This window comes from Bactrocera tryoni, chromosome 4 (assembly GCF_016617805.1).
Source record: "Bactrocera tryoni isolate S06 chromosome 4, CSIRO_BtryS06_freeze2, whole genome shotgun sequence".
Taxonomy (NCBI): Eukaryota; Metazoa; Arthropoda; class Insecta; order Diptera; family Tephritidae; genus Bactrocera; species Bactrocera tryoni.
This window is the reverse complement of record NC_052502.1, coordinates 22,012,459-22,084,547: the sequence shown is the minus strand read 5'-3', so window position 1 is coordinate 22,084,547 and position 72,089 is coordinate 22,012,459. Positions and strand designations below refer to the sequence as shown.

The 72,089-nt window shown below is 36.4% G+C and overlaps 1 long non-coding RNA gene across 1 annotated transcript; it reads left to right on the top strand.

Moving 5' to 3' along the window:
• The first annotated feature begins 12,200 nt into the window (after positions 1 to 12,200).
• LOC120774943 lies at positions 12,201 to 56,036 on the top strand. The gene is made up of 3 exons (XR_005705278.1): positions 12,201 to 13,247; positions 22,254 to 22,630; positions 55,971 to 56,036. It is a non-coding gene; the product is annotated as an uncharacterized LOC120774943 (long non-coding RNA).
• Positions 56,037 to 72,089: the final 16,053 nt, after the last annotated feature.

Sequence of the window (72,089 nt, the reverse complement as noted above, 5' to 3'; positions counted from 1 at the left end):
TTTGCGACTTCAAAGTTATGACTGTCAGCAGTGAAGTGCAAGCCAAGTCGCTAGAGCGATGGCTGTTTGCTTGATGACAGGAGATATTTCGTCTTGTCCTCGTTTACTACCAGACCTATTTGCTTCACTTCCTTATCTTGGGGCATGCTTTCATCCGACTATATTCGACAAAGAAGCTGATGCATGCTCCTTATCCGTACTTCGCCGCCGTATGTGAATAGCTCGGCCGGCAATTCATCGACCCCCGCTGCTTTGTTGTTCTTCAGGCGGATAATTGCCATTCGAACTTCTTCATGGTGCAACGTCTGCTCAATCATCGTAGATTAAGGAATCGGGTTCACCATATCCTCACCATATTTCTCATCATCTCTTTAAATGATTATTTTATTCACAATATGAATTATTTTATTGCCATGCAGGACTCATATAAAAGAAATTTTGATATTGATATAATGTGGCACGTGGCTTTTTTACGATCATTGGCCAGCCTAATGGCCAGCAACACTTAGTCATTTGGTGTGAAACGTGAAGTATTGTTTTTAGGACAAAGAATACATCAGCCGATTGAAGCCTGATTATAAAATGTTGAAAGTGTGTAGGGCGCCTAGAATATTGATTTGTCGCTTACGTGCTCTCGGCCGAATTGTCAAACTTCTAATAATGGACCAAAGTACAATGGACACAATACAAACTTATATAACTAACTAACTATTAAAAGATACATACAATGCGCGAAATTTTCTTAGCCTCTTCTATCTTGTAGGGCAATATTTCCATATTACAACCTGTACATCGGTAAGGATTAAAGAATATAATTATATTTTCTTATTTATATTTTGTTCGAGGACAAAATAATTCAGAAAAATTTGGTAATGAAGTTGGGAATATTCTGTAATAATAAAAAATGAGATCTAATAATTAATGTCTAGAGCTTCGGTTACAGAAATAATAATTTTCAATTTGGTAATTGGTGACGTAAGATAAGGGGCTGCTGCCGGCCAATACATATCAGGTAAAGTATGATGCAAACCTTACGGTGAGCCAACTCATGATTTTAAGCAATTGGAACCATTATATGTTACTATATTCGATCTTGTTAATGGACTCGGACCAAATGTAACCGATAAAAGAAGATCCATGAAAAATAAAACACAACGTTTTCATTTTCCGGTAAAAGAGGGTTGCTTCCAATGGTTCTGTGATCGACAGTTCCAATTGCGAAATGTACATATTTTCTAATGGATAAAAAGGTGAAATAGGGACTGGACTGGGATTCTTCTATAGCAATCCACACGCCGAAAGTAGCTTAAAATTAAATTACTTCGATTCAGACATAAAGACCACAACAGAAGGTGCCATTTGAAATTCTGAAAGTCCGTAAACCTTCTAGTGGACAGTAAAGTGGTAATTAAGGCTATCCGTAGCGACTGTATTAAATCCCACTGCTTTATGTTATACAATAACTAGACTCTCTGTGGTAAATATCGTCTGGGTACCCAGTCATATAGAGGCACACAATTCCTCTAAACTGTCCTAGATTATTCAGAAACTTCAAGGGTTGTTTAAAACAATGGACTCTAGAGAAAAAACACAGCCTACCAAAAAGTAGGGGTAGTGTTGATTGAGGAAAGATTAAAAAACTTCTACTTCTCAGCAAACGGGAACTAAGTAACACTGTATGGGTCATCACCGTTCTTACTTTTATGAAAATTGGTAAAGTATAAATGGTGGTATGCAGGGCATTCTCGGAGGATGATGAGATTTTGGATTTTAGCGGGCTGAGACGGTATAGCTTCCGCGACGCCCAATCGTCCAAGTTAAGAGACATTGGGCAGCTGGTGTGGAACGAATCGGATTTTATACCAAATCCACTGAGTTACTGGATAAGGCTTAAATCCAGATCACAATGACCTAATCCTGACCTAAGTACCCGCAGTCTGGCGCTTCTCTTTTCAACCAATTAATCAAAATCGGCAGCATTTCTACAGAATATTCTGAAAAGCTTTTTGTAAATTATCTGTTAAACTTTTGCTTCACATGTCAGCGTTGATGGTTTTACATCAAAAAATATCAAAATCCATATCAACTCAAAAAGTCGCGTTAGGATAGATTAAAAGATCGATAGTAAGAAGGATCTAACTGGACAGCTTAGAACGGCGATCTAGTGTGGTACCGACAAACTCATAAATCCTTTTAAAAATATACAAAGCTCTTTCAGCCTCTCAGAAATTTGTTAAGACGGTTAATCGCAGTTTCCGATATACCTTCTGATTCTCTGAAAGTAAGATTACCGAGATGTCTCTTCCTCAGTAAGAACTTCTACAATTGTCCCTCCTGGGAGACCATCCAGTTTAACCGTGGTCGGATTCGACCTACTTTCTCCCTTGTCCACCTCCGGCAAAGATAGTCGCCTCATATGGTCCCAAGGTTGTCTCAGTTACGAGGCCAAGGCGTGGTTTGACGGACACGCTTAGGATCAAAAAGCCGTTGGAGTCTAAAAAGGCCGCAGGTTATTTAGCGTTATGCAGGATACACCTCGTGGAAGCAAACCAGGTCTACATCTCACTCAAAATGTCAACGTTCGGTAAAACTATATCTGAGAATACAAATGAAAGCAACGCCATAAGAAAGCAATATTGCATAAGAATGATAGACTCTTACCATCGCAAGATGATATATAGGTAAGGTAGTATTATGATGACTTCTAAATTATAAAAAAATATGTTATTCTCTTTTCCATCTAGCACATGGTTAAGCATATGACGCACACTGTTTATGCGTTTGAGATCATACAAACTTATTACAGAGATACGTGAAAATTTCCACGCCGCATGTCTCACTTAGCCTAAGAGACATACACACACACATACTCAGAGAGTACTACACACATACATACGCACTTAATACAAGCATATTGTTCTGTGAAAAAACAAACTGATAACCAATAGTAGATAATGGCATTTTGTTGTAACATTCGAATGCCGCTGTGCCGTGCTGCAACTGATGCGGCACGTTGCACGAACGAGTAAGCGCCAAGCAAGCGTAAATGTGTGTGGGTGTGTTTGTGGCGGTGAAATATCATGGAATGAAAGTAAAAGAGCATACTCACAATAGCATACCACATGCAACAGTGGGGGACTAGGACGGTATGTGTGCTGGCGAAAATGGCAAGGGCGTTTAATGTTTGACTTTCACCAATTTGTGGCACACACACACTTCTACCCAATTAAAGCACCGAAAATACGCTGTTATTACCATGCAACGCGGCCGCTGACGAAAGTAGTGTAATTTGAGGTAACTGCGGGGCAGCGTGTGCTCCAACCGTACGTGCAACAATGCCGTTATATGCATAGGTGGGTGTATGTGTGTATGTGTGCATATTTTTATGTGCTCTGGCAACCACAATACACCATTAATGTTTTGGTGTACAGACGCGTAGCCGAAAATGAAAAATCGAACGTGCGGCATGCAACACAGCCACCGCTGCACACAACCACACACTCACACACAGTTAGCCGATATGTTGCTGTCACTTAGTAAATTTGCTTTACGCGCTCGCGTCAGCTTTGCGGTGTGGCAGCCGGCAGCAATCGACAAGTTACTGCAACAGCAGAGCATCAGTACCGTTGCGGAGTCAGCAGCTCCTGCTGGTTTTACTGCTGCGTTAAGCCCACTTCAATAACGTTGTAATCCAATATATTGCTTGCCACATACACACTCACGTGTACCAATACTAATATGCGTGAGCGCGAAACGTCCAACGCTTCGTTGGCATATGAATTGAATGGACAAGCGGGCGTGCAACCGCGTGCGCTTTGTTGCACGTGCCGCAGCGCAATCTGCCCTGACGCCGCCTGGCGCTACTCAACACGGGTGCTACTCAACACGGGCGCTTATTGCCCGCCAAGAAGCTGTGTGCTCATTTTTTCTACCCTTTCTGTCTCTCATTGCCTCACTTGCTTCTTGTTTCCGCTGTGGCATACAAATTTCCTTTTGTTGCAAGCGGTGGCCAGCGTGTAAATTTAATAAAAATAAAAACAAATTCCTCATGTGTGTGCGCATTACCAAATGTTGCTTACATGTTGTTGCTTGGCGAAGCCATAACTCTAATGCAACCCCATATTGACTGCGGCATTCATGTGCATACAAATGCTGTATATACATGTGTGTGTGTGGGTGAGTACATGCAACTTTATATGGCGGTCGCGTGCATGTCGTAGGTGCTGAAAATATATTGGTTTGATTATTATCAATGCTACAAGCAAGCGCTCTGCAGTTGCATACATTTATTTATTCAATGACATACAGGGTTCTCAATAAAGATAGGTAGATGTTACGGCGGCTAAGCTTAAATAGACAACCGAAAAGCGAAAAGTAGCCAATTCATGAATTTTAATGGTTTAGCTAAGATGTTCATAAGTCGAAGCGTTCATTGCGTTTGGTCCCCATACAATAAAGGAGCTACTCCGCAAGGATGAATAGGTGGGAAGGGAGGGCTTATTAAAAGGCTTAATTATGTAGTTAACTTTCCAAGGGACAAATTCAGGCTATTTGTTGCCTTCTACACTGACCATTGCAAGCTCAAGAAGCACTTACATACCATGGGCCTAGCTTCGTTAGCTAATTGACTGCACATCTGTCTGTAGGCGCAGGATAAAGGCCCATGGATCTATGTTTCCAAATAGGGATTTCATCGCCTCACTAGCACATAGCAGTATATTGGAATTTATCAATGTGCTGTGGCTTAGTGAGTCGTTGTGACTTAGAATAGAGACCTTAGGTCACGATGTAATCCTCATTTATTTATCTAATCGGCTATAATCGCGTAGCGCCAGTAAAGAAGAAGATCTAATCTAAGTCAAGCTACCGTTATCTCATAGACGAAGACTTTAAGGAGATCTCATATTTTCTGCACTTTGGGTAGAGTTATCGAAGAACATAATTTTTAGTCTTATGGGTATTATCACATACATATGTATGAGAACCACAGTAAAACTATTTACATTTACTTTCAAAGAAACACTGGAAACAGCTTGAAGCACACAGCACTCATGAGCTCGAAAGTGTCAGTAAAAAAACATCAAGCACCCCAAACTGGACTGTTGAGAACTATCTTCCATAAGGAAATATCAAGTAAAAGTGTCAGAAATTAGTTCTACAAAGGTTTTACCAAATAATGAACAGTGAACGAAGGAATATTTGACTGTATAGGGTACCATATCATTGAATTGCCTGGAAAGTTAGGTTAGGTCAGGTCGTTGGGATGACCCAAGATCTATGGATCGCACTTGGACAGATATTTTTCATTTCTGCTACTAAAAACTCCTTATATAAAGTAATGTCGGATCATCTCAAAGATCGACGAAACATTTTGTTCTTACCACAAATTTATTAAGTCAGATCCGATTAATCTCAGTCACTTTGCTGAGTTCGCCAAAGATGTGTCTACCGAGATAGTAATTTAATTGAAGTCTGGTAAGAGCCGGTCAATAGAAGAGAGAGTAACAACTCACTGGAGGTCCATAAGTCCATCACTGGAGCGCAAGAGGGATAATGGTGCCATTTCGTCGGCATTGCAGTTCACGATATCTGTGACCGGGCGCTCATACAAGTCTAATATGGACAAAGCTTGAAGCTAATAGGGTCTTCTTGACCGGTTTTAAACTCACAGTTAGTGAGCTCAAGGCCAGTCTAGCCGCTCGACTATCAGAGTGAATGCTCTCTGTAGGTTGTCCTTCGAAGCACTATATCTACCGCTACCTTGATGGCTACCATATCCGCTTGAAAGACACTACAGTTATCTGGTAGCCTGAGTTCCCGACTGAAGATCAACCTCCAACGCCATCTCTTAACTTCCTTCTATCTGTAAAGAAGATCACTGCATCACTTCTATAGGGGCTTCGCCTGCCCACCAATTTCTCGAAGGTGTGTAAGCAGCGATGCAGTCGACTAGATTGTAAGAAATTGAGTCAAAGTAGTGGAGAATGGCCTGGAAGCAAAATTAGTTTTTCAGACATTACTCTCGCAGACCATCTTAAGTTGTCTTTTTAAGGCAAAAGTAATTTAAATTATTCAAAAGGCCTATAAAAGCAGCAGAACAATGAATGAAGAAAACTTCCCAAAATATGGAACGAATGGAAGGAACTTTTTGAACTCTTCTCTCTCAAAACTTCTTGGAAAAGAAGAAAAGAAAAAAATTGGTATGTAAAAGGTCAAGACAAATCAAGTAAAAAAAAGTTACAGAAGACAAAAAATTTGATAGTTAAGTAGATATTAGGCTGACAAAACACCCTGTATAGGCATTCACCCCTTTGCACTCGCCCAAATGCCCGCTCGCTTGCTATCAATGAGCTGTAATAAATTGTAATTGATCCGTTTCCCTTCCATTTCCTCCTCTCTATAGCACGGCTCCGCCCTGTCATTCGTCTTACCATACCGTCCATGCCACGCCACCCCTTCACCGTGCGTATTTTATTGTTCGAAAACTAATTAGTGGCGCATTGCACATTTTTCAAATCTTATTGGCATCTAATTGACGCAAAAGCAATGAGGATATTCTCAGTTAATATTTTATTGCTTGCAATTGAGAGACAATTTTCGTTCTGGGCATTCAGTTCCGTTAATTGGTTGTGTGAAAATGCTCACCATTTCTGTGTACGCATGTGTACGTGTGTTGCTAACAAATATTGGAATTTTGATAATTAATTGAAGAAATTGATTTATCTGTGGATTTTATTAAGCTGCCGGTATGTGTTTGAGAGAATATCGAATAACTTAGGCAGTGCATTGTGGCCCATGCTTTAGAAGTAAAGGTTTGGTGTTGTGGCACATTAATGATTATATATTTATATATTTTATCGAACGATATACTGAAACTGTGGCTTCGATTATGAGCGAAAAATTAGTCTGTTCCTGATTTTTAGCCTTTGGTTTGGCTATATCTCTTTATCTCTGCTCTGGTTTAGCGATTTCTTATTTCAAGCCGGAGACATTCATTAATTAAACCAATGGACCAAAGTATTATATCCAATTTTAAACTCTACTCCTTGCGGCCAACATTAAAGCAGATATCTAAAAAAGTATACTGAGAAGAGAATCAATCAAAAAGATAAGTTTTTAAGAACCATCATTAGAACGCTGTAAAAAACGTACACTTTTCTTGGAATGAGATAACAAAAAGGTCTTTAATAGGATTATGCAACATTTGGACAGATTTAAGTAAGAGCAAAGACATTGGAAACTCTGCCGATAATGATGAAATAGTGGAATTAGCTAAGCAAATCGGTTTAGATGAGGCAAATATGGAAGAGTGCGGAATTTAATGAAAATAAGCCAAATTTTACCAAGAGTTCAAGGGCATTACGGGTTGTTATAATTCAACCAAATTTATTTTGGTAAGTTGGTAGGACTGTCCTTAATTACTATGCCAAATATGAGCACGATCTAGCAACTAGTTTGTTTACAGCAGCTGCCAAAGTCGGTAGACCTCAGAAGTCGTTGCGATTTTTACAATGGATAAAAATATCGTACAAAGTATCTGTTTTAAACTTTGTATTTCTAAAAAAATTCGTGTGCGGTATCGCTGCGAATGTTGGAAAAGCCTTACGGTGATTCAGGTCTTCAAATATGGTCGAGAGATCGTTGCAGACATGCCTAGTTCTGGAGGACCTTCAACATCTTCTGAAAAGTGCTTGTGTCAACAATCTTCAGAATGGAGCGAAAAAAACGAGTCGTAACCGAAAAAAAAATCACGTCAAAATTGCTCAGAAATCAAAGTGAAGATCATTTTTTTTCGATATTCGTAGTTTGTGCAATATTGTCAATAAGTAGATCTATTTGACCGCATTGAGACGTTTGCGTGAGAATACCCATCAAAACGACCGGAATTGTGGAGGAACAATTCATGGATTTTACACTATGATAATGCATCATAGCATCGAGTCCCGATTGTGATCGAATTTAAAGCCAAAAATACAAAGGATATCATCAATTAACCGCCGTATTCATCAGAATTGGTTCCGTGTGATTTTTTCTGATTGACTAAGATTTTTATTTTTTTCTTGTATATAGCTTTTATTTTTGTAAAAAATAATTGTTTATAGTTATTTTTCTTAAGCATAATTATAAAAAAATAATTTTTTATCCATCCTTCCTTAGTATTACACATTTACATGCTAAGATAGTCTCGTTTAATTTTTTTTCGAATTTCCGTCCTTCGATGGACCGCGCTAAGCGCGGACTTACTATAAATATTTTATATCGGTCAATATATGTAGATAGAATAGTGTTAGTCGGCACAAAAAAGAACTATCGGTGTATGTACATATGTTTTCCCTTCCCCCTATATCGACTGTAATTAATTTTATCCCTCCAGTCTGTATTTTTATACTTGCATTACTGATTCGCAAATAGTCTTTTTAAAAAGTTCTTTTAAAAAATTTTACAGGAATCCTCACAAGTTTCATGGTCCTTACATTCGTACGATTAATTTAATTTACTTCTTTTGATTTAGTTATGTACGTAATAGTTACATAGATCCTCTTTATGAAGCTCTAACATAGCCTGTATACACTTATGTATACTCGTTTGGACTACTTTTATCTACCCCAACTTGGCTATAAATCCTTCTTTACCCTTCTTCTAAGTTTTGACTGCGAAAATTCGATAGGCTTTTGGACTTTCTAGAAGCATTATTGGCTATTTGCGATATTTTTTCAATGCCCCTATTCGGTGGGACTTTTATAACATGCTGATTTACGAATATGAGTTTAAAACCGGTTTCGATTCGATTCAGCGATTTTTAAGACGAAATTTTAAAAATCTGAATGATCCATAGAACATTTCTCACATACGCGATTTATAGTACGGATACATATCCCCAGTAGCTCCCTGAAAATCAACCCACTCTAGTATACATAGATTTTTTTGTATTTGCTGTATAAAAGCCTTAAATAAATATTTATTAATTGTATTGTTCATTGTTATTGTAAAAATATATATTTAGTGCTATATCATTAATTAAAGGGTCATTCTCCAAGATTGTATTAATACTGCAGTTATTACTTTTAACATGGATGTCTTCAAAAAGATGGTAACCCCTCAATGTCAAACTGAACAGCGATAACGAGTGACTTTGGTTGAGTAGTGTGAAGATTTTGTGAACCATTTCCATCTAACCGCTACATGTCATGTTGAGCTTTTGGATATTACCGCTCGTCAACATACCTCGTCTCACGCACTTTCGCAGTCTGCAGCGGACTGTCATTACTTTTAAATCTTTTGTTTCCCGATTTTGTCCAAACATAGCATTTAGGATTTAAATTAGCTCAGCTAAACTGACAGGTGTCGTATAAAAAAATTGGATTTGTCATAAATATAGCAGTAGAGACCGAACTCGAATAAAGGTTTGACATTTGCAATGAGACCAAAATTCCAGGAAGTAAACTAAGAACGCATAGTTAAAAATTAATCTCACTAGTGAACGCGAATAATGCTATAAAAAATCACTTAAGCGATGGCATGAGGCTAAAATAAATTAAAGTTGAATTTCGCCCTTTTCAATAATAACCAGTGTGACCAGATCTAAAAAAGTGTTGCAGCTAAATCAGCATTAAAATAATGCTAAAAAATGCTAAAAAAAAATATTAAAATGCCAAAAAATAATGCTAAATATAAAAACGGTTTTTACATAAAATGATCACTATAAAGCGTTAATTATTTAAAAATCTTGTATTCAATGTTGCCTTAGAAATATATTTCATTAGAAAAAAACAATGTCATGTAGTAATTCAACCATGTATTGTTGAGCCATGGCAAACAACAAAAAAAACTATTTATTGAATAAAAAAGAATCATAAAGAGTCTTACAAACATAAAAGAAAAAGTGATCATTCAATTCAATATCACATTGCTATTTAATAGCATTTCAGTACATTTTTAAATATCATTTGTTTACAAATGATACATTTTAATTATAAACTAAATACATTATCAAATGAATATTGTTCCTCAACTTCCGAAGAGTCGGTCGAAATATCATTATCATACATGTTTTTATCACATTTTTGTATGAGATCGTCGGTAATAGAATAATGCTAAAAAATGCTAAACTAATAATCGCAAAAAGCTAAGAAAAATGCTAAATGCTAAATGAAAATTATGCGTCTAAATACAAAAAAAAAACTAAATTTAGCTGCAAAAATGCTAAAATGGTCACACTGTTAATAACCCAACCATTGCCGTCCACCTGCTCAAGAGAGCAATCAGTATAGTTTTGGTAATGTTGTAAATTGCGTCAGATTAAGCCAACGTGCACGAATTAGAAAGAAAATCATGATATATGTATGTATGCGGGAGAATGGTTCGTTTAGTTCAAAACTTGATGTTTTTGGTTTTAATGGTAAGGGATTAAGCTACCGCCATAGCGAGCCAAGATATTAAGCTGAACTTAAGGCTAGAGATAAGAGAACAAAAGAGTTTCATTCAGGATTATCACAAAGAATATTATGCCGGCGATTCCCCACGACGAGTAAGTCGTTTAGCAGTTTTAAACGAGTAGCGTAGAACCAGGGGCGGATCCACGGGGGGATGTTAAATGTTATACGTTATTTCCATAGTAAGTGGCACTCTGCGAAAAAAAAGACTTGGAGTTCCAAGTACAAAATTATAAAGTTGACCCCCTCAAACTTCTACCCTGGATCCGCCCCTACGTAGAAACTCATCGAAAGAGTTAAAAATTTTAATGGAATCTAACTTGTCAGAATGGTCAGAATTTGTAACTAGGGACTCCAATATAGCATGTGAACAAATTTGACTCGGACTGGTTCAGTTACACATTTATATAAACAAGTTAGCGACAATCAAAAGTAAAGGATCGTTACAGTTGATACCGAGTGATCACTCCGGATGTTATTTGGGCAAAAAGTCAGTCACAATCATCCTGAAATGTCGAACATGAAATCAGGGTTCACCATGAACTCGTTCGTTAGGTTCAAATATTAAGATGGTAATAAAAAACAGTTTCTGGTCGTTTTTAGGCATTTACATTGTATGCAACCAAAATTTTGGAGTAAATATTCATGAATTTTTCTACCATGATAATCGGTTGGCATGATTGCGATTGTCAATGACTTTTTACCCAAACCACATCAAAAGTCATCACTCAACCGAAAGATCCGCTTCAGGAAACTCGCCTTAAGCCAATTTAATTCATTAAAAGTCATTCGCTGCAGGCAACGCAGGCCATCCCAGTCTGGGCTTATAATAAATGTATGGAAAATTGAATCAAGCGCAGTCGGGTTCATAAGCCTATTTACATATTTACATGGAAATATCTTTTTTTTGTCAGTCCGGTTCAAATTTGATCAGATGAATGAAAGAATTTTAGTAACATAATGATCTCTAAAGCTAAGCTAATTGAAAAAAATTATACGAAAGGTACACCAAGCAAAAATAATTTTCTCAATCTAAAGAACGGTAAAAAATAAAGCTGTCAACTTTTGGTTTTCACATTTAATTTTATTTCTTTATATTTTTTTATGTATTTAAAAATACATACTTTTATTCTGCTTTAATAATGTTATAACTCAAATGTCTTCAGAGCCTACAAAAATCCCAACAAACACCAAAATAATTTTCTCTTCCACCCAAAAAAAAATATTTCCCCTTTAAAATTGACGGCAACACTCATTGCTAAGCAGCCCACGAGTCATACATTAAATTCGCCTTATAACTGTGGCATACTTTTAGGTAAACTCCCCCACGCACTGAGTAGCCAGAACAGCTGTTTACACACAACATTTCGGTCGCTCTTCGCCGCACACAACAACTTTGCTGCTGCAAAAACACACTAAAAAAAGAGCCACGCAAGCAAGCAGCAGCTGAATTGCAATTGAAAGAGAGCACAACTGCTCTCTGCTAAATGCACAGAGTGGCATTGCCAGCTGCAAACAACTCCGCCGTCGTCATTTACCAGCGCGCTACTAAATTAGAACAACAACTACAACGCACCATGTGCCATAGCAGCTGGCTAAAAACTCGACCTGACGCTGCTGCTGCGACGGCGACCGCGTCGTACACACCGCTGCCACCTTCGTCATTCGTACACCACTGGTTCGGCTCTAGCGCTGTTGTTTCTGCTGTCGCTGCTGCGGCCGTACCAGCTGCCCGACACTTCAGTTGTTTCTTAAAAGCCGGTCGAATATGTTGTACAGAGTCGGTTAGTGCGCGATCGTTGTGGGAATTTTTATTTATTGGTGCTCGCTACCAACAATAACAACAACAACACGTTGTCGAAGTGAAGTGCATACGAATTTTTTCGATTTACGAAGTTTTAAAGTTGAAATAGCAAAAGTGCAGCGCAGTGAATTTGGCTTTCTTACGCGTGGAAGTATCAAAAAAGAAAAGAATTGGCGCATTAAACAATTAAAGCGCAAAAAAAATTACAATTGCCCGCATTTTTGTTTACATTTGCATGCGGAGCCAGGAATAAAAATAATAATTTTCCGCTGTGAAAGGTGAATAATACAAAGCACATACGAAGTGATGAAAAGCAACAAACGAAATTAAAGTGAAGTACCTACATATTTAACGATACCAAAAAGTGACGATGCAAAAGCAAAAGAATAAGCAAAGGCAGTAAGTGAAGAGAAGTGAAAGAAAGTAACACGAAACTAGTGTGTTTGGGTAGCAAAAACGAGGAAGAAGAAGCAGAAGACAAGCAAAGCAAATGTCGAAAATGTAGAAGTGTGGAGGCGCAGTGCAAATGCAATTGGAGTAAATACACACACAAGCATACATATACATATGCATGAGTGTTATTCAAGCGAATGAGTACAGTGATGCGCTTTGCAATTGTTACAATTTAATTTAATTGGAGTGCTCAACAAATGAGGTGAAAAACAATAACAAAACAACTAAAAGAAAAGAATAATAACAAAAGCGAAGCAAATACGTATGTGAAGTGTGTGCTAAGAATACGTAAAAATTGCTATAAATCAAGTGGTATTAATGTGAGCGGAAAGTGTAATTGAAACAAAGTGAAAAAATTTCAACAAATTAAAAAAAATTTAAATAAAGTGAAAAAATTTTAAACAAAGTTGAAAAAAGTTTAAACAAAGTGCAAAAATAAATTGGAAAGGCTATAATAATTAACTGAATAAATAAGTGGAATAATATTAGCAAATTGGCAGCTGCTAGCTTGTGTTAGTGCTAATGAAAACATGCAAATTAATATTCAAACATAAAAGGTAAATAAATATACTATAAGTATGTAGCGTTATACATTTAATTAAAAATACAGCGAAGTAGCGTGCATATATGACATTGAAGGGTTAATTATTTCACAACAAATTATTAAAATTGAAAAGAAATTAAGTTAATACAAATAACGTCTAAAATTGAAATATTATAATTTAGTTTATTTATGATAATTAATTTTTCTTCTGACAGCATATTGTAATAAGTAAGCTTTAGCATTTATAGCCGGTTTCGAACTGCCACCAGAGTCAGGATTTTGCTATGTATCAAACATACATACTACATATGTATGTATGTATGTACATACAATGTACATACAATACTTGTTAAGTACCAAACACATCTGTAGTGGAAGGCGCGAATATCCTAAATTTTGTTTAGAAACATGTTTAACAATGTAAATAAAAAAAATAAAAACTGGCAAATTTAAATAAAATAAACGGCCGAACGTAAAAATTAAAATTAATCAAAATTAAATAAATATTAAAATATAATATAAAAAAATTAATAATAGCCTTCACAAATGCATTTCTTACAGCATAAGTGTACAAAAAAATTTATCTTGATTTTTGTTGTTGTTGTTGTAACGGTTATCTAGACCCCAGTAGAGACGGACCATAGGAAAGGGTTGTCAGATGTGTAGGTCAGCTGGGCATGCAAAAACGTGATTAGAGTCATGCGGGGACTCCCTGAATGCTAAACATACCTGGTGTATCGTGGTTTTTTCGGACATATAACCCCGTTTAAATCGATACATTTTAGATTTTTAGTGCTTTATCCGATAGGTTGTTGTTGCTATAGCGGTAGAATTATGCCGATTTGACAATTCTTGACCGCATAAATGGTCCTGGTCCGTTCCGGCTATGTAAACCCGACTGTCATAGGAACTTTCATCGGTCAACTCCTGTGGCATCTATATGTTATAGATCTGTTTTGATCCAAACGATTTGTTCGCAGATTGTAGCACTGCCTTGGAAAATAATCTTTGAACAATTTCTTTAAAATCTTTTGTCGAACAAAAAGTAATAAGTATGTATATTGTATGTGCTATTACAATTCAAATCGAACAATTTCCTTGGAGATTCTAGCACTGCTTTGGACAATAATCTGTGCCAATAAAGTGAAGATACCTTTGATAAATAAAATAGTTTTCCATATAAAAACGTCAGTTTGGACAGCTATAAGTTGTGGTTGTCGGATAATAGATAATATTCTATGTCTAATTTTGTGGAGATAACTTAACAGAAATCAAAGTTTTCCATACAAGGACTTCAATTTGATAAGTAATTTTGTATGGCAGCTAAGAACTATAGTTCCCCAATTTGAACATTACCGTCGGAGAATGTAGCACTAATATCAACAATACCTCATGTCGAATTTCGTAAAGATATATTGTCATATAAAAAAGTTTTCCAAACAAGAACTTTATTTTGACCGTGCAGTTTGTAGGATCTGATATTAGCGTTTCCAACATACTTATAAAGAGCTATTTAAAAGGAAAAGAGTATGTGAGAATTTACAGGTTCGTATGTTCCAAACGGAGGGACTGGCTTACATGTATGTATGTATGTACGAGGTGTGTTCAGAAAACGGGGATTTAAAATATAAAACTTCACTGGTTTGGAGAGTCCAATTGTCAAGATTTCACCTGTACTCTTGGCTTACTTGGCTGTAACAGCCTCAAGAAATAGACGTCTTTTTTGATCTTTTGAGTCTGTTGATTTTCCTTTGCTTTGTAGCTCTCGTTTCGTTGCCTGTTCCTGAGTTCTGGGCCAAGAACAATATCTAACGATATCCACCAGATGGCTTCGTGTGAATATATGATGTTCCAGTGCTTTGGTTGGCAAATTGTTGATTTGTAGATACATTTTTAGAGTAATCTTTGATAGCAACAAGTCCTAAAACACATTGTTTTCGTATATACTACGATTGGATGGGATATTTTTTTAATAAAACCGGTCATTTAACATTTTCGAAGATGGTGATGTGATTTATTGGTGATTGATATTTTAGTATAAAACAAGGTGAGATTGTGGGTAGTAAAACATTTAACTGCTTAATAATAACCATAAATCGCATATATTTTTTAATTTGCAAATTCTTACATAAGCTGGTCTCAGTCCATAAAATAGCTTCTTGGTTTCTTGAAAATCTACAAAACAACATTGAACACAATTTTCAAACTCTTATTATTATTCTGCAAAATTATTTTTTTTTCACAAAACATAACAACAAAAGCTACATTGTCAGATTTAGACAACGTTATACATACATTAGCACAGTTTTTATAGCTACCAAAAGTAGTACTAAGCAAGAAGTCAAAAGCAAGTAAATTTAGAAACATTGATTTTCGTGAAGTAAAAAATCTGCAAAACTCAGTTTTAGTAGAAATATACAAAGCTATATACGCACATACATATTATAAACATATACATATGTATACCATACTACATTAACTTATATGGGCACATCAGCTCATCTCAGCGCTCCACAGAAAAACTAAATTCTCACCTGCATCTATTAAAATAAATGAATATTTTAATGGTTGAGGTAAACGTTTATTGTCTACAATTTAAATAATAATTAAAATAGAATTGTCTCAGCCATTCGAAGCGATTGCCTTTTAAGTGCATATGGATGCAGTGACTAAAGCAACACAGCAAAGCCGTACGTTGCGGTTATCCCCAGCACCTCTCATCCCATATGCCACCACATTCGTGTCGTGACCACCGTTGAACCGACTGGATCAACCGGTTTACAAATACACACACATAAATCTTTGTACAACTGTGTGTGGGTATGTGTGTGTTTGCGTGTCTGAGCAAATATTGAAATGTCTGCGACCACAACCAGTCGGAGGCACATGCAGTCAACCAGTCAAATGTCAGCTAGTCAGCCAGAAAACCAAAGTAATAACCAGCAAAAGACACAGACAACGAAGCGTGCAACTTCAAGCAGCTTCATTTGGGGCAGTTGCAAGCGCTTTGTTGCAGCTTTGGTAGCGTAGAAAAGGCTGAAGCGCAAGCGAGCGTGGATTTTCATGCAAAATCGCACTTAGATATGTGTTTATATGGAAAAAATATATAAGAAAAAATAAAAATATAAAAATGTATATACATATGTATATATATCCATCACGTGTCTATATACATAAGAGAGTGTACTTGTAGCTTTACGTCATTGCAAAATGCCAATTATATTTTTCTATTTTTTTCCATTACGTATAACATGTTTTTTTCTAATGTACTTGGTGGGTTGCTGTGTCTGTGTCCAGCAGTTCCAGTCCATCGTCGAAATAATAATTTCCAACGTTCACTCAATTTAAAATATTTGCATGGCCCCTCCCGGTGCTCGCCGCCACTTGACTTCGCGAGCACGCGCTTTGTTTTCCCAACTGCTTTAGTCGAGTGCACTGCTTCGAGTATTTATTTATTTTAATTTATTATTGCATTATTCCAGTTTTTGTTTGCCCACTCCGTTATGCTTTGCTTGCTAAGAAATACAACAGCAGCAATTACTTTTATTTCTATTTATACCAGATGTTTTTGTTGCTACTATTAATATACTATATGTACTTGTGACTGGCGGAACTATTCGCTTGATTAAGGCGAAGCAAAGAAAATATTCAAATACCGCGAAAGAGTTGCAAAAAGTATATCGAATAAAAAATTTATTAAATATCACATGCTGCTTATGTTTACCGTTATTTGTATGTAAATTTTTTTCTGTGTTTATGAACTGCTGCCATTCATAAAAATTAGTCACCAAAGCGTATGAAAAATATTGCAACCAAAACATTAATGAGTTAAATGACTAAAAATTAAATAATAATCGAATGAACATATTTTAAGTTAATTATGCACATGAATTTAATAGGAAATGTAAAAAATTTTAGTAAAAAAATCGACATAACCAAACAAATGCAGAAAAAAATTAAATAAATATAAAATATTAATATAAATATAATATATACAGTGGCTCAATTGCATGAAATTATTTCAAATAGTATCCTTTGTGCTATTTGTAATTTTTTTAATCGCGTATCGGAACCCAAAAAAACAAACTAAACGGACAAGGGGTTACATGGGTTTTCTGGGGTAAAAGACAGTATTTTTCAAAAAATTTTTTCACTTATAAAAAATTAATATTTTATTAGAATTTTTTACTATTACAAACACACACTCTTAACAAAGAAATTCTTAAATTTTTGGAAAAAATATTTTAAAATCGGTCATTGCGACGCTATTTCCGGTGACCCCTTGGAAAAAAGATGCACCCGTGTTGGCAAGATAACTCCTTACAGAATCATCTAATATGAAAAAATACGTGCTTTAGTTAAAATCTTAACTTAGAATTTGGACAAAGGAAAAAAACTGTAAATTGGATTTTTGGCAGACATTGACTTCAATGGTCGTGTAGCTCTCAAAAAGCCATTTATTTTGAAGAAAAATACACAAGTCGGTTTAAATTTACTCAGGAACAGGTGGGGAAGACAAATTTCATATTGGGAACATGTCATTTTCGTCGATAATTCCAAATTCAAGAAGAGTTATGGTTTGGGTTTGCATGGTTGCTTCTGGAGTTGGCAAATTAGTTTTCGTTAACGGCACAATGGACAAACATGCACATTTAAAAATACTAAAAGAAAATTTATTGCAAAGTGACGAAGCTTTGGGTTTACGCGATTGTTGGCGATATTACCAGAACAATGACCCAAACCACAAATGGGAGATTGTGCAATCATGGTTGATTTAGAACTGGACAAACCTCATAATCCAAAATTTCTTCACAGTTTCCTGACTTAAATGTCATTAAAAATTTGTGGGCAATTTTAGACTTCGCGATACATAAAAGGCAGATTAGTATTCTAAACGAATTATAAACATTGTAAAGTCAACCAGAAGTTCGAAAATTTTTATATTGAATATAAGAGGAAAAAAATGTCTCTCACCATTTTTGTTTATGAAATCGGTCAAGTTTTTTCTAATATATAACATATCACCTAAAAGTGGGCGGTGCTAAACCTATCGCACAAATTTTAAACCGGCTCCTATGAAGGCATTCTTTACAATCTCAGGTGTAAAATTGAATGCCTTTATCGTATATTTATTGAGACCTGTTAGAGAGTGGCACCATGGCCTGCATTGCCAATCCTCTTTGGGTGCTATGTAACTAGAGTTTCGTTAAAGTATACCAATTTGTACTCAAGTCATCGTTTGCACGGACGGACGGATAGTCTCCCGGATTTCAACTCGTCTCCTCTCGTCATCCTGATCATTTATATAGTATGTACATACATATATTGTATATAATTCCGTATCTATTTCGATCAGCTTAAAACAACCGTTAGATGAAAAAAAATTTAAAGATATTAGCCAATATTCAATAAAAAAAAATGTTATATATTATAAATGTTATATACAATAATAATAAAATAAAAATAATTATTTGAAGGGAAAATTATTAATACTATTTTTGTCGAACAAAAATTTTGTAAATATTTTTTTTTTTAAACTTTTTAAAGAATTTTATATGTATCGCATAAAATAATTTAATTAAAACTAAATCACAGAAATTACAAAAAAAAATTACAAATCCAATAAAAATTCAAGTTGTGCCTATATAAAATTCTAAATCGTAAAAGCTACGAACGCATGAATCATAACGACAAAACAACTGACGAATCAACTGTACAAATTCATTACCGAACTGCTGTAAATGCAAACAACTGAGAAATTACTCCAACATTTCAAAACTAAAGCACACCTCCAGTGAAATACACAAAATAAAATGTGCCTGGATGTCAGCCCACGCGCTCACCTTTGCACACAACCGCTCGGCACTCCATCGATTATCCGTTACTGTCTTATGTCCAGCGTCCCGCTTTGCTCGAACACTCGCCGCTAGCTTGCTGGGTGAGTTATTGGCAAACAGGCGCAAACCAGTTTTGAAGCGTCATCAGCAGCCAGCTCACACAATCCAATCCGCAAAAGATTTAAGCGACGCCTCATTGGGGCAGCCAAAACAAAAACGTAAGAAAACACACTCAAAATAAAATCAAATAAACACAAATAAACAAAAAAAAGTGCAAAATTAACGAAATCTCAAACGGGCGGCTTCGCAAAAACGACTGTCCAGCTTGCAAACAAGCACAACAACAACCATAACGCCAAAAATGCTGCCAAAAACTTTAGCGCTCCGCAAAACCAAAGCAAAGCAAAGTGGCACTGCAATAAAAACGCAAGCAATGAGCTAAAATATCTATAAATTAAAATGAAATAAACAACAAAGCGCCGCCGCCAAAACTTGTTTTTGAAAACACAGTGCACATACACGTATGTACACATGCATGTATGTATGTATATGTGTTTATAGAAGCACGGACGCTGCTGTGCTGCTTATTGTGGTTTTGTTATTGTTGTTGTTGTGATTTTATTTGTTTTTGTGGCTCCTCCATGTACTTGTTTTCATCTGCACTTTTATTTATGCATTTATGAATGTGTGTGTGTGTGTTTCCGCGTGTTATTCCTATTGTTTTTATACCCTTAACAGAGTAAATTATGTTTGCCATGATCTTTAATGCCCAAAAGGAATCCTTGGAGATACTTCAATAAGAATACATAAGTATAAATTATTTAGACTTATAGATAGACGTACTTATATACGCGAACTAGTCCTTCAATTCTTGCATATATGTATGTAGATCTGAAATTTTTCACAGGTCCTTTCCTATCCAAGAAAAGGCTTATTTGTCGGAATCGACTGTAGGGGCCGATACAGTTATAGCTGGCATACAAATTTCACGTTCAATGTCTAAAATAAAGTAACGGTATAATCTCTAAAGAATCAGACTACCATAACATATAGCTGCCATACAACTGGCCAATCATTCTAAAGTCCTTGTATGGGAAACTTTTTTATTTGACAAGATACATATCTTCACGAAATTCAACAGAGATGATTTTCCAAGATAACACTACAATCTCCAAACATATTGTCCAGATCGGACTACTACAGCATATAGCTGCCAAGCAAACTAACCGATCGAAAGTAAGTTCTTATATGACAAACTTTTTTATTTGCCGAGATATCTTCACAAAATTTGGCATAAATTAATATCTGAAGCAAAGCTATAATCTCAAAAAATATTGTTGTGATCAGACCCCTATAGCATATACATACATAGCTGCCATTCAAACCGACAGAACAAAATCAAAATAAGGACTTTTTAAAACATTTTTATCTCATAAGAAATGCACCTGTGTAGGGTAGTAAAGTTTCAGTGCAGTCGCAGTTGACGTTCTTCTTTTTGTTGTTGTTATTGTCAGTGATTTTGCTGCTATTTATTACCTTTATCTCATACTCACTTTGTTGATTTATGTTATATTTCTTCTGCTGCATTTCATTCTTTTTCGCTTTTTATGCTTCTTCTTCTATTTTTTAATCTAAATTTCTTTTCTGCTTTATTTTTTTTTCTTTTTGTTTTTTGTTTTTTGCTTTTAATTTTATTTTTTATATTTAATTTTTTTGTTTTTGGTTTTTCATTTTTTATTGTTATTCTAAAAAGCAGTAGCAAACAACTTCAGTTCTTGTCTGTCTCTACTGTGCGTTACCTTCGCTCTGGCCTCTGCCACGCTTTTGTGTTGTTCTTGTTGTCGCTCTGCTGCTTCTTCCTGCTCCGTTTCTGTTCTTAGCGACGCTCTGCTGTTGTCATTCTTCAGATGTAGCCTTTCCAAGTGTTGTCATTTAATGCAAGTAGTTGCCTGGCTTTGCGGATTTATGGTTGTTTTTGTTGTTGTTTTACCTCTGCTGCGTGGCAGGCTGACTGGCTGCCGTTCCTCGCTTTGTCCGCTGGCTTAACTTCATATACATATGTATGTGTTTATGTATGTACTACCAGCCTGCATTGTAAAGCATACAAAAACAAAAACAACAATAACAATAAGAATGACAACAAAAACCACACTCATCTGCTGCCATTATTTATGCGCTGCAGTTGCCGGCACCCGCGCCTTTTCACCCAAACACAGCACTTTGTTGTTGTTGTTGTTGTTTTTCCTCGTTCACCTTCTTAGCATTCACTTTACTTTTTTTTACCACTGCTTATTTTATGTCTTTTTTCGTAATGTTCTTTATGCGTTTCTTGCTTTGTGCACTTTATTTCAACCACTCTGCCGCTTCTTCAACTACTTCTTTCGCTTGCAAACACACACACATGCATCCTCTGCATACGCATAGAAACCACCACTTGATTGCATCTTCTTCTTGTGTCTTGAGCCTTTGTGTCCATAAACTCCTGCTGCTTCGTCTTCTACTACTGCTGTCGTTTCAATGTTAGTTGCTGGTGTTGTTGTTGTTGCTGTTGCTGTTAAATTCTTTGGTGCTTGCTGTACCATATCCACAATGTTGCTGCAGCTTCTTTGCCGCCTGTATCTCTGCTTGCCGCTTTAACGACTCTTTCTTCGTCGCCTACTCCTGCAATCTCGAGATTGTTTACCACCATCCAGTTAGATTGTCTTCGCACACACATACGCCCATTCATACTTCTTTATTGTTATGTGCATGTTTTTGCTGTACTTGGCTCTTCTCTTCTGTGCATTCTTCGTTAGCGTTATGCCGTTTCCTTTTTCGGCTGGTCAATCACTTCAATCTCCAAGCCGTGGCCTGTGCCTCCAACAAACGAAGACACTTTGAAGAATTGTATGACCAAATTTGTCTTGCTTTCAAATCTGTTGCTGCTGACGCAGACTCGAATGCAATTCCTTTTTTGTCTTTGTATTAGTATTCTCTTTTTGAATTTCTTAGCAAATCTTGAAACATTTTTCTTACTCTCATGTGTTGAGTGGAAGCTTTCTTGCTTTCCATGCTATGGACATATGTACATATATACATAAACTTATCTAGATACGTTACTGTATAACCTGAAACAACAACATGCCACCATTCCAACAGGTGTTAATTAAAATATATTTTTTTTCTTTCCCAACTTTTTCCAGCAATTCTCAACGTGTTTAATGCGAAAGCTCTCCAATTGTCTGGTTGAACGCGCAATTCGTCTTAATTGCAACAAAAGCCAAAAACAAAGAATTCTCCGTAAAGTGCTTACAGAAACGTGTTATTTAAGCGGTGTGAATATATAAATACACACACATACACATATATGTATATGGTGTATACTGGTGCTTAAGGTTAAACCAACAGTTACTCGCGATCGATTGCATTTTTGTGGATTTAAGCAAAATTTTAAATTCGTTGGAAAATAAATTTGTTAAGTGGTGGCTTCTATAAGCAAAATTTGTGCAGATTATATACACACATATACACATATGCATACATGTGAATGTACAGCGAGACAACAGGTTATTTGCTTGTGGTGAGTAAGAAATTATTTTTTTTTTTAAATTTTATGAAACTCAAATATTAAAAAAATATATAAAAATATTAATAATATTAATAATATTTAATAAAGTTTTTTATTTGTACATGTAAGCGATCAATTGAAAAGTCCCCGGCCTGCCTTAGTAAAATACATTTTTTTTTGGTAAAATTCGTCTTTTCTTATTCAACATTGTTCCCAACAAGGGTTACTAAAGTGACCCTCCATCTTTTCGATACCATTTTTGTAGTACGATGTGACCTTTGCCTCAGTTTCTACGATCGCCTTTTCATTCGGCGATCGTCTCTTCATTCGGCGAAAATTTCTTCCAAGCGAGCATTTTTTTGAGACCTGAGAACAGGAAATGGTCACTGGGGGCTAGATCTGAAAAATACAGTGGATGCGGAAGAAATTCGAAGCCCAATTCAAGGATTTTTGCCATCGTTTTCACTGACTTAAGAGACGCGCTGCATTGTCTTGTTGAAACAGCACTTTCTTTCCCTTCAAATGCGGCCGTTTTCCTCGATTTCGTTCTCCAGGCGGTCCAATAACGCTATGTAATAGTCGCTGTTAATAATCCTTCTTTTTCACCAAAGACAACAAAAACTATTCTATGCGCATCCCAAAATACAGACTCATAACCTTGCCAGCCGACTGTTGAGTTTTTCCACGATATGGAGCGGGTTCATCGTGTGCAGTCCATTCGGATCACTGACGATTGATCCTTGGCGTGAAATGATGGATCCCTGTTTCATTCATTGTCACATATTGACGCAAAAACTCTTTTGAAGGTTAGGGCTAACTTAAAATTACATGAATTTAATTATGCAGCGCCATGTGTAAGGCCGAGGGATTTTCAATTGACCTGTTATTGTTGTTTTTTTGTAAAAATAATTTTTTGCTAACCTAACAATGTGTTTTTGTTACAAAAATACTGATTATAATTTTTTTTTGTGATGATATTATTTCTCTTCTGATTTCGCACATAGTCGTAATGTCAGTCGTAAGTTTAAAGCCGTTGGAAGATTCTATTGCGTGATATCATAACACTAAATACATATCAATGCAACCAATTTCATTAACAAAACTAGAACTCCAATTCCATATATTAGGAAATCAATACGATTAGGTTAGAAAAAATTGGCGGGTTGTCACGCCAAACAAAGATCTACAGCTTCTTTTTAAAGCCAGATGAAGCTTAATTCTTAGCTGATTGAAGTCCACGTCGTGAAGAACGTCAACGCTTAGAATTTTAATAAAGACTTAGTATCTGTTTTCCGAATTTTAATAACGATCTATCTAATTTTCATACCTCATCCAGTCTCTTGCACTGCAAAGCTCCTAGACGTCTAAGCCGAGTTCTATTTAAGACCGGACGTAAGCAAAAGAGGTGTTACAGCGTCTCTATCATTTCTATACTTCTCTCTACTTGTCTTATCGTCAATAATACTCATACAGCTAGCATGTGATGCCAATATGATGTGATTTGTGACTAGATCAACAAACGTTCTACAGATTTTTCGTAACGATGTGAGTAGAAAGTTTGCATGCTTTCGCTCTAATTCCTCGGTCTGTCCTTTGGGAAATTTCTTTGCGTATTTCCTGAACTAATTCGTTAGTCATGCGCATTACACTTTCGGCAATCTCATCTGCTGTTTTGTTTCCGGAATGTTCTTGTGGCCCTGAATCCAGTAGATATGCATACAGCGGCTTTCCGGTAATTATTATATCTACCGACCCTTTGCTTCTAAGGACAAGGATTCCCTGACGCAATGCGATTTGAGATTCTTGCTTTAATTGACGTCGATAGCCGACGTGATATTATTTATGTCTTTTCCTGCATTATTAGCTATCTCAGCAGCTTTCCTGACTGCAAAGATTTCTGCCTGGAAGATTGTACAATATTTCGACAGCTCAAAGGGTCGCATGAGATCTAGCTCCGCGCAATAGATCCCACTCTATCAGCCATTCAATGAGGTCAGTTATTAAAACGGAGCACATTTCGACAGTTGTAGACATGTTCCTTGTGATATTAAAGCTCGATATCGTCATGTATCGACAGAGTGGCACAAGTTCATCATAAGTCCGCTAAGGTCATAGGTTTCGATTAGTTCCTAGGGAGGCTAAAATAAGAGATCTAGTGTTACTCTTACTCGTAACATCTAAATTATAGTATTTTCCGCTGTTGATGACAAATGTTTTAGATGCCGCAGAGTTTGTTTGAATAGCCTGTATACCTGTGATTGAAATTTGAAGAATTATGTGAAATAAAAAGGCTAGCGAAACGGTGTAGTTTTTTATACTATATATTTAGACTAAATTGTCGTCTTTTTAAGAAATTTATTATAATTTCCAAAAAAAACGAGCGTCTCATATTCAAAAACCTTTTATTTTGAATATTTTCTTTTAATACATATTTATTCGATTTTTTTTTTATTTTCTGACATTAAGTTTTTAAAAATATGGTCCAGTGGAGATTTTGGCGTAAAATTCGTCGCAAATAGTCACTTTTGGGTCATGTTGGAGTGATTAATAGACTTTGAGTGGGTTTCCATGCTTAGAATTGAGCTACAATTAGGTCCTCAAAACAGTTCTAATCAACTCATTGATAAATGTCAAATAACATCGTTTCATTCCATGATGAACCATCGTAACTGCTCTGAAGTTTTATACCTATCATGCATCCGTATATTACTTATTTATCATTTATATCTCTATTTGTAGCTAAATATTTGATTTCATATGAACAGAAAAACATACAAATGCAACTGATCAATATCATATTGACAGATTTATATCGCCTTTCACAGCAAATTATTTATGAATTTTTTGTATTTATGTTAGATACGAAGCTTCAAAATGATTGAAAGCATTATATTTTTTGCCTTTTCACTAAAGCGTCCGGAGTGACGGACTAGTGATGTCAAAACCACGCAATGCGTTTAAGCATTTGAAAAAAAAAAAAAAAACATCGAAGCTTTCCATATCCAGTTATCAATTGATATCTACTATCAGCAAAAATCAAATTTCCGTCCAACGACCATTAATATTTACTTAACACGATGTTATCACTGCAAATGTTAAATATTTATTATTGACACAGCATGATGAAAAAGGTTGATTATCTATGCGACAAAAAAGAACAAAAACAAAATTAAATAAAATAAAGTGCAGTATAATAAATAATGTGTCCCACGGCGTTGCCCGTAGGTGTATGCATGCAGAAAATGTGGAAATATAAATAATTCTTTGGAAAAAGCTTATTTATGGATATGAGTACTTTATTAAATATATACATTTGTGTGTATGTAATATTTGTATTCCTGGAAGAAGGAGTCAGTTTGCCGATTAAAATGGCAAATTAACCGATTACAGCCTTCAGCCTTGAGGGGAATATATACATATGTATGTTGACTTCTTGCAGACAAGATAAGGGTGAGCCATTTGTTTACAATATTATTTTTCTGCAAAAGATTTTTTGAATAATATAAGCCTTAGGATTATTTCAAAACTTATTTTCACATCAACTTTGTATATTAGGGTAGTACATATTATTTCAAACTATGTAATTTTGGTATAATAATACAAAAAGATCTATTCATCCGTATATCCAGATCTTGTAGTTTGCTCGTTTTTAAAATGAAATATTTTTCCAATATTTTTCGCGATACTGTGATACAACAAATCGGACTTTGTAAAACAGTATCTATAATTTCATTCACTAAAGCTGCTCTTCTTTTTCAAGACAGTTGTGGTTGTATAACATTTAAAAGAATTCAAAATGTTTTCAGCCTTATGACTATTATTTATGTCAGTATAATTGATATACAGGCATACAGAACCAGTGATGTGATTATATTTTTACCAAATTTAAGAGATTTTTACATGACTGTCACTTCTTCGTTTTCTCTGATTGAAACCCCGAGAGTGTTTATGGACAACTCATTAAAGTTGTATAACACCTAATTCAAGCTCTATTTGAATATATTATTTTTAGAGTTCTACCAGTTTACGCAAATTATACCAGTTTTTAAATTCATCGCAATTAAAGGATTTGTGAATATAACATATTGCTAATAACTTTTCTTTTAATTATACCATCCATAAATTAACCAGTTTGAGTAAATTATACCAGTTGTTGTTCCTTTCGATGCTCTCCAAGGTTTTTCGGATATTTCTACTATCTATTCCTTTCCAACTTGTTTATGGAAGTATATGAGACTTATACCAATTCTTTCCACATTTTAACATAGCTTAAAGCTTGCTAAATCAAGATTTTTGGCCAAGACTTTTAGCATATACTGTAATTTCGAATCGAAACAAAGCAATTCCTTTTATTTTATCGTATTCTAAAACCTTCTTTATTCGATGTGATTAGAAAGAAAAAAATTGTGATATTTTTAGACCACCTTAATGTGAAAAGGATGAAATTATTCTTATGTGCTGTTATAAAATAAGGTGTTGCTTTTATAAAGAAAATTATTATGATTTATGTCAATCGATTTCTTGGTTTGCGTGTATGTGAAATGATATAAAATATGATTGCTAATAAATACAAGTGATATCTTCACAAAAACAACGAATAATACGTAGATACATATGTACGTATAACATAAATATAAATTTTTTTTCGTAATCTAGCAATGAATTTCGCAGTAAAAACAAACTCCAATCGAAGATACGCGCATTCGGAAATATTTCCTTTTTAATACTTGATGGTTGCCAAAGCCATTACACCGCGAAGCTAACCGCCAAGGTAAGACGTGCAATCCCCTTTCTGTGCACACAAACACCGGCAACTATGGCAGCAACAACAATGTTGCAGGTGTACATATAATAATTTAATATTTGCTCGCACATTCACTTTTTATTTAACTTGTACTTGAGTAACGGCGTGGCACGGCATGGCTTGGCAGCCAGAACGTTTTGCCGTCATGATTTGCTCATTTGTTGGTTCATTCGTTCTTGCTTATTCTCTTTTATTATCGGTTATCAACTTTACATTAAATATCCGCCGCACCTCTTTTGCCCCGAGGCTCGTGAGTGCTGAATAAGAAGCGAACAACAATGGCAAAGCAAGCCGGTGCTGGTGCCGGTGCCGGTGCCGCGGTGTAGCGTCTTATCACGCCCGCCAGCGTGAGTATCTAAGCGATAGACTTTTGTAGATATGTATGTACATATGTGTTTTTGTATGTATCTCTAAGTACTCGTACACTGAAGCGCAAGTAGAACACGCGGGGCAGCGCAGAAGGTGCAGAATACATTCATGCCTACTCATACTTAAAATACATATGTACATATATATATATATATAGTAGTGCAAACAACTAGCACATCGCGCGCAAACAAACACGCTTCTCAGTTCAATTCTTTTTTTCTGATTTTTTTTTCGTTTGAAACTTTTGCTGGCGTTATCAATCTTTGGCCCGATTCGTTGGCGGCCCGCATGCGAGGAAGTCTTCTTCAACCAATTTAATTTTCTTTCTTTTCGTTATAATCGTTTTTTGCGCTCTTTGCTTTTCTTGTTTGTGTTGCACTTTTTCTCGCTTGCCGCTATTGATTTTGTTCCGTGTTATTAGCAAAAATGCTATTTGTGGTGGCTCGAAAAAAAAATTGATTGCGGGGAGCTACTTAGAAATGCATGCAACATAGGCACCTATCTGTATAACTTATACATATGCACATACATATACATATATGTATATATATATAAGTCTATACAACAAAAGCGGTGTGTGGGCGCTGCATTAGCGTTCTCATCGCGGAATTTCGGCTGAAAGCGTTGCTTGACGGTGTGTGATTAATTGGGTTATTGTTTCACTGAGAAAAAAGTAAGTAAAAGTAAAAAAGTAATTTCGGAGTAAACTTACTTTGCAAATAGTTGATGGGACCTTCGGCAGATAATGACAAACCTTCGTGTATACTATTCTGATATGAAAAGGCTTCATAAAAATAATCCATTAGCCTATCCAAGTTGGCTTAAAACTTCTTAGTTCCTCTGTTTGCCGAAACAACACCATAAATGCGAGTTGAAGCGCGGCAAAACGTCTAGCCAATGATTTATTACCGTGCTTTCATTATACAGTATAATGTAAGGTACATATATACTACATTTGCATAAAGCCATTAAAATTTCGTTTTAAAATCTTTAGTGTTTCTAAAATATGTATATAATTGTAGTCTAATTTCTATTCGAGTCCCTGACTTGAAAAATTGCTCACCATTTAATGTTAAAGCATCTTCCACTTTACTATATACTGGCCCAAAGCTTACTGTGACCACCTATCAAAAATCCAACTTATGCAACCAATTTGATCGTAAAGTGGCATTGGTTGAAGAGCGGTCGAACATTTCTCCAAAATTAATCCAAAAACTGGTCGATTCGGTACCAAAAAATGCTTAAAATGATGATTGACTACGATGGTGAAAATTAGATTAAATAAAAATTTGAGGATTGTACTGCGACCTGTGATTCATTGTATTCTCTCCTGTTATTTGAACTTTCGTTTAACCCAGTCAAATCAGAGAAACTTAGTAAAGCCACTTAGGTTAATGGTTGTAATGTTTTCTCTCACCGGATTTAATTGCCCCATAGCCCAATGCCTTCCTCTTGCTATTAGGTGGCAATCCAGTAGTATGTGTTGCAGCCTTTTTGCTCTTTGACCACAGAAGCGACACAATTCCGTGGAACAGTCAGTTTTGCTTAATGACTGTCAGAAATTTTGTAGTTTGGAATATTTTCCAATGTCCAAGCGGCATCTAAACACTGACTAATGTGATCGCTTAACTGTTTTCACTACTTTTGTTTGAAGAAATTATTAAAATAGTTATTACTATAGAAAATTACCTAGAAATTTAAACTATATTTCATTCCTCAGTTGATTATACTATATTCTGAAAAATCTCTTTAACAACCGTTTTATGAGCTTTCCGTTTCAGTGCTATAAATATACAAATATTTTGGTTGATACAAATCAAAACGATTTATCAATTAAAGATAAGATAAAACTGTTGAGTTATTCCAAACTTTCATCGACAAAAAATTAAAATAAAAAAAAACATGTAAGGAAGAGCTAAGTTCGGGTATAACCAAATAATTCTTACTCTTATAAAGCCCTGTTACATAAAAATATCAAATACCAAATTTGCTTCAAATCGGTTCGGCAGGTCTCGAGATACATACTTATGTGTTTCCACCTAAAAGTGGGCGGTGCCACACCCATCGTCCAATTCTGACCCCAGCTCCATTAAAACCCGCGAGAATGCGGGTTTTGGCCTATTTAGTTATTGATTTATCGTTTAGTTTAGTGGGGAGTAAAAGTTATCATCCATTTTCACACTTTTGGTAGGAGTTCTTATAATATTTGCCCTGGATGAAGTTGGTTGTTGTAGCTAAATTTTTTATAGAGCGCCAGTATTCCGGTGCAAGCCCTTTGAATGGCCTCTACGTCTGCATAACGCTTTCCTTGCATGGGTAAATGCATTTTTCCGAAAAGGAAGAGGTCGCACGGTGCCATATCAGTTGAATACGAGGAGTGGTTAATGGTAAAAAGTGATTTTTGGTCAAATAATCGGTCACAAGCGCCGATCGATGAGACGGCGCATTATCGTGCAACAAACGCCAACTTTCATCTTCGCGATATTCGGGCCGAACACGTAGAATGTTCAGTCAAAATGCGATAAATCGATGTTTTGGAGATCCATGAATTTCAATAATAATTTCGACTGATTTTTGATGAATTCGCGCACAGTTTCAATGGAATTTTCGATGATCACGGATTTTGATTAATCCACATGTTGATCGTCATTTATGACCTCACGACCACTTTGAAAACGTTAAAACCACTCGTGCACTCTGTCACGGGATTGGCAATCATCGCCGTTTCGGTACAAGTTTTATCAATTTTAAAACAAAATTTAATTTTGGCTCTTTGTTCGAAGCTCATTTTCTCACCGATAACACAAATATGTTGACACTTAAGACGCAATAACTTCACTTCCAATCTATGAAATGTCATGAAATTCTCACTGGACAATCGATAAAGATAGCAGATTCTAACGCACCAGCTTAGTGCTCCGACAAACGAGCCCCTTCTTGGAGTGAAAAGAAGTTGTGCAAAATCTCAGATCGATATCTCCTAAACTGTCGCATATAAACAGGCAGACGGGCATAACCATATTTATAGATTTTCCGATGAGTCCTTATGAGTGTTTCAAACTTAATATCTCTTGTTCAGGGTTCAGGGTATAAAATGAGTTGAGTTGTTGCAGGAAAGCTGTTTGAGATTACTTAATACTGAATACACTGAAGAGGTACTGTAAAATTTGTAATTTTAAAAGTTTGTGATATTTTGGTATTAGCGCCACCTAGCGGTAACATATTTTTATTCTTCAAAGCTTGGAAATTTTGTATTATTATTATACCAAAGGCAAATGGCGGGTATAATTACACTAAATATTTTCTCATCTATTTCACACTACAATAATAAAATTCCTTCACTTCCTTCTTATTTTAAGATCTAGGATCGCAAAACTTATGTTAAAATTTTTTTTCTGATAATCTTTGTTTTGCTTTCCACAAAATATTTTGAAATATTTACCCAATGTTTTTTTGTAATATTTTTTTTTTCAAATATTCATATATGTGACCTGGTCTACGAAAAGGGGGCTAACGTGCGAAAACTAGTTTTCTGAGAAAAGCTGTTAAAAATAATCGTCAGTTTCTCGTTATCTCATTAATTGTTCTCCTTTTTTTTGACACCTAGCCCCCTTTTCGTAGACCAGGTCACATATTAATATCACCAAAAAAATAAAAAAAACTAAAGTAATGAGAAAAACGTAAAGTGTCGACTTATCAACAAAATAATATTTTTTAATAGAAATATACAATGTTTATTGCGTCGATATTTTAAGTTTTTCTTACTTTAGTTTTTCATTTTATTTGATATTAATACCTTATCTCAATACTCTCTTTACTCATGTGGATACTCAAAACTTTGACTGAAATTTCTAACTCAACGTTAATTAAAGCAGAAAATATAACTTTTATTTTCCTTGTAATTAAAAAATTCTCACATTTTCACACGTTAAAAAAATGGAGAAAGAATACACTGAGAAGCGTCAAACACATTAAAGAAGCTAATAGAAAAAGTTAATGTGGATTGTCGAAGAAAGCGTAAGGTGAAGAGAAATTGCTGGAAAGGTGCGCACACAGACGTGACAGTAGCGAAAATTGCGAAAATACTTGCAAAAGTGTTAGAAAATGGCACAAGTTTGAGAGCTGTCAGCAAACGAAAAAATAACGCTAAAATAAAAATGATGAAAAATAAAATAAAAACCGAAAATGCGCAGAAGTAGCTTGAAAGAAGTGGCGCACAATGAAAATCTAATCAAATAAAAAATGTATAAAATGAGATTTTTTTGTGACTAAAGCGAGAAGAATGCGCTTAAGCGCGCGACACGAGCGAATAAAGCAAATTTAAGGAATAAAAATAATAATAAAATAAAATTTCACCTTTGCGATGGGAAAATCAAGAAATCAAACGCACGCTTGAGAATTCGAAGGAAAAAAACACATTAACACCAAATATTTGGCGCATTTTTTCGAGACACATTTTTTATCGAGGGTACATACATAAGTATGTACATATGTATAATGTCGTGATATGAGCAGTCTACACTTGGTATCTAGTTGGGGATACACCCCAAAATGTACTTAAGGTTTAGCGCAACAACAAAATTTAATGGCATGTGTGTGCGCGGCGCTTGATAGTAGCAGTCACTAAGCGCTTGCGGTAAGACCGTCTGCTTACTAGGCGCATATGGTGGGGTGTGTTGGGGGGTGACGAGGGACGGATAAAATCAATTTAACGATGACAGGCAGCAAAGTGACACTTAGTGAATTCCAAGGAAAATATTGACTGCATGTCACTTTGACACTTGCTGTTGTTGTTGTTATTTTGTACTTTTTTGCTGCAGTTCCCATTCACGCTAGTGAAGGGAGACGCTAGACAGCAGTAAGTGTATGTACACATGTGCGGCGGTGCGGAGATAGTGTGTTGTTGTTCGTTTTACGCACTTTCTTACACACATATATTTATAAATGTATGTGCATATGTATAGCTCATATTTTTGTGCCGCTTCATGTCCATGCTCCTATCCATGCTTTGACTCTTATCTGCCGCAAGAATGCTGCCTCACAATCAATGCGTATCTGTCGACTGTGCAACTACACACACACATACACATATAGATGCATTTTCATATTCACATGTATAAATAAATATGACATGACATGCGAATAGATATATGTACATACATATGTGCACTTATAAATAACTGTAGTGATGGACAAACAGTGTGAACATTGGAATTTGTCCCCAGTGTCAATATACGATAAATGTCTTGCAACAGATCAACAAAAAAATTGACAAAATATTAAGTAATTTTGAAAATCGAATCGAAACAATAATACCCTTCACAAATAAAAATTAATACTTTTTTTATTTCCATACAACATTTTGTTTTTTTTTGGTTAGTTTGTAAGGCTTCTATATGCTATAGTGGTCCGATCTGAAATTTTTTATCGGAGATTGTACCGTTATCTTAGAAAATAATCTGTGTCTGATTTCGTGAGGATATCTTGTCAAATAAAAAAGTTGTTCATATAAGGACTTGATTTTAGTGGATCAGTTTGTATGGCAGCTATATGCTATAGTACTCCGATCTCAACAATTTATTCAGAGTTTGTACCGTTGCTTTGAATAATAATTCGTGCCAATTTTCTTGAGGATATCTTTTGAAATAAAACAGTTTTCTATACTAGAATTTGATTTTGCTTGATCACTTTGTATGGCAGATATATGTTATAGTACACCGATCTTAACAATTTGTTCAGAGATTGTACCGCTGCCTTGAAGAAAAATGCATGCCAAATTTGGTCAAGATATATCGCTAAATCAAAAAGTTTTTCCTATAAGGACTCGATTTCGACCATTCAGTTTGTATGACAGCTATATGCTATAGTGATCCGATCTCAACATTTTTTTCAGAAATCGTACTGTTGTCTGATATAATTATTCAAGCCAAATATCGTGAGAATATCTCGTCAAACAAAAAGTGTTTCATATAAAGATTTGATTTGGATCGATCAGTTTGTATGGCAGCTATATGATATACTTGTCCCCTATCAAGTATTTCATCAAATCTTCATCTTTTTTTAAGAGAATTCGACGTACATATGCAAATTTTCAGAACGATATCTTAGAAAAAAATTAAAAAAAATTGAAAAATTAAAATACCTTGTTCAGGGTATAAAAACGAAAACAATTTTGAAAAATATGCTGCAACGGCAATTAAGCCAGCAAAGTTAGTGAAGAAAAGAGCAATAAAAATTCCGTTACAGCAGCAAATTGTTAATGCCTCACTTGTGCGCCTTGTAATTGATAATTTCAGTCAATTACTGCTGCCATTATGCGCACACACATATAGTCATACAAACATACATACATTCATATGTACATATAAACATACAGAAATTATTCCCTACAGTTATTTTGAAGCGTGTGCATTTGTTAGGGCATATCAGCTTACCGAAATTTTACGCACACACACACACACATACATGCACTTGAGCGCATGTTGCATTATCAAGTGCCGTAATATCCATAAATTTATTTATTTCCAATCGCCCTGCTGCGCAAAGTTAATTTATTGATTTTCAATTTTGCTTTACGCCCTTTTTGCTGTGCGATAAACAACCTCTTGTTGTTAGTGTTGTTTATATTTTTTTTTTTGTTTTTTTTTGTTTTTTTTTTTGTTTTTTTTTGTTTTTTTTTTTTTGGAAACTGCCTTTACTTATCATTGTTGTAATTTACATTTTCTTGTTGTAATTGATCGCAATCGTTAACAACAAATTGCTGGCATTTGTGTAACGGTCGCCAGCAACCGTAATTGAGCGGTAAAATTTTTAAAAAAGTGTATTTTTATGCTTACTTAAAAGTCCAGAAAGCGCCACAATGTTGATATAAGGTACTTATATATACATATATACTTACATACATATGTACATATGTACACATGTATATAAACTTACAATTTGTTATCGATAATTAAGTTGCTAAAGCAATGTAATAACCAATAATGCATTCGATAAGCGCTGAGCTTTGGAAAATTGGCTTACAAAATTTCTTTTATGTAATAAACTTTTTAAGTTTATTAGATTATTTCTGTATAAGGTGGAACGCCTTTTGTTATGCCAATAAAACGGCATTAAGTCGATATCATCAACTTTCACTTTTATTTTGGTCAATTTAAGCTTTTAGTAGTTGTAGTACAAATTATTAGGTTTTACAACTTTTCTGCGAAAATTAGTATTTCGAAGAGTTGCCACCTGTTTTACAGTTTATTTAAAATTTGTTTCGTAAATCAATTACAACTTTAAAAATTAGTATACAAAAAGTTCTGTAATGCATTCACTTGAGTATAAGCGGATAAAGAGTTGCCACCCTAACTGAATTTTCACATATTTATTTAACTGCAACGGCATTTTGCGTATCAAATGTTAATTTATATTTAAAACAGAAATATACAAACTAAACAATTTAACAAATTTCCTGCTGAAAATAGAATTTCGAAGAGTTGCCACCTGTTTTACTGTTTATTTAAAATGTGCTTCGTAAATAAATTACAACTTTAAAAATTAGTATACAAAAAGTTCTGTAATACATTCACTTAAGTAAAAGCTGGTACAGAGTTGCCACCTTAACTTAATTTTAACATATTTATTGAACTGCGATGACATTTTGCGTATCAAATGTTAATTTATACATATTTAAAACAGAAATATATCAAAAAAAAAAAAAAATAAACAACTTTTCTGCTGAAAATAGTAAAAAAGTTGCCATCTGATTTACTATTTATTTAAAATTTACTCGTAATAAATTATGTATAAATTTAAAAATTGGTATACAAAAAGTTATGTAATGCTTAAATTTAAGTATAAACTTGTACAGGGATGCCACCCTAACTGAATTTTCACATCTTTATTTAACTGCAACGATATTTTTCGTGTGAATGTTAATTTATTTTTTTATTTTCTGCTGAAAATAGTATTTCTAGCGAGTTGCCACCTGGCCAAATTTAAAATTTGCTCATAAATCCATTATAACCATAAAAATTTATATACAAAAAATTCAGCTAATTCAGCCTTCAGGTCTTCAATCCCTTCAGCGAATTCTGATTTATTTCGAATTCGGCTCATATTTGGACCTCTCTTCACTGGATTTTTGGTCAGTTTCGACGTCATATTTTTAGCCCAAGTCTCGTCACTAATATTTGAAGATTGTAAGGTCAGCAACTACTTTGTCAAGCGCATTTGTTGCAAACGACCCAAGTCTAGCATAGAGACCATTCATAACCAATATTTGTCCAATAAATGATCAGCGTGACGAGCTAAGCCCATTTAAACATGGCTGACTGTTCGTCCGCATGTATATCAACGAACTAGTCTCGCCTTTTTTGAGATATCGATCTGAAATTTAGCACCCATCTTTTTCTCACTAAGAAACTGCAAATTTATAGGACCGGCTGAAATCGGACCACCACAGGATGTTGCTGCCAGGCAAACTGAACACGATAGGATCGCTTGCATAGAAAACTTTTTCTATTCAATATCTTCTCCTTTATTGGCACAGACATCGCTTTACGCGGTTATAGCCGAGTTTACAATCTAGTAGTTCTTCCTTTTCACTGCTTCGTGCCAATTGTAGATTCCAAGTGTAACCAGGTCCTTCTCCACCTGGTCTTTCCAACGGAGTGGAGGCCTTCCTCTTCCCCTGCGATAGGGAGTCGCCTTGTCTGAAACCTCGTTTGATATCGAACGGCTCGAAGAGGTTCTTTCCGATCTTGATGGAGCTTTTGTTGTTGCTCAACGTCAGCTTATGCAGCCGGATTAATTTGAGGGGATACCAAGTTCAGATATAGCGGATCTTTTTCATGCTGTCGAATACATGCGGCTTTAAAATCGACCAAGACGTAATGTGTGTCGATCTTCCAAATATACTCTACTATTAGTAAATATGTGTATTTATGTACATACATATGTATATTTAAGCTAATTTGTCATTTTAAGTGAATAGCACTGTAGGTATAATATGGTCTGAGCAATGCCTTATGCTCAAGTATAATGGAATCTAATGATTTATTTGTATTATTCTTGTTACATAAGTTGTTGGTATTTATAACAGCATTAATTACTAATACAAATAATTGATATTTGGTTACTAAGCTACCAAATATGATAGTGACTCTCCTAGTAATTAGTTGCATAACTGCTTGCTTCAATAAAATCACAGTCTCTCTTGAGGCTTTTGAGTTAAAAATCAATCAGCTGAATTGTAGTTGCTAATATTTAGCAGATAATGATATAATTTAAATAGCAATACATAGTATGAGTTTGTATGTACATACTTACTTATATGCATAAATGTAAAACATACCACAATTCGAAGAGCGAAATCGCATTGATTTATTTCTTCATGTCAAGCCTCTTGCAGCCAATAAACCCAAATTAAATCTGCTCCATTTTCCGGCTTCAACAATGCGGAAGCTATGAATATTCAAATTTCGTGCATATGCGTGTTGGTATGTATGTATGTATGTATATGTGAGAAGCGCTTCCCTGGTGTATGCCGAAAATTCGATTTCGACTAAAAAGCACTGCAACTCCACGAAACTGCGGCACAATGGAAATTATTTAATAAATTTTGATTATATGGAAAATATGATATTTATCACGGAAACAACAGAGTCTAGTATGGTCTCACATGCATTTATTATATGTTATGTATATAAGTATATTAGAGGGGATAGATTTACTAGGTGCTGAAAAAACGGAAAAATAGTTTATGCGAGAAATATTCTACGGATCACTCTGAACGACTTTGCCTAAGAGATCATGGGTCTCAAAGCGATTTCGAGTCTGTCGAAGTATTTTAGACATTATGAACATTTGTTAGACAGTTTTTGAGATATCCAATTAAAATTTAGTACGTAGGTGCATTTTGATATTATATTGATCATTTGTTGGAATCGGTAAGATCGGACAACTGTAAGTCTTCCATATAAACGATTCTTCTTCTTCTTTACTGATGTAGACACCGCCAACGGTTCCCTCTTTTCGCCATTTGGCGCAAATTGGAAATGCCAAGTGCAACAAAGTCCTTCTCCACCTGATCTCTTCAAAGGAGTAGAGCTCTTCCTTTCCCCAGCTTTCACCGGCCGGTACTACGTCGAATACTCTGAGAGCTGCAGTGCTTTCATCTATTCGGACAACATAACTTAGCCATCATAGAGTTCATCGTTCCATCGACTGCGATATTCGCCGTGGCCAACGCGTAAAGGACCATAAATCTTTCATAAAAACTTGCTCTGGAAAACTGGTAACGCCAACTCATCAAATGATGTCATTATACATTCCTCTGCACCATATGGTAGGACGGGAATGAGAGGGACTTGTAGAGTTTGATCTTTAGTGGGCGAGAGAGGATTTTTGCTTATCAATTGCCTACCCAGTCCAAAATAGCACTAGATAGCGAGAGTGGTTCTGCGTTGGATTTCAAGGCTGGTGTTGTTGTTCTTGTAGATGCCAAGATAAAATTATCTATGACTTCAAAGATTGTTTGATGACAGGAGATATTTCGTCTTGTGCTCGTTCACTACCGGACCCATTTGCTTCGCTTCCTTAACTAGTCTGAAAAAATCAGAACTAACCACGCGGATGCTGAGGCCATTGATATCAATATTATTGGTGTACGGCAGCAGTTGTACACTCTTATAGAAGATTGACACTCTTATAGAAGATTGCACCTTCTCTATTCAGATCTGTAGCTCGAACTATTTTCTTCAGGAGTAGATAGAAGAAGTCACACGATAGGGAGTTCCCTTGTCTGAAACCTCGCTTGGAGTCGAACGGCTCGGAGAGGTCTTTCCCGATCATGACGGAGCTTTTAGTGCTGCTCAACGTCAGATTACACAGCCGTATTAGCTTTGCAGGGATACGAAGTTCAAACATACCGGTTCGACTGTTCCTTTTCGTGCTATCGAAGGCGACTTTAACATCGACGAAGATGTGGTGTGTGTCGATTTCCAGGATTTGGCGCATAGTGAAAATCGGGTCGATAGCAGATTTTTTAGGTCTAAGGCCACACTGGTAAGTTCCAATCCGTTTTTTTGACGGTGGGCTCAGGTCTTTCACACACTACCCGCGATAAGACTTTGTATACGATATTAAGGAATCTTATCCCACGATAATAGGCGCAGATTGAAGGGTCCCCCGTTTTTGAATTGGGCTTTTTTACAACTTTTCTCGCTTATACATTTTTATGCAAAAGACGATCCGCTCTAATATACATATTTCCCTAAACAGAAATACTAATATTCTCATTCAAACGCGCTGCGTCATAATCAAATGCATTTTTGTGTACTCGCCTGGCATTCTATTGCCATGCTTATGTGTATCATAAGTATGTATGTATGTATTTATATGTTTGTTGGCAATAGGTATGCTTGTGGGTCTATGACCTGAATTTGAATTATTGCCATAGTCGAAATTTCGGAATGGCATAATTTACTAGCTTTCATGGAAATAAATGTTTTGGCTGCCCAAATTTGAGCAAACACACACACATACATATACCCATACATACATATGTGCTTAACAAAATGCTTGTAAATACATTAGGTGCGCAGCGTTGCGTTGTGGTGACGGCAGCGATACAATTGTTCCAAATTCACAGCAAGCCATTATCAGCGGAGAGCATCGCTGTTAAAGGCCAGTCGTGCCAGCAGTTACCTGGCCGGGAACTATAGTCATGGAAATGAATGTATGCCAATACACACACACATACACATTCAAAAACTGTCTTCCTGGCTGTTTTTACCTTCCGCCCGCTGTTCCGAAATTGTGCAAGCATTGTTGAGAGACACAGCCACACACACATATGTACATGGGTAGGTATCATCACATATGCGCATGATTGTTGTTCTTGTTGTTGCGTTGAAATGCGCACGACGGCGCAGAATTTCACTTATGTATGTATCTCCGGGTCTTTCCTGTCCGAAATGCAGCTCACTGCTATAATAATAACGATAACAACAACAACAGCGGTAGCGACTAACAAAATTGTACCAACAGCTGCGCTATTGTGCCGCCATTAAAGCGTTTGTGGATGTGTGTGTGTTTGTGTGCGCATTTATCTGCCTGTGACAATCTTTGTTTGGCCGTTTCCGCGGTTAAGTTCAGTCAATTCGGCCATTTCGTTTGGGCTCTTCTGTTGTGTTCGCCCGATTTGCTCGACGGCCGTAGCTTTTTTCGCATTATTGTTGCTGTTGTTGCTAGTTTCTTTACGCTGTACATTTCGTTGAGCGTTTTAAGGCAGCATATATTTTTCTCAAACAAAGTGCTCGCAAATTTTCGTATAATTGCTGCACGAAACACACACGCTTGCTTCGAAGCCGAAAAATACCTTTTGAGTGCCGAACAATGGACTATAATTACTTTACTTCATATAGTTTTCTTGAAGCGTGTTTCTTTTGTTGTTTGCTTGTAAGGGTGCCACCATAATAGAATAAACTTAGATGAACATCATTAACCGCCATTGAAAGGTAACCGAAACCAATTTCATAATATTATAATTGATGTAATCACATTCGAAGTTGGCCCGTATGATGGTTTCTGGCAAAGGTATTGTTTATTTTCATTTAATTTTTATTCTCATTTCTTTTTTTTACCTCTAAATAAATGATATGCCCAACTTGTTTACAAACAGTTAGTAAAAAGTGAAAATTAAAAGTTCGCAGAAAATATAAAGATAAAGGTAGTTGGAAGAGACAAATGTGCATGGCGCAGAGTTGAGATCTTAAGTTAACATTGTCCTATCTTGAGAATGGTTTGATAGATTTCTTTGACTATTATAGGGTAAGCTTGGGAGGCAGAAATTTAACTAGAATCATCAAAAAATTCCGAAACTTTCTATGTTTCATATTGAAAAATATAATCAAACTTAGAAGTTTTTTTAAAAATTAAGATTTTCATCTTAATCTTGGCTTTGCGACCATTTGTTTAGCTTCATCACGCTTGGACCATGATTTTTTTGCACATTATTGTTGTATTTGATCCACTTTTCGGCTCCTGTTAGCATTCGCTACAGAAATGGTTCGATTTCATTTCGTTTCAGCAAAGAAACGCAGATGTTAATTCAGTCCTTTAAATTTTTCACAGACAATTCATGTGGTACTCAAACATCGAGCTCCTTTTTGTAGACAGCTTTTTTTTTAAATGGTTCAAAACCGTTTGATGATGAATGTTAAGTTCCTTAGCGATGTCATAACTGCTTATATGACGGTCCTGGTCAATCGTTTCCATAATTTCATCGAATTTTTCAACGATAGTTCGACCAGAGCGAGGTGCATCTTTCACATCGAAATTTCCAGAACGGAAGCGAGCGAAACATTGTTATGCTACACGAACTGATACAGCACAGTCTTCGTAAACTTCACAAATTTCATTGGTGGCTTGCGTGGCATTCTTCCCTTTTTTATGTATACAAAAATTTAAAATATATCGAATTTCTTCATTATTTTCACCCATTTTTAAACAGCTGCAACTTTTTTTCAATTTCCCCGAATTTAATTTTTTTTTGGTTAAATTAAGCTCACCTTTCCAACACTTTATGATATGAAACAATGTGATTGGAAAAATTGGTAAATAGTCATCTCTAAGAAAGGCTTGTCCAAGAGCATAAAGCTTTTAATTGTAACGGGAAGGTGTTCCACCTAACGGTTTTCCTGTCATCAGATAGAAAAAGTTGTACCTCGCTTTCAACTATTTGAAAAAATATTTCGATTTTTGGATATTGCAGAAAATTGAATGCCCCAAAAATCTAAACGGATATTGAAATTATAAAAATATTTCACGAATCAATTTCGCCTTAGAATATTTGTATCTGATTAAGTTCTAGTTATTTTGGGTCTAGTTGAATACTAATTACCCCTCTACTAGTTACTTACTAGTTATTTTATCTTAATTTATAATTATTTACAAGAGTCTTTGAACTTGCGCCATCAGTTGGCCTTATAACACTAACTCCAAATCTAGATATAGGCAACTAGGAAGAGCTGTATTCTTACGAGCTTATCTCCAATACATATTGAGATTGCGGTTGTAATCGAGACTATAGTGTAATTGACTTCCAGCTGAAAATTTAAGTTAAAATCTATATTACAAAATACTTGACGCCGCACTACTCACATCCTGCAAATAACACTACCTTTTGTTTAATAAATTTACAATACATTAACTGCGATTTTAACAAAGCAATCATATTTGCAATGCAGCAGCTGGTATTCAAAAGCAAAGCCGATACAATTTAAAGAGATTTAATTAAAATGCTATTAAATAAACATAAACAGTTTACCGAAGCCAAGAGAGCGCTTTATGCGAAACAATATTTTATGGCGAAAAGTACAAAACAAATACAAAATATTGCAAAAAAATGTGGTAAATAATACAGTAACGCTCAAAAGCACAAAAAGTGTAAACAAAGACTCGGCAAAAGCTGGAAAATTAACGGTAATGCAATTAATAAAATAACTAATTAAACAACGCTGGATGATTTAAATTTTATTAAGTGAAATTGTTTCAAGTGGGCTATTGAAAAAGTTGGTGAATTTAATTATATTTACCCGTAGAGTGCTTTTAAGGGATTGTAGGCGCAGCTTTCGGCTAATTTTGGAACAATTTTCCACTAAATAGTTGATGAAAGTCTTTTAAAATTGAAAAATGAAGTCACTGATAGTTCTGAAGTCTTCACTCGATACTTTTTTAAAAATGGTCTCGAATGGTTTATAAGTCTCTCATTATACCCGTCCTAACATATTACAGACATACATATGGAACATGACGAACCAAGAAGAGTTTTTTTGTTTTTGATTTTGGAGGGGGAATTTTCGAAAGATTCCGTCATTTATTCGGACAGTATGCACAATTCATATTGGTCGCTGAAGCGGTAACCAATACGCCAACGTTCTAAACTCTTAACTCCATTGTCATTGCTTGTTCTTTGCCCCAGGCATTACATCGCGAGGCCAAGCTTAGCCTATTGGCTCGTCATTCCCGCCATTCTGGCCTGCTCCTTATTTATTTTTCTCATTTCACTGCGTTCTTTTCTTCTCAGCTCTTTTAGAACTAACTAACACACCACGCTCTCTCGCTATACGACACTAGTTTCGATTCAGTTATAAACCTCACTATGTGGGCCGGTGTCACTCGTTCCGTTGTCAATTTGTCTAGATCGGCTTTCTCTTTTTCATACCGCCGGCAGAAAAAGAAGATGTGCAGCGCGTTTTCTCCGCTGATTTCGCAGAAGAAAAAATTCGTCTCGTCGTCATGGCCATATTTGTAGAGATACTCTCTAGAACACCCGTGCGCCGGCATGTAGAAATCTATTTCAATATCCTTTCTATCTAATCACGTTTGTAAACTTTTAATAAGACTGCTGATCCATATCCTCGCTGTAACTGCATTCCATCGTTGTTGCCATTCATTGAGACTTGTTTGCCTCTCATCCTTCCACACCTCCACCCCTAATCGCCTGTCCAGTCTTGGGGACCTGTCGTATACTCTTTTAAGTTCTAGGGCTGGTTCTCATAAGGGCGCCGCGTACATCAAAATTGATTAGCTCACCTTGGCACCAACCAGAATGAGTAAGCACCTAATAGAATCGAAGAAGATCGAACCACGACCTGCATAAGCTCTACGTTAAAAGCTAAAATTCCAACGAATGTGCTGGTTAGTCCATGGAAGGTGGTACTCCAGCGAAAATTTCGTTCGACTGAAGGCCTATGGGTGGAGAACGGAAGTAAAGGCGCCCACACATCCAACGAAGGGAGCCTGTCTGCACTTGGAATGTACAGCTGATGTTACCTCGCAAGAGATAGAGGCACCTGACAAAGTTGACTGTTCTCGGTCCAGTCGGACCACGGTTTTAGAGCGAAAGAAGAAGAAGAAGAATCTTGTCATAGGAAAAAATGGCTACTTTGAAACTGGTTACTCATGGTATAGTTTAAGTTAACCTTGGACTAAAATGATAATGGGTTTTAAACTAGTAATTATGAAGTAGTTGTCAAACTAGTTACATTCGGACTAGTAACAAAAATTTATTTAGAAGCCTCTAACAAGAATATGCTCCTTGCCTCATCCTATCATATTTTTGACATGAAAAAACTCGTTCTGTGCTACCTCAGTAAAATCAATTTGCATTTGTACCGTACCTGCAGGATGCTGCTAAATAATGGCACGTTAAATATAAAAGCAAAACATGAATGGTTGCACGAAAAAACGCTTGAGTTGACACTTTGCTCGAGTGCAAACAAATAGCTTTAAAGTCACACAAAAAATGATATCCACAATTATGGGCACAAAAATGACACAAGTCTAGACTCAAGAGCTTTGACAGCGCGCAAATTGACATGGCACAAAGCCAAAAAAAACTCATGCAGAAATATCTGTATGCATGTATGCGCGAATTTGTCAAAACACTCCAGTCAAGCGCTGCCACTGCTGCGCCACTAAGCGTGCGCGCCAACTTGCCGAAAGCGCACCGGCACCCAAGGCGCTGTGACGCTTGTCATTTCGTTTGACTTTTTCAAATGTTTATTTGGATAAATGCGGATTTAGCGAATTTAGCGCATTTTGTATTTTCCTGTAGCTTCGCACTCGAGTAAAGTGTGTTTTGACGGCATTCGGATGCGCGGCTCTTAAATGGAGACATATGTATGTACATACATGCATACATACACATATACAAGAATAAAGACCGCACACAGCCAGCAGATATGCATTGGAGGTGCTGAATGAATGCTCGTTTGTCGTTGTTGTTGGGTTGCGTTGTAATTTCTGCGGCGCGCCATTTCAATTTTTATCTGGAGATTTCTTTATAAGATTTCAATTATTAGCGCTCAGCTTTTGCTTTTTTTTTGTGCGTCAAAATGAACTTCTGCGCTGGCACGCGCAAATGCCTATGAATCGTTTCCATTCATCGGAAGCAGAGTGAAGCACAAAAAATAATGAAATCTGCGCACTTGAATTGGATTTTCTGTTTTTCATTATTTCTTTCGCCATACGCTTTTTTCATAAAAGGTTTCTGCGTCTATAGGGTTAACGATTTTGAGATTAATAAACAACATGCTGTGCCGCGCATGAAACCATTAAAATGTCTGAAGTTGAAAAGCAGGCGTGAGAGAGGATGGGAGAGCGCGCGGCGAGACGCAGCGCACACGTTTGTCGGCATTTACGCGGCGGCCCGCAGCTGAAAAGCATCAATTCGGAAAGCCAACACATCACAGTTGAGAACAGTTGAAGTGCCTGTACGCAAAAAGTGACAACAACAAATACATACATACAAGTATATGTAGGTAATGCAAAAAGCAACCTGTAGTAATTGTTGTACTAAATGCGGCATATGTGGCAGATAAGCCGTCAGCGCGCGCTCGCCACCCCCAATCAAACATAACAAATGCATACTAAAAGCACCTCAACCAACATCAACAGCACTGACACCACCACCACCCTCACCATGGCCACCTCAGCGACCACTCACTCCTAAAACAGTTGCTATCATTGCCTGTCACCCCTTCGCCTGTCAACAGCAGCAGCAGCAGCGCGCACTTACAATGCCTGCACAGAGACAACAAATTGTTGGAGCTGGAGCTGAAGCATTCTCATGCGTTCCCATGCGTTTGGCGAAAGGCCAAAATGGCATGACACAACAATGCGCACAAAAACAACGAGTGCACGAGTATCTCTCACACACAAAAACTTTCGCTTGTACAATGCAATACTTATATCCTTTGCTATGCTTCGGGTGGTGGTTGTTGCTCCATGCACTTGTTTCTGCCCCGCCTGCCACAATTATTCAGTTACCCTCTTCGATTTCATTACATTTCGTTTCATTTCTCATGCCAACTGCATATTTTTGTATGGAAATTTCCACCCTCACAAATGATGGGCTATCGAAACATGAAATTAACTCGCCTCGCGTTATGCCTTGTGATAGATGCGGCTGCAATTTGGGGTGGTTGCAAGGAAGTAAGTGCGGAGTGGGAAATCATAATTCAGGCAATGTTCATTATTTGGTTACAAAAAAGGCACTTTTCTCCAACAAATTGTGCGTTTCGTATGCATGGCATGTACCATCCAGCTCATTTTAGGCATTCTCTGAAATGCAAGCTGACAGTTGGGGGAGAATATTCCTCATAATTATTGAATTTCCACCCATCATGTATTGATACCATGAAAATACATTTCATTATGCACAAAATTTGTATCTTTAACTGAGGCTTAATTGGACAGAATCCGTAATTATATTCCACGATAAAGCTAAAAAAGGTCTAATAAACAGTCAGATGGTCAGCAGCGGTTTTCAGCTATCATATAACTATGAGTTTGGGTTAGTTCTTACTTTTAGTAATGAAACAAAATTAATAAAGTTATAAAATTGTTTTTTCTTGACACAAAAACTTCTACTATTAACTCACCACCTGGTTTACGATGACTGGATATACCCGAAGGTGACGCATACGAAAATAACTGGCGACCTGATTCAACAGCTTGTTGTATTTTTACGCCTGTCACATTGTCATGACTCACGACAACAAACAGGTCAGTCGACACGCTCGTCAGCAATAAACCGCATGACTGACAGTTCAGTGTTATACGCCTCGGGAACAGACTAAAATAGAAAAATTAAAAATTACCGAGTTTGTACCATATTTTTTAATGAAAAATCGAAGTGTTCCTATTCTCAGAAAATGTCTGACATATTGTATTTTTCATAACTAACCGTAACTCTGACGAGGACATCAACTAGCTGGGCAGTGGCACCTTCCCAATTAAGTGACCGGACATTCCAAGTCCATGCCCTTGAACCGTAATCCTTAATATGTTTGCAGGGGTCGTCATCAAAAGGGTGGCCTTTCAACCGTCGCTGTTTTGTTCGTTTTGGGTGTTTTTTTACGTAGCGGGTCCCAAAACCATCGCACAACCTCGGGGATTAATGTTTCACTTCTTACTTTAGCTCGCCTTCAAACGGATGGTTTTTGACTACCCTGAGGGTACTTGGTTTGAGACCGGATGTCGTGAGCTACTCACTTGCATGATCTTCTATATATGGCTCCATCCTCGCTATTGTGAACTCGGCTGTAACCGCGTAAGAGGTGTCTAAGGCAGTAAATAAGAAGGAGAAAGGTAAGTAGCTAGGTAGAATGGCTGTCTGACGACACATCTAGGCTTTTAGGAGCCACATTGTGAAACCAACAAGACTAAGATCCACTCAAGCCATTGTACCCTCTCTGAACCAATCTATGCTTGAAGTTCTGTTAACGGAGTTCTTATCCCATTCATTTTGAATGTTAATAATCGGCATGTGCGGTCTATATTCCCTTCCTGCCACGTTTGCCTGCCTGGTTAAGAATGCCTCCGCCAAGACCCCGCTATATTTTTACCATGTTTGTCTTTTCTTTAATAGCCAGAGGCATATAAATTTCTAAAGTCTAATTGTAAGGTGGTGCCCGTTCTGCCTACTTCATCTGTTACACGGTCACCAGGAATATCACTATGTCCCGAAACCTATTGCAAGGCATTCCTTCACTAAGAGAATTTGGTGATATTCATATATTCGAATACAAAAGGAAGTTCTATATAAGGACCTCATGGACCGAATTTCCATCTGCGAATCGCTGCTGAAACGCAAAAAAATATTCCATGAGCTGCTCCTCTGCAGCCAAACTCTTCATCCGGACTTGTGCTGTCCACAATTGAGCCGCTTGAATGAAGCAATCGCCAAGAAGCGGCCAGATTTAGCAAATACATACATATGTAAAAGAGAAATTATGTTCTAACAGAACAACAACAGACCTTACTTATCGATTGTGCGTCGCTAGAAGCCCCAGATCGGGCGGGTGGCTCTTAATCATCCACTGCATAGTTTGAATCTGGAATCAAGTGATTACCACCTGGTCCTGTTGATGGGGCAATTATTTTCCTGGTGAAAATTCGACTCAAAAGATTGTGAGAATCGACTGTCACAGAATTTTGGCCTATATGGACGAGGGAAGAAAGACGAGAGCTTCTATGAGAGTAGCTTTATGGCAAAAGCTTCAAACCTGCAACAAAATATCGCACAAAATGGTGCATATACGACCTAAGACGGGCCATTAATGGCATCTATCAAACATATGTAAATATTTATAAACGAACGAAGAAAGAGTCTTAGACATACATATGTATGTATGTATGTATATATATAAGTATGTTTATAGTAGTATATCGACAATCGAAATATATTTGTTCGTTTGTAAGTAAGTACGCCCGTTAAAAAATTATTTCCCGATAACGGCATTTCGACTTCATTTTATTTACTTTGATTTTCTTTCGAAAGCGCGCTAACATCAGTTGCGGCACGTTTGTTTAGCGCACGGTAAATGTGATACAAAATTGCAACCCACAAAACGAAGACATAAAATCAACAATAAAACCGAATTGATACACATTAGGCTAGATATTGCGCGAAGGAGTCAGCATTTACTTTTGAATGGCTTTTTCAGTACACAAAACGAACAAGTTATAGACTCAGTTACCTTATCAGCTACAAGACGCCAGCTATTGTGTTTGAGAAATCCGTCCCACCACCCCGTGCTTTTCAGCTGCTTGAGTTGAGTGTATCGCACTCTTCTTATATCCAATCTATACAGTTCATTGTTTGGATTCGCGTCTGCCTAAAATATGTGTGTTTGTGTGTGTGGGTATACTTCGTCTCTTGTAAGGATTTGTGTGCTTTTCCACGTTGCAATTTTTATGAGCGTAATAAATCTAACGCAAGATCGTGCATATTATGAATAAGTACACACACACCAACCCACAAGCTCTGACACGCCTACATCGCCACACATACATATGTATGTACGTGTGTTGCATGGAGCCAGTACTTGGCAAAATTTATAGTTTCCTTTCCAGTTTAAAGCCAAGAAATCGAAAGAAAGCAAATCGCTGCAGTCATAAAGGGTCGTGAGGCTGGCGGGAAGTCTGTATATATACATACATATATACATATGTATTTATATGAGCATACGTATGTATGTGTGTTATTATGTCTTTTTTTTCACATTAGCACAGCTCGTTGGCGCGCAGGGCGTGGTCACCGAAGATAAATTTCTTATTTAAGTTTCAAAATGCGTCGGATTGAGTGGGTTGTTTTTATTTCAATTTTCTTTTCTACATTTTTATTATTGTTGTTTGTGGTAAACAAGTGATTTACTCCTTTGTGCTGTGTGGCAAATAAAGTGAGTGATAAAAAAAGTATGTGAATCAATATTAGGGAGTTTAGGGGTTAATGCAAGTAATTGTTTTGTGGCATATGGGTTTATTTGTTGCCCCTGCGGGCGAGCGTATGCATATATGACTATGATATGAGTACATGTTTGCATTTCAATTTCACGCGGCACACCCCTTTAGACCATGTAATTTACTGCGCTAACTAATGAGCTGCTGCTATTTTATCGCATAACATTTTTATAGCCGAATTAAAGAAACGTAAGTTGGAGATCATTAAAGAGTTATTCATATGTATGTAAATTGATGCAAAAAAAATTGTTTTTTTTTGAAAAGGCATTTTATTTTATAAAATAAAAGGATTAATGTACATATACATATACATACATATGTACATTTACCGAATTTAATATCTCTTAAAAATCCACGAGTCATTTTCAAAAATTTTGAATTTCATTGAAAAATTATATCTAGCGGTGTGTGAGATTCTTCTGCTCAAAAATAACACAAATCCAAAAATTTTGAGTTTAGACAAAATGGCGGCCTCCCAAAAAAAGTCGATTTTTGTGAAAAAATTGTACTTAAGGTTGGATTAAAGAATCGCAATTTTCATAAACCTTTTTTGTTCGATTAGTGAATATTCTGAGAAGGTCGTGTAAAAATTTCAAATCGTTCGATCTAAAAAATTGCATCGATCTAAAAAGTGGAACGAAAAAATTGCTTTGACAGGATTACTCTGTGTTAAAGTTCGGCATAAAAAACATCCGACAGCAACCGGAAGCAGTCCTCATTAATAAAATATTAAGTTATTATATTAGCAAACTTTGATTTAGCAGTTTTTGAAAAATGTCGAATCGAACATGCAAGCCTCAAAAATTATAAAGACTTGCATTGAGTTGAATATACTAGGGACATATATGTACATATATCAGTTTAATGGTAAATAGTACGTGCCTTCATACTCTCTTTTATAAAATTTAATTGAACATAAACTTTTTCGAATATAGAACTCAATTTGGTGCGTAGAGATTCGATTTTTTGTGATGAATTTTTAGGTAATCATACACAAGTAGCTTTGGAACAAAAACTTCGAGAAGGTCTGTGTCAAACGCTTCGGCGAAATGAACAGTTGGATATCAGGTTAGGTTATGTTAAGCACCATAGAAAAGAAGAAATCCGAACTTACAAATTTGCAAAACGCTTAGTAGTCAATACAAAGTTGCACAGACCTTTAATTTCTATTCCCGCGAACTCGCCTGAACTGCCTGAATGTATGCACTCCCAAGTGTTTAAGTCTTGACCTCCCAAACGAGGGACAGTCATGAAGGAAGTGATGAGTTGTTTCCACCTCATCTTCTTTCATACAGCTGCTGCAGATGGCGTCTGGTAAGATTCCCAGCCTTATTGCATGGACGAAAATAGGGCTTGTTGAAAACCCCACAACTAGAGAGAGGCTAGCCTTACTTAGAGCTAATAGATCATTATATGAAGTAGGAAGCTCACTGTCCCTCTTCTCCATCGGCTTCTTCCCACACACAATTTCCTCGTCAGTATATGGGTAAAAAAAAGGAGCCGTCAGAATTCAGTTTGGCGACTCCATGATCCAAGTGATCCGGTATGAAGTCAACTTTCAGAGTGTTCAAACACGTATTCTTTTGGGAATCCAGACTCTCTGAGTCTGATATCAACTTTGGCAGCTATACATCTTCCGACGATGTCTACGGGCAATATACGCAAGATGGAGTTAAGTGTCATCATCGGAGTGCACCACTAATGCCAATGAGCGCCAACCGTTAAACGTACTCGAGTTTCTTTGCAATTGTGGTATTTTCTAGAGCCCTTCACCACATAAAGACTGCATAGAACGCAATGGACAACTATGGTGTCGTACAGCCAGAAGACCACTTTCGGTGAGAGACCCCACCTTTTGCCAATAGCTCCTCTACAGCAGTACAAAGCAGATGGAAATAAAATTGCTTCAGAAGTATTTTCGTAGAAAAACAACAAAACAAAGATTCCCAGCGTCTTTAAAACTACGTCCCTGTTGGCAGTTATAAAGTTGAAAAGGTGAATAAATTTGTTTATCCTGGAACCAGTATAAATATCATCAACAATCTGAACCAAACTGAAAAAGCACTTGGAGTGTTCGAGGAACTGTTGTCCAAAAGGTCTTTGAAGGCGCTCGCGTGCGTGATGACTACCGAAGAAGATTGAACCGTGACTGTATGAGAACTGCGACGACATGGATACGGCTAAGCGCAAAAAAAGTCCAACGAATGCGCTGGTTAGGCCATGTCGTACGCATAGAAGACGAAGCGCAAACGATAAGACTCTGCAATTCGAGGCCTATCAATGGATAATGGAAGCTGGGACGAAAACATATAGACTGTCTGCACTTGGGATGTACAACTGAACTGACCGCGCAAAGAATTTTGTGCCATCGGTGCAGACCGACTGATTTCATATAAGTTAGGTAAAACTGGTAGGCCAATAAGCCACGCATAGACCATTTTTGGTCCTTTGCGATACCAGATGGATTTCAGTTCCTAGGTCCAAGAGAAGTAGTCATCCGTTAGGATGCCTGCGACTGATGCGAATTTTTACTGTATGTATTGTATTCATATAACTTAAATGTTTAATTCCAATTGTAATTTTAACATTTCATTCGGTTAATAGCGATCTTTTAAACTTCTCAACCGTCTAATGAAATAATAACTTTACAAGACTTGAGCAATTATTGAACTAGTCTGAAATGCGCAATAACTGAAACTTCTACCAGACAATACGATCTTTTCTCAATCAACACATTTACAGTTTAATATATTATATAAATCTCATTATTTTCTCCAGTATAATTTAATATACCCTCCATTAGTTTACTATGCCCTGCATTGTAGTGGTCTGTAATTATTGACTTCTATCATACTAAATAATTTACCTTCTACACTCCTGTTTTGTTATGCCTTCAAAGGCTTTCGCACACAATTTATCTCTATACTACAACTATCTTCGTTTGTACTATTTTAGGGGCCTACCGTTTACCTAGAAACTTTTGTACTTATATTGTTGCACACTTCCCACAGGGGAAGAACATTTATGGTATTCAGACAAACCTACCGCCACACTTTACCAAAAGTAAATTATTTTCGCATTCCCAAAATGTCTGGGCTGGCATTTGTAAAGCCATTGCTTTGAGTAAATGCTTTCGAGCACCGCTGGTTAACCGAACAAAAGCTAGTAACGTTTTGGCACTTAGCGCCACAAACAGCTGTGACTTTAGCCCGAAACGCTAAATGTGCGCCATTAAGATCCTAGCGAGCACACCTATGTGAGAACACACATTTCTATATATCCATATATACACACCATATGTGGTATAGTCATTAATATATGCATGTGTCGACTTTTTGTTGGCTCACATACGCTTAGGCGACACTAAACCGTGCAAATGGTGACAATATACTTTTTGGAATAAAGTTGAACTTGTGGAACGGTAAGGGAAGTTACGACACAAAAACGCTTCCTCAAATGTGATGTTCATGCGGACGTAAGCTCTTCTGCCATCAGTTGAAAAGCTTTTCATTTCAAATTTGGCTAGTTTTTTGCTGTCCTTATACCCGCATATTATTTTAATCTCTTCACTTCACTTAAAATGTGATGGATTCATGTTTGAGTTATGTAATACATTTTTAAAGGTTAAGTAGATAGAGGAAACTGTGAATATTCTATTTATTATTATAAAAATAATATTTAGTTGTTGGAGAGAATAAGATGGTACTTTGACGGAACCGCAATCGCTGAGATTTGGAAGAATATGTTTTTTCAGGTTCGTACACAGAAATTGAAGATTTTTTTTCACTTCTTGGTAATTTTTACGTAAAGGGCTTACTTGTAGAATTTTAGCAGGGAACATCGAAATTGCTTTAAAAAATCATTGCTTGGCCTTTGAGTCATATTATCGGATAGAAAATGTATCGTATTTGACTTCCAAGGTACGACTTCTTAAGGAAAGATGTTAGTCGAGTATGGAGCGAGGCTCTTTACGGAGAGGGCTTAGTTGTAAAACTCTAATAGGGGACCTGAAGATTGCTTCAGAAAAAGTTGCTCGAGATTTGCGTTATCTTATCAGACAGAAAATGAGATTGGCACAAGTTTGTAATATCTAGAAGGAAACGTTGGATACTCTTACTGATCAGCGTAACGAGGTATTCGATTATTTCTCTATATATATGTGAATTAATCCCTCAGTTTTTGAGATATCGCTCTGAAATTTTGCATGCTATTTTTTCTCTTAAAGAAATTGCTCATTTGTCGAAACTATCGTTATCGGAACACTGTAGCATGTAGCTGCCATAAAAACTGAACAATCGAAATCAAGTTCTTATATGGAAAACTTTTTTATTTGATAATAAATCTTCACGAAATTTAGCATGGTTTATTGACGAAGCCAACGGTACAATTTCCAGAAATTATTTTTCAAATCGGACCACTATAGCATATATGTAGCTGTCATATGAACTTACCGATCAAAATGATCTTTTTATATGGAAAACATTTTTATTTGATAAGATAACTTCAGGAATTTCGTCACGGATTATTTTCCAAGGCAATGCTACAACTTCCGAAGAAATTGTTCAGATCGGACCGCTATGGCATATAGCTGCCATATAAATTGATCTACCAAAATTAACTTAAAGATCTTTTTATACCATTTTCTACTAAAAAGAATGCTTCTGTGAAAGATATTTTAGTTCGGTGTGGCTCATTTGAATTCTGTATGGACATAATACCAATTTTTTCCTGCAGGGCATGTACTAAAAATTCGTCAACTTCTACCAAATAAGATCATCCTGCGTCACATGTGCCCGAGAGTTAGTCTCTCACCATTTTCAAGCAATAAAATTCGCACAGAAAAGTTTATTCTTCTCACTCTCACTGAGACCTTGAATTTACAAGCGTGTAAGCTGCATGCGTGTTCTTTTGGTCGCGTGCTTTTCCTGCACACGAGTGGAAGAATTTATGCAGCAGCATGTGCGCTGCAGAAACGGGTGCGTTCGCACAAAAAGTAAACGTTTTCGCTGAAAATCTTTTAAATTTGTTATTGTTGTTGTTCATTGTTGTTGGTGCACTGAATTATTGTTTAATGCCTCGTTGTTCTACTCGGTATTGTGTGTGCATAATTGCATGGCTATAACAATGAAAATAAATATAACAGTAAAATAAATACAAACACAAGCAAATGTGTGTATGCGTGTAGGAGAGTGTAAGTGTGTGTGTGTGTTTGACTTTGTTGTAGCAAAAAAATGCTCTTGCGCCCATATGTATACTTTCACACGTTCCCACCATCAAATACACACTTGTAAGTATTCACATCGATATGTACGCATGCATGTGTGTATGTGAATGTGCGTGTGCGCCTTCACACCCCCGCCAATGTCACTGACTCTTCACCGAAAATAAACAAATAAACAACCACCAGCAATCGACTGCTAACCGCCGACAAACAACGATCAAGCATCAAAGAAAACACCACAACGACGATCAACAAGCGTGGCATGCCAACAACTGTAACATACGCTATGTTCAAAAATATAACAATTAGTGTATGAAATTTGTTGCAACAGGACACTTTGCGACAGTCAACTTCTCAGAGTTCTCCTTTTTGTTGTACCACTGTGTTTATTGTTGTTGCTTTTTCGCTTGTTTGCTTATAATTTTGAGTTTGCCGCTTGTTCGCTGACGTCGGTCGCAACTTTTCCACTTGAGTTCCGCGCCATGAAATTCGAGTGTCAAGCGGCAGCTGCTCAAAACAGCCGAACAGAAGAAAACAAGTAACAACAACAAGCATAAATAAGCACATGTGGAGTCTCAAGACATGGAAATTGCCAAAAATATCGAGCGTCCGGAGCAAGCACCGTAATTACTTGATATACACCCTCCTTCATTTAATTTGGTTGATGTTTTGGTCTTTGAAGGACTTGAATGGGAAACTAATAAATGTGTGTGAATGTATTTATGCATGTATGTATGTGTGTAGCTGCTTATGTGTTGCTTTTTTGTATGTTCTTGATACTCTTCTTCATATAAATACATAACTAAAATATCTGAAACATCTGCTCGCGCTCTCTTGATTTGGGTAAGATACCAAAGGGGTACAGCAACTCTTCGCCCATGCGGATGCTATTGAAGCTTCCTTAATCTTGTTTATCTACTCTTCGTTCTTTAAAGTCTTTTCTGTAATGTTATGGAGTATTTACTATTCATATGTATATACATATGCACATTAAGGTGAGCGAAAACACAATTAGTTATCGAGTTTATGAGTTAAAGTGTACCTACATGTATACAGAGAACACTATATTACTGAAAGTGAGGTTTTATTGCCTTAATTTTGAAAGGTGTCGGTGAGCATTCGAAGTTTTACATTACAAAAAAAAAAAAAAAAAAAAAGAAAAATTCGTTTTTCGTGCCAACAACTATAACATTTCAACCGTTTAAAATAAAGTTTTTTACATCACGGATGTTTTTCTATCTTAAAAAATCTTTCTTCAGGGATTTTCTATATACAAGTATGTATATACCAGTTGTATACCAGTTTTAATTAAAAAAATTCAACGTTCGATTTTTCCGGCTCACCTTAATGTGCATATTCATATACAATATTTGGCGAGATCGCAAATTTTGCAACTGTTGCCGGATGTTCGGTATTTTATGACTGCAAATAAAAAAAAATCTTTGCTTTGAATAAAAAAATGCTGATTAAAGAGTTGCTTAATAAACTTTTCAATGGTAAAGTCATTCGAGCCGTTTGTATTCACAAAAACCTTTTGTACGACACTAAAGCTAACAAAAAATTATTACAAATCTACAGAAAATGTTATTTATTTACCAAATTCAATTTTTAAATTCAATACATTAATTTATTTATTTATTCTAATTTTTTAATTTCAGTGTAATTTACTAAAGAACAAATCGATCTCAGATTTCAACCCCAATCAACAATAGCGACATAAGGTAAGCAAATAAGATTTATATAAAAAAACATTATTGTCTTCTCAAAGTAATCCCGTTGTCGTCAATACACTTGCGCCAACATTTCTTCCAATCCTCGGAAACAGTTGTTCAAGTCAATTTTTGACCTGCTTTAACGTGTTTATTTTTCGGCTTCTTCTTACCTTTGCCACGATATTTGGCCGTTTCATCGTATGTTTCCGGGTCACAAGCATAGACGCAAGACTCATCGCCATTAATAATACACCTCATGATATCCTCATGGTCAGAAAGCATTGTTTTACTGACGTTAACGTGACGCTGTTGCCCAAATGATTATTTAAAATGCTTTTCATTGATCCTTTCGATATTCCAACGATATCAGTAAGAACTCTTACTGTTAATCGTCGATTCTCAAGCACCAATTCCTCAATTTTATTGACGTGTTTTTTAGTTCCATAATTTCACTCATCGTAAAAATCGCCGAATTCAGTTTATGTATTTCGGAAAGACAAACGTATTCTAAAGACTAAAAATTATTTTGATGTGACATTTGGCACATATTAACGAACTATTGGAAAGGCTCCTCTGATACAATATGACAGCGTAGAACACCATTCTTGTAAAGCCAGAAATCATACTCAGATCAGAACTTAAAATTACACCACTCTAACGATATTTTTTTATTGTGCCTCCAACTAATGACATCAAACAATAACTTTTTGAAGATATAGGGCTTCAACAATGGCTTGTAAATTATCATAACACCAAATGTGAGAATTTTGTTTATTAACGTAAACCACAAGTGAGCTCCAGCGCTGAACAAAATGCTCTTATAAAAATTGGGATCGATAGCCGGCTCGTTTTGGGCGCATTCATGGAACATGCGCGCGCTTAATGGTCCTTCGGCTTCAATTCTTGCATGAGTTGTATTTTGCATACCTGCAAACCAAAATACTTCCGCGAAATCTTCTATATAGTAGTCAAGCACTGATCCAATTATTGCGCGCCATAGTGAATTGAGTCATTCGTGACTACTTCGATACTCTGCTCCAATGTAGCAATAGCGCATTCGGTCCACTGAACAACTTCGTTTCGAAATAGCATTAATATAGAGTAAACGTGGTGCCAAAGCGTTCTATCATTGCTCGCATCTGCGGGGCGACTTTCTCGACCGATTATTGAATGCCGCGTGCGATGCCTCTAGCCTTATTTTGTTAATAAATTTACACAATTTGCAAACGTTGTTTCGGATCAAGTACGTTCATTATGAATTTACGAAACGAACTCAGTAGAAATCAAGTAAATTAGATAGGTAAACGAGAAATTCACCGCGATCTTAGATCGCCACCACCCAGCCCCAGCATATTGATAAAGTCCAATATACTGCTGGTTACTAGCGAAGCAATGTGATCCTTATTCAGAAACATGAATCTAAAGGCCTTTAACCTGCGTCTTCAGAGTGTTATGCAGTCAATTATCAGGTAGTCTGGTGTTTCAGGATCCTTGAACGGACAATTTATGAAAGAAGCTATGTCCACGTTGTATAAGTGCTTTTTTAGCTTGCCAGTGTAGAATGCAACAACAAGTCTGAATGTGTCCCTAAACACGTTGATTACATTTTTAAATCTGCTGAGATTGAAACCATCCATTAACAACTTGGTATTGCCTTGTACTTGTTTCCGATACCTTTCTCTACCTACTCCTTCTACCTTGTGGAGCAGCTCCTTTATGGTATGAGGATTCTTCGGGTCCTACGCTGTTAGTGGATACTGTTGAACGGGCCATCAGCCAGTTTATTCCCGACTATACCTTTGTGAACGGGCACCCAGATGTGGTGCACTTGGTTACGTTCCGCTAGGCCATTCAGCTATTCTCTACACTCCTGCAAAAGTAGCGATGTGATCTAATAGGCAGATATTGCTTTAAGTGCCGTTTAACTCGGTAAGTATGTTTATACGATCGTTGCGTTGGATATTTATCTCTATGCACCGACTTATTGCAAAGATTTCTGCTTAAAGATGCTCGAAAAACTTTCCATAGGTATGGAGAGTTGGGGTCCTACGACTCTTGCATCAATTCCTTCGACGTTTTCAAGCCGTCAGTGTACCGCTTGATTTTACCATCCCTAAGCAGCAGCTCGAGAGTGGAATCTAGTCTTGCTGCTGAGTGAAGCGTTGAACTTCTTGGTAAAGTTTAACCTTCTGGTAATGCTGCACCTTGGGAGAAGAGCCAATGGTATTACACCGCTTAACTATCTGCTGTTATTTGTAGCTGTGGGTGTTTGACTACCTGACTGATTACTAGGTGAAGTGGTGTGAAAGAAACACACGCCCCTTGCTTCAATGTCGAGCTTTCCTGCAAAAAAGTTGTATTCCAAATTAATCCTCAAATTCACAGTATTATTCGTCCTTGTGTCACTGGCTCGAATTCAGCATAATATTTTTGAAATATTTGTAAAATACAAATACAAATATCCCGTCTGAATGTGCGACAGATTAAAAGCTATCGCAACAGCGCCTCTACACGAGTGCGTGGATTTATCTCTAGCAGATCATGCTTTTTATTTTGAAACTCAAGGTTAACGGTGCTTGTAAAAAAATAAAAAATGCTATGTTTCCCTTTTTTTGCATTCAGTATATTTTTTTTTTTGCATTCAATGTAACTGTGCGCTCGTTTATCGAGCTTAAGTAAAACAAGTTGGTTTTTCGAGTGCATAAAGCGCTTTCGGTTTGACCACACCACTCATAAACAGACTCTTAAACGACGAACAATCCCTTTCGAGAGAAAAAAAGACCACATTGTGGCTATCAATGGAAAAGCTGCGTTTTTGCGTGCGCGTGTTGCAGCAACGGTAGTCATTACATTTTATTTAAATATTCGCATAATTCGCAATGCGTGGGTGTACTATATGTATGTATGTATGTATGTATGTATATGCAGCTGGGCTCACATGCTCGCACTAAAATAAGCCGCCGCTCATTTGCGCGCAATTCACACTCGCCACATTACAATAATTGCGCCTGTTGCCATTTTATTTGCTGCCACACTTCATTTTCTGCCTTTCATTCGCCATATTCTTTCGCGTTTTCCATTTGTTATTTTCTTTTTTTTATTTTATTTTGTTGTCATTTCATTTTTAAATTATTATAACAGCCATACGCACCCACATACACACAAACGGCAGCGAAACCGTGCAAATTGCGTGCGCCTGTGCCTTGCCGCATCCTGCCGTTGTCAACGCGGCGTCGCTTCTTTTTCGCCATTTTCACTTTTAATTTCTTATGCATTTATTCTGTCGTTTTCGCCTTTTTTCAGGGCGTGCCGCCCATTTATGTTATTGCCACTTTTTGAACGAGCTGGCAATTGTTGCGGCCGCCGCGGCAGCTGCGTACGAAGAATTCATAAATGAAGGCCAGCAAGCGCACAGAGGCACACATTTATGTATTATATGTGTCTATATATTATTTATAAGCACAATATTGTTTGCTTATTTGCTCACATTTCATATGTGTATGTGTGTGTGTGTTTGCGATAAAAACTGCTCACGCTGGCACGCAAGAGAAGCGAGCAGCAAGCAGCGCCGCCACCGCATGACTTTTGTTATTTGCTCGCGTTTTCTCATTAATTTTCGCAAACGTAGCGAAAAAATCACGCACAAAGCCCACACACACACACACACACACACATAAACGCGCGCGGCGGCATGCGAGTACATTTGCCTTGATATCCTTGCAATGCGCGCCCCATACGCACACACAGCCACATGCTACTTGGCAGCTGTGCATGTTTCGCACACATTTTACTGATGCCAACACCGCCATTATCCAGCCGCCTATAACAACAACAACAAGAGCGAGCAACACTGTGCATACAGCTTAATAATTGTCGTCGTAATCGGTGCCGGCAACAGCCTTACCACCTGCAGCTGTCGCTCTGTGCTTATTTCATGTCCGCTTGACACGCATCCTGACACCTGCTGAGCCCAACAGCTTTGTGCTCGGCAGCAGTGCGGTGTACACATTGTGTCCAAAATTTGTAAAAAAAATATGCTTTCGGCATTAACATTTTCTGCTGTCACGGTTTTCAACGGACCCAAGCCAGCTTTGTTCTTGCAACTTGGCGGCGCATGAGTGGGAGCTTTGCTTTTTGTTAATTTCCGCGTTCAGAACTGCTTTGCAGCGACAACTGCTGATTTATTACATCTACTCTTCTTGGGGGTATTTCGTTTTTTCAGGCGCAAAATTTACTGGAAAGCTTAATTTTTTCACCATCCATACATCAAATCGGACTTACATATGTCCGACAAAGTTTCGTGCTTATGAAAAAGCAATAAAAGGTTGGATATTAGATGTGTGGTTGCTGTGAAGCGACTTTCTAAAATTTTCCACACAAGCTCCACAGTTACGCCGAACATTGACCTGTTAGGTATTTTGAAGCTATTTCGCGGCTACAAACCAGATATCCCACTACACTTTTCGGTCAATGGATCTAGCATGAAAAACGGTCAACAGTTAACCCTCACACTATAGTTTGTAGATTACCTGATGAACTTATTTTGAAACATCTCATAAGATCTTGCAAAATGACATCTCTCTTTCAAGAGAACTGCAGGCAGCTGCTGGTACAATTTTAAAGAAATCACGCTATACTAGCCAGAGAGCGTATCCTTGCCCCACTGACATCGGAATGGAATTGAGTTGGATCTCCATAGACGTCCTTCCTTTTAGCTCTGTACCAATGGAACTCGTGTTCGCTTAGCAACAAAATGATCCTTATGGCCTATAGTATATATATATACATACATATGTAGTAAAGGCAACGCAGGAGATCCTCTGGGCCACTTGCCCTTATAAAAGTTCATATTGCCGAAGTCGTAGCGATTCTTACTAGAGACTGTCTTATAGGCATTCATGCAGTAAGGCTAAAAATCGTCTTAAAGTTATATGGAGGAAGATGAAAGACTGAGACTGAAACTTCTCGGTAGTCGAAGAACCAAAAGATAAGATAAAAGAAAAAAGATATAGCGGAAGCTGACATTAGCCGCCTCAACAAATTTGTGATAGTCTCAAAGGTCTTTGTCTCCTTTTCATGAAATTTTAGGAACCACAACGGACCGGCGTTCAAAGCTGTCCAAGTGAGATCCCTGTTCGGATTGACCTCTTAACTTAGCTTAACCTAACGGTAAAAAAACATGTTGAGAGTGTAAAGTTTTCTGGAGAAATGTTCGGAAACATAAATTTTTGTTTGACCTGATCACCTTTATTGAAAAAATTCTTTTGGTGCTTATGTGTAATTTTTAGATCTAAAATCAGATATTTCTTCTATACAAGAACAGTCACACAATTTTCCTTAGATCCAAATAAAGTTGATTTTCGACAGGGGGACACCCGACAACTGACTTTATTTTTGAATAAAAACATTATACCGCTTCGGCAAGAACAATTGTGATGATATTTCAGTTATTTCTGTATCTAAGCACGGGGCAGATCTATACATACAACGTCTCAATTCTGGACCATCGCTTCAGCTTTTATGGGTATATTAACATTTATGCCGTTCGACTGGGTCGGTACATTTAGGGTTCCGAATTTCTGGTTTAGTTAAACTTTTCGTCTCCCTCCCTCTCTATCTCTCTCTCTTTCTCTCTATCTCTCTCTATCTCTCTTTCTCTCTATCTCTCTCTCTCTTTCTCTCTATCTCTCTCTCTCTTTCTTTCAACAATTGCCTCTTTTATATATATGTTTTCTTTAAACAGACCCCGTTTATAGGTTCCGAACTTCGTCTCTCTTCACATCCTAATGTTCCTATATTTATATTTCATAAAATCTTATACCGTTATTAGGGTTCGAGCCTTTGCTGTCTCTCATCCCTTAGATTTTTTAGTCAGACTATATTATTCTAAAATTAGAGAATAATTTTTTCCCAACCATTTCTTAGTCAAATGTTTAAACTAAAACCGATAAATTTTGGCATTAGGGGTGTTCTTAATTGATAGTTGATAAAAATTAATGTATGGAGATGTAAATTATTTCCCGAATAGCGTCTATATAGTTCATATTCCACGCTTTTGTTTTTATTTTTATTTTTTCAGATCTGTGTTTTTACATTAGGGGTGTTCTTACATAAATTCTATATATTTATTAACTTTTTCTGGTAATTATTATAATTATATGAACATATTTGCTTATTTATTACTGCCTACAAGTACAAGTTTGAAAAAAATTTAAAAAAGTATTAAATTTAGAGCAACCCTAATATTTATCTATCTTACCAAATTAGCTGATTTTGTTCGTCACAAAACTGCTTAATAAGCGTAGGTGTAGTCGAAAAAATTTTAATTAACATTCAGCCATAAGTGTTTGCAGTGATGCCAGATTTTGTTTATTTTTAAGCTGAGCAGCTTTTTTTAATTGCAAATTGCTTTGCATACAATGCAGTTTTTTTCTACACATTCACCTACATGTTGGCACAACTTACAAGAGTAAATTATATTGCGTTTGTTTGCAACATTAAATCACTCTCGCCGAGACACACGCGCTCATGGCACGGGACGCGCTCCAGCGCCATCAAAGTTGACAAGCAAGCGAATGAACAGAAGAGCGCGCACAAAAAAACAGCTTCGGGCGGCAGCTCAGGTGGCAACTTGGCTGACATAAATGCTTGCAACAGCTGACATACGAAAACACTGCACTTTGGCGACAACACTACCAACAACAACTACCACTTTTGAGTACAAGTAAGGTGGGTAATAAAAAGGCGCTTCTACAATGTTGCTGTTGGAATTCCGTGCAACACAATCCCTTGACAGGTGATTGTTATTGCTGTTGTAGCTGTCATAAGCGTTGGTATGAGCGCAAATTTGCAGACTTACCCGTTATCGCGATGAATGTGTGCAAAAAGCACACTTACAGGTAAAAAGGAAGTTGGTGTATCAACATACAAACAGGAAACCCAGAAGGAAGAGGGAGTTGGTGACCACATTAGATTTGAGTATCCGCGAACTAGTCCCCCAGTTTTGAGATTTCGTACCGAAATTTTGAACACCCTCTTCTAAAGAGCTGCTTATTTGTCGGAATCGTCGATATCGGACAACTATAGCATATAGCGGACAACTATAGCATATAGCTGCCTTACAAAGTGATTGGCTAAAATCAAGTCTTTGTATAGAAAACTTTTTTAACTATCAACATATATTCACGAAATTTGGTAAGAATTATTGCTTAAGACAACAATACATTCACCGATGAAATTGTTCAGATCGGACTTCGATAACATATACATAGCTGCCATACAAACCGATCGATCAAAAGTCCTTGTATGGAAAAAGTTTTTAATTATCAAGATATTAGCATGAAATTTGGTAGAGATTATTGCCTAATACAACCGTACATTTACCAAAAAATTCGTTCAGATCGGAGCACTATAGCTTATAGCTGCCATACAAACTGACCGGTTAAAATCTAGAAAAACATCTTTTTATATCCTTTTATTTTATAAGACATGCACCTGTGAAGGGCATGAAAGCTTCAAAACTGCTCGAGTTAACGGTTTTTCTCATTTTGCATGTACTTGTGTCTGTTGTTGCAACCAGTAAAAAATTAGCAGTCACCAAAGTCAATAGCCAAATTTTGTGTTATGTTGTTGCAGCAGTACTTGTTGTTGTAACACTGATTCTTGTTGCAGCAGTACTTGTTGTTGTTGTAACACTGATTGTTGTTGCAGGAATGATTGTTGTTGCAGGACTGATTGTTGTTGCAGGACTGATTGTTGTTGCAAACCTTCGTGTTGTTACAACACTGGCTGTTGTTGCTGGTAAAAGTTTGTAAGCAATCGCGTTGTGTTGCATGCATCACTGCTCGAGTTGATGAATCACGTGCAAGTTGTCGCCGAAGATAGCAGACACAGCAAAGGTGGGTATAACCAGCGCAGCCCATGCAAAAGGCAACAACAACAGCACAGCTATCATCTATATTAGCTAAGCAAGCACTCAGGTATGCATACATTCAAGCATTCATGTACATGTACATACATATGTGGGAGTGTGTTGTTGTGTTTGCTTTTGGTGGTATGTGCTACATCAAAACTCTCATCAGCTGAGTAATTTGGTTGTTTTCTCTCGTTCATTTTGCTGTTTGCGCAAACTTATAAAGCACACGGATTTTCGCCGCTGCTGCCGCATTTCATCATGCTTGCAACATTTTTACATGCCTGCACACACATCCGTGTGTATGTTTGTGTGTAGAACAGCAGAGCCACAGGGCAATGATTGTCATACGCTGTTATTTTTGTTATTTTTATGCTTTTGCTGGACCAAACACTTTGGTGTTTTGTTTTTGCCATTTTAAGCTGACATGTTACGAGTACCACATGTGGCATGTGGCATGTTGCAATACATTGCGAAACCAACCAAAATGGGGGAAAAATGAGTTGGGGTGCTTTTGGGAAGCCGTTGAACTGGAAAATTGCTGAGAGCGTACTGTGTGGTTTTTATCCAATTTTTTTTTTGTTGTTTTTACATCGATGAGTTTAAAAAATTGAAATTTTTTTTAATATGGTTTATGCAACTATCGCCATTTCATTAATTTTTAGCCAAACGATTTAATTGCAAAGCATTGCAGCATAGTTTTGGAGTAAAGTGGTAGTGCGTCTGTGAGTTTTTGTTGAGATTTAGGTGAAATATAGAGAAGGGTGTGGTTTTTGGGAAAGTAAGTTGTCTGATATCGCGCAGTCTTTCCAACGGAGTGGAGGTCTTCCTCTTCCTATGCTTCCCCCGGCGGGTACTGCGTCGAATACTCTTAGAACTGGAGTACCTCGTACAGCTCATCGTTTCTTCGACTGCGGCATTCGCTGTTGCCAATGCGCAAAGGACCATAAATTTTCCGCAGAACATTTCTCTCGAAAACTCCTAAAGCGTGACTTGTAGAATTTGGTGTTTTTTTCATTGAGAGAGGACTTTACTTCTCAATTATCTACTTAGTCCGAAGTAGCGTCTGTTGGCAAGAGTTATTCTGCGTAAAATTTCAATGCTGACGTTGTTGCTGGCGTTAATTCTGGTTCCCAGATAGACGAAATTATCCACGACTTTGAAGTTATGACTAGTGGGGTGGGTGCCTAGTCTCGGGTGCGACGACTGTTTGTTTGATGACAGCAGATATTTCGTCTTGCCCACGTTCACCACCAGACTCATTTACTTCGCTTCTTTGTCCAACCTGGAGAAACCAGAACCAATGGCCTTGTTGTTATGGCCAATGGTTCTCACGACGGTTCTTTTACATATGGCTCAAGGATCTCACGACTTCCGGTCCTAGACCAAGTATCCTCAAATAGTCAAAAAACACCCCTTTGAAGGTAAAGTGAGAAGTCGAAACATCCTTCTCAAAGCTTATGCGCTGAGTTTAAGACACAGGTGGTTTAAAGATAAATTTCAAATTATAGAGCTTTTCATCAATTTTATATCTATCTTGCCTTATTTATTGTCCAAACAAAAGAGAGTCGCGTTTTATCCACCGTGGAACCCCTTTTATCGCAACCAACTCACACTCAGTTAATTCCGTAATATCTTCGCTCATACTTACTCACTTCTTTAAAAAAAAAAAAATATTTCTTTTTCTTTTTTCACATTCATTCCTTCACTTACCGCGTCTTCCACGCCGCATCGACCACCAAAGTAAATTAAGTGGCACTCATGCACTGCTTCGCTGCATATTTATTTGCCTAACTAAGTGCATGACTGAAGAAGAAGAAGAAGTAGCAGTAGCATGACGAAGATGACACCAGCAATAACAATTATCCGCAACAATGTTGCAAGTTGAGGTCAAAGGTGGCAACAAAGGCCACAACCTTAATAAAAAAAACGAATAAAAAGCAACAACTAACGAGCAGACACAGCAATTTAGTGCCGCTACCCCGCTTTGCCAGCACCATAAGAGTTGAGGAAAAATAGCAATAATAATAACAATAAAGCGAACTGTAAAAGTTTAAAATGCGTTGTCACAATAAAGCACCGCAGCGAGCGCCCATTACCCGCCAGCGATGCGCGGTGTGCAATCGGGCGGGGTTGGAGCCGGAGCCATGGAGTTTCAGAGCCGGCTGGCGACTTACTTGCTAGTTATACCCTGAACGGGGTATATTAAGTTTGGTAGGATATTTGTAACACCTAGAAGTATATACTATATTATATATATAAATTAATGATCAGCGTGACGAGCTAAGCTGATTTAGTCATGTCCGTTTGTTTATATGCGTATTAGTCCCCCAGTTTTTGAGATATCTTTCTAAAATTTTATATATGTCCGTTATTCTCCATTTGTTGAAACCTCTGATATCGGCTTACTATATGCTATATATAGCTGCCATACAAACTTACCGATCAAAATCAAGCTTTTGTATGGAGAACTTTTCTATTTGATGAGATATCTTCACGAAAGTTGACATAAGTTGTTCTTCACAGCAACTCTACAATATCCGAAGATATTGTTCAGATCGGACAACTATAGCATATAGCTACCATACAAAGTGAGCGGTCAAAATCAAGTCCTTGTATGGAAAACTTTTTAGTTCACGAAATTTGGTACAGATCATTGTCGTAAGTCACGCTGCAATATCCGAAGATATTGTTCAGATCGGACCACTATAGCATATAGCTGCCATACAAGGTGAACGGTCGAAATCATGTTCAAGATCTTCTTACAACCTTTAATGCTAAAAGAAATTCACCTGTGAAGGGTATCATAGCCTCTTTGCAGCCAAAGTTAAGTTTATTCTTGTTTTTGTTGTAATTCAGCGTCGAATTTTTTTCGGTGGCCGCAACTGCTGCTTGTTGTTGTCCATTTATTTCACCTGCAACGCGCGTTGCAGTTGTTTATTTTAATAAGTTTTTGTTTAGCACTGTTGTTTGTTGTTATTTTCGCTATCACGACTGTTTCGCTTAGTCGCTGACGTTATTTCATACTGTCTATGTATGTGTGTATGTGTATGTATAGAGTATTTTTTCACTTTGTGTTTTGTTAAATTGTTTCTATTTTTGTTTCGGCTAGCGGGACAGCGCACTTTACCTATTGAGTTGCTTGTTTGTTGTTGTTGCAAAGTGCATTTCTCAGTTACTCGTTCATTATTTGCTTTTCAATATTTTATTTCGCTACTTTTCACCGTTGTTTAGCTTCTCGTTGCCATTAGCGCTTCCCTTTTGCATTATTATATATAAATATGTGTGTGTTTATGTGCGTGTGTGTCAGTGCATGCTTTATGCCGCTGTGTACGGTGTTTTTGTTGCGCTCATTGTTTATTCCCCAAACTTAAATTGGGTTAATTACAGCTTTAACGAACGAATGGCTTTCATTTGTTTTCATTCTTGTTGATTACAACTTTTTGTTGTTGTTACTTATTTTGTATTTCCATTTGCGCGCCGCACTTGAGTGGCCGGCAGACACTGGAAGAGCATTTTAATAGTTTTGCTTTGGCATTGCATTCTGCAATTCCACCGTTGCACAGCCGCTTGCCTTTGCCTTTGCACTCTTCCGCCCCTTTTTGTTGTTGTTTTAGCTTTTGTTGTGTGAAAGCTATTCAACAGCCGCGCTATGCTCATATGTAGCTCAATTAAAAAACTAAATGAAGGTATTTTTTCGGTTGCTTTGTGCTTAACTCATGTTTATGATGCCTACCGCGGAGATAAGCCGTAGTGCTTTGTGCACCAGAACTAATTTGGAAGTTGTGCAATAGAAGCAGCGGAAAGTTGGATTGTGTACGCACATACACATGCATACATGTGCATAAGAAAATTCATTATAGAAAACATATAATGTTGGTGCCGATTTCGAGTGGTGCTACCGTATTATATATAATTTTTATTGTTTTTTTTTATAATTTTTTGTTGTCTTTATTTTTTTGTTTTCTTTTACGTTCCATTTTTTATTCGTTTTCTAGTTTCTGTTTTTTTTTATATTTTTTTTTTTTAATTTTTTCAATATATTTTTTATTTATAATATTTTTAAGCACATTTTTATTGTACATACGTACATTTGTACATACATTATAACTGTTCATCTGCCACTAATGACATTTGTAGTCATTTGAATACTCAAAGGCTCATTAACTTGAGATGAGTAGCGAGATAAAAGCACAATTAAGGGGTTGTGGCCTAGTCATACTCATACATACATCTATTATGCACCGGAAACAATTGGTGTTGGGAAAAGGTGTTCACCGTTATGTTATTGTAATTGCTCCATTGAAAAATATAAAAAAAAACATTAAGCATTTCATTGTATTACTAAAGCGCTACTGATTTCTCCCTTTTTATAAATCAAGTACTCACTAATAATCTGATTGGGAGACATTAGTATAGAAAAGAGAGATATTTGGGGAAAATTTTTCAAACCATGGCATATTAGGCGCACAGTAAATATAAGTACATATATAAAACCTGCTGTTTTATATAGTATTTGGTTGTGGCAACTCACAGGTACTATTATACGACTATATAGAGCTCTAAGATTTTCCAAAATAAGTAATAATTATCAAAAAAAAATATTTTGTGTAAAAGTAAACTTTTTTATGAAAAAAAAAATAATTCATGGTAAGCACAAAAATTTTAAAAAAATATTTTTATTTTAAAATTTTCTGAAAAAAGTTACTGTTATTAAAAAAATAATTTGTAAAAATTTCTCCTCTTAGAGAACTAAAAACTATTAAATAAAAATTATAAAAAAAGATTGCATTGAAACAAATATTTACTGTAAAAATTATTTTATGGTAAAACAAAATGTGATAGTACTAAAAAAAATTTTTCCAATAAAATGTTTGTCTTCTATGCAAGTATTGTAAAAAAAAGTTATTATTATTGAAAATATTTCAGAGCACAAAAAATATTTAACAGCATAAAAGTATATTTTATGACAAACGCAATAATTTACTCTTGATTTATTTTTCAATAAATTTTGCACGGAAAATTTCTGTAAAGAAGTTTTTATTAAAAAATTTATTTATAGATTTTTTTAAAGAAAAAATTTTGGAAAAATTTTCTTAAAAGAAAAATAAATATCAACCAAACGCCCTCTCATACCATCTCGGTGGTAAAATTTAATGTCTCTGGATTTTAAGTTATTGTTATATCGAGCTATTAGCAGTTTTTAAAAGTCCCGTTATATTGGGAGTGAGCGGAGTTATAATACGATTTCATCCATTTTCACACTGCAGTTAATATTTCTAATAAGAATCGTCCTAAGCGAATTCAGCTAATGTAGCCTTGGTGTTCTAGGAGATATATGGATTAAACCTTTTAGAGGGGGAGCTGCGCCCACTTTTTCAAACTTTTCAGCGCCTCTTGCTACTGATATAATCTGTGTTATAATTATCTACATATATAGCTTAATATAGTGCTTAGTTATGGTACTTTATTGGTTTTGCTTTAATGGCGTTTTCTGGGCGTGGCTGTGGTCCTATTGCGCCCATCTACGAACTCGGTCTTACTTTTTGAATATGTTACAGCTAGCACAGACAGACAGTTTCATGCAAAAAAGGACTTTATTGGGACCCCTACCAGTTGACAGGATAAGAACAATTTCTACGCAGTTCAACAGTGAAATAGACTTGACACAGTGAAATCTAGAAAATACAATAACAATACCGGGCTTAAGGTAGATCTTTGTGAATAAAAGTTTTTCAAGCCATTCTCAACTTTGAAATCACTTTCAAACTTCACTTTCAAAATCAAAAATGTCCTAATATGAAAATAAACTCAAAAATGGTATATTTTATAATGTTATTATTCGAAACTGGCAACTCCATTCACTTAAAAAAAAACTTAAAGTTTTAGAATGTCACCACAAAAATTTAGAACGCTTACTAACGACATTTTCGTAGTGCTTTAGTACCCCCCTAATTAATAAACAATTGCAGTTTGTTTACCTTGTTGCTATAAACATCAAAATGTTTGTATTTTCACAACATTCGTGCATATTTAGTATTTATTATTGTCAGTGCAACTGGAAATTTGCTTATCGATGTGGCAAATGCTTCCCACGCAAGCTTTTTGCGCCGATTTTGATTGTACGTTTATGAATATTACTTCGTTATATGTATTTACTTTTATCATCATTATTATTGACCTACAATACACCACATACATTTACATATAATAATACTTACATATGCATAATCAATCAAAACAACAATGCTTTTGTTGTCGGTGTGGCGCTTTTGGCAGTAAAACAAATCAAAATTGATTGCCGTATAAATAGAAAAAATTACATAATGCATAAGTGGATTGACAGACAAACTTTCTGTGGTGTAGTAATTGTTGTAATAATCAGCCTTGACGGCTTTGGATCGTGTTGTTGCCATTAATTCGTCGATGTGATTTGTTTCTTTTTTTATTTGTTTTTTTTTATTTGTTTTTTTTTTTTTATTTGTTTTTGTTTATTTGGTTTTATTTATTTATTAATATCATTCGTCTATTATTTGAGTTTTTTCGGAAGGTTTGTTGTTTATGTTTCATAACGAAAAGTTCGTTAATTGTAACATGACTGAGATATGTATGTTAAACAAGGCTTGACGATTTATGCCAACGATTTTTCCAGTCCTCGAAACACCTTTCTTAAGCACTTTTTGGGATGGCATTCAGCTCCTTCAGCGAATTTTGTTTTATCTCTTCGATCCATTAAAACGGGTTCCACGAAGCAATTTCAGTTTAGGGAACAAGTTATATTATACATACATATGTACATATGTATATTGCCTACACGACTTTTTCTTTGTTTTAATATTTAAATTACATTTTTTGAATTAGTATTTCAAACTTGTCTTCTAAATCATATGTCATTTATTATTATATGTAACAAAGTTCTTCTTCTTTACTGGCGTAGAAACCGCTTACTCTGTTATAGCCGAAAGAACAAAACAGCAACAAACAGTTCTCCTCTATTATGTCTTCAATTTATGATACTTTAAAGAGCAGCGAATCGATATTGGATAGCTCAAAAAATATGTTCTATGGATATTATATTTTGTAGTCGAAAAAGTATTTTCGTGTTTTGTCAATAGATGTTGTTGGAATGTGAAGATTTTAAGCTTCATTTAGTCAAAAGAAATTAAATTGCCACACAAGCCACCAATGAAATGTGTGAAGTTTACGGAGACGATGCTGTATCAGTTCGTGGAACATAACAATGGTTCGCTCGCTTCCGTTCTGTAAATTCCGATGTGAAAGATACACCTCACTCTGGTAGACCTATCGTTGAAAAAGTCGATGGAATTATGGAAAAGATTGATATAAGCAGCTTAGGAACTTAAAATTCATCACATCTGTGAAAAATTTAATGGACCGAATTAACATCTGTGATATTTTGCTACAACGAAATAAAATCGCACCATTTCTGAAGCGGATGGTAACAGGAGACGAAAAGTGTATCAAATACCACAATAATGTGTGATAAATATCACGGTCCAATGGTGATGAAGCTCAACAAATGATCTCAAAGCCAGGATTGACGCCTCGAAAGGTTATGCTGAGAGTTTGGTGGGATTGAAAAGGAATCATCCAATATGAGCTGCTCTAGCCTGGTCGAAAGATTGATTCTACATTTTTTTTTCTTCAATGAATGAAAAAGACTTTTTCGACTTTCCAATATTAACATTAGAGAAGCAATTTTAAAGAAAATTAGACATAATAGTAACAAGTTCTGCTGTCATTGTGGGTATTAATTTCACATTCGAGTAGTTCACAATGGAAAAAACGTGTATAAAATCTGTGAAATAGAACTTAGTAGCATTGAGGAAACTGTTATAATACATTTATGAGTTATTCGCATACACTCAACTTTGTTGTTGCTTTCAGTTTTTTGTAAAGACAACAATACTTAATGACAGAAAACAGTAAAATGCCGAATCGATGATGTATGTCAACGGTTAATAGTTGCATAAGAGTGGCCAGATTTCTGCTTTCGATCGAGCTACTGAAACAAAATGTTATTCTGTTGATTTTTTTCTGATCTTTAGATGTAAGTAAATTCAAAAGAGAATATCGCGGCTAATACCAAAGTGATCTGCAAACTATAGTTTCTGCAAAAATTGCAAAAAAGA